Source organism: Pinus tabuliformis, chromosome 1_2 (genome assembly GCF_031772625.1).
Source record: "Pinus tabuliformis cultivar Carrire ecotype Pingquan chromosome 1_2, CPIR1, whole genome shotgun sequence".
In the NCBI taxonomy this organism is placed as follows: domain Eukaryota; kingdom Viridiplantae; phylum Streptophyta; class Pinopsida; order Pinales; family Pinaceae; genus Pinus; species Pinus tabuliformis.
The window spans coordinates 113,471,280-113,543,368 of NC_142298.1; the positions used below are offsets into that span (position 1 = coordinate 113,471,280).

Sequence of the window (72,089 nt, forward strand, 5' to 3'; positions counted from 1 at the left end):
AATACGGAATAACCTTCCCTAAAACAAATTCATAAACCTAATTCTACTGCCAAAAATTAGTCCATGTTATTGTTTGGGACCCCAAAATACATGGAAAAATATCTCAATGGCATGGCATGTTCATCCCGAATTATCCCACCACAACCTGCAATCATAGGGTTTCGTTTAGCAACCCCATCAAATTTTAGCTTAATAAAACATTGTGGAGGTGATGAATGTGAGTTAGAACTGGAATGACAACAATCCTACACTAGGAGAATATTTCCCATAATACCTCCTTCAGATCCTTGAACTTGCCATTTATTAGTATACCATGGCAATGCAAGGATAGTATCTCAAATATTCTTGAGAACCACATCTATAAGTACCATAGAAGATCTATTCCTTGACTAAAAAATACGATAATTTTGCTCTTTCAACAATTTCCAAAGAATAAATCCTAATGCATGCACCCAAGCACAATAAATAATGGGGTTCTTAAATTTATGGTAATACCATTGATCCAATAAGGAATGAATATCCTCCAAAAGTGGTCAATTTATACCAAAAAGATGATTGATATCCCACATTTGAATAAAGAAATCACATGTGATGAAAATACGATTTTTCATTTCCTCCTCCTTGAAGCATAAAATACATAATGATAGACCCTCAAATCCCTTCCTTCAAATAAGATTTGAGGTTAGATGGTGAACCCATACAATTAACCATAAAAAGGAAGAGAATTTAAGCTACCACCATCTCTCCCATAGACGCTTCAATGCTACTTTCCATTCCAAACTCTAGAAATCGACAATAAATGAATAAGCCTCTTTAACAGAAAATGAACCTCATAGTTTCTACCTCCATCATAAAACATCATGTCACTGAGAACATTAAATACTCTAAGCCTCTAAAGTATTATGGAAATCCTCACATGGAAGGTCATTTGGAGTTTTGGTCCAAGCATCATTTTCTTTCCACTACTACCAAAGCATATTTTGCTCAAAATGTTTGCAAAAGTAAGAAGCGTTTACACCCAAGCTTCTACTAAAAATAGGGAAATATCCCCTACTTTTATATCCCATAATGCATATTTCCTCATGATAGCTTTGCAATCTCCTACCCATTTCCAGACACTCAAACCAGGAAGTATACAATCCCATCATAATATATGTTTTTGTTGCAGCAAGGGTACATACATCCGCAACCAAATTTTCATCCACAATTCCTGTCCACCTTTAACCTAAAGCCACCACAATTTTTCCCCAAAAGATTCACTAACCATTTTTGGATCTCCTAACCCCAAACAACTAGTATATTTTAGTAAAATTGACTTATCCCAACCAACAAGGGACCAACACATGGCTTTAATTGCACCTCTCTAATGAAAATCACGCCATAACGAGTGAAGTTGATTACAAACTATTTGACAACCATTTGGTAATTCGGAAATCCCTGCAAGACAAATTTGGTAAGGACAAATATTCCAAAAAAATTAAGAGCACAAAACGTCCAACTTTTAATCTCAGAATATGTTTTAAAGAGTAATTCTTCCCAATGGGATATCTGGTTCTGATATAACAAAAGTGGTATGACAAGGAATTTGGACAATAAGTAGGCCTTATGAAATCCAAAGATTCTTGTCAGATGTTCCTGGATGACTTCCTTACAATTAAAGGAAAAAACATTGGTTTCATCATTGTTAATTAACGTAACAAAATCATTCATAAAAAATTTCTGAATTTGAAAAATTCTTTTCACTTATATAAGTGTGGGCATCCCCAAAGGAACGACATTATAACAACCCCTAGTTGATTTCCTATGTAAATTAAATAAGACCAAGGCCATGGGACACATATTCCAAGCTAAATGTTGGAAAAAACACTTTAGTGGGCATCACGCGTGATTAATTATTGGCTATGGAAATTGGCAAAGGCATTGGCAAAGGAAAAGTGGCAATAATTGGTATTTATTTATGAAAATAAAGGAAAATAGGAGAAGAGGAAGGTGACAAGACATAAATTTGCATGCTAAGGAAATTAGAGGAAAAAATGAAGGAAAATGAATAAAATAGAGGCCTCAATGGTAAAAATGATTTTGAGGATCAGTTCACTTCCTTTTTTCATTTTAGCATTCTTCTCTCATAATCTTGCACACTTAGAGCATTCTCGGAGCATGCTTAGATAACCCTCTTATTCACTTAGATTGGAGAAAGAAGGTGAAGGAACGCAGGAAAGTGAAAGGAACAGTTGGATCAACAGATACAGCTGGAGTTTTTTACAGGTAGCATCTTGTATGTGTGATTTACTTTCTTATTTATGGATGCATGATATATGCATGTGATTCTCTGGTTATGTGCTATAATGGTATGGATATTTTCCTAGAGTGGAAGTGGTTTTAGCCTTGCCTTTCCATTTGATTGATAGCCATGGTGTTGTGGTTTTTCCACCTATTTTTCTGATTGGTGCTCAAGTTCTCGATGGTTATGGATTGGAGCAAATACTATGGAAGCCCTAGAATAGTTTGGGTAGTTACTAGTTCCTAGAGTTGTTGGTTGGGACAAACGCTCTCGAGCTCTTGGTGGGTTCGAAGCTCGTTGGTTCGAAACGTGTTGACAAATGCATTCGAATGTGATTTACCCTGAAAAATATTCTCAAAAAATATGTAATCTTATTATATATTCATAAAAAAATTCAAAAACCATTTGTTTCTATGCCGAGATATCTTTCTAATAAAAATAATTCACATATTTTTAAGAAATATACTTTATTTTTTGAGGTTATAAATTCAAATCAAGAAAAATAAAATATATGTTCCTTTATAAACTTTAATAATTTATATACAAATAATAGTTTATCAAAAACACCCTCATACATCAATTTAAATAATAATAATAATAATAATATTTATTATTATTATTAATAAATATTTCATTTTTATATAAGTGGCCGTCCTTACTATTTAGCTGATCCAATCCCTTGTGACATGGCCTCACAATGGCCACAAGACCAAACAGATCAATAATTATAATAATAATAATAAGTATTATTATTAATAAATAATTTTTTTTTATATCACCCATTAGTGGCCATCCTTATTATTTCGCTGATCCGATGCCTTGTGACATGGCCACAAGTCCAACACATTGTGACGCAAGCCATGAGACAATACTAACCACCCATCCCTTGTAACATGGCCACAAGTCCAACACATTGTGACGCAAGCCATGAGACAATACTAACAACCACAGCCAGCCAGATTTGACCGGGAATAAAAGGAAAAATTAAAGTAATAAAAGCAAACATTAAAGTCAAACGCTAAAAACTGGATTCAAAATTGCTTGCGAATTAGGCTAGCAACATTTTTTAAAATAGTCTTAAACATCGGAAGAAACGAAGATAAACTGAAGTCATGCATTACGTCTGCGCTCTCTGGTTTATTATACTTTATCGAAATTTTTAGTCGGTGTACGACTCGTCCGAACTCAGGTAGAAACTAGTTTTCGTACAAGGTCGGGACTCCGGGTGCTGCGATGCCTATATATATAACATATCCGAGAATGAAGAGGCACCAGATACATAAAACTCAGAAGAGGCACAAAAAGAAAACATTCAATTTCAGTACATTTTCAGTGCAATGGCGAGGGAGGGAGAAAAGGGACAAGTGAAGCTGTTAGGTGCGACTCTGAGTCCGTTCGTGGTGCGGGTTCGCATAGCACTGGCTCTTAAAGGTATCGATTACGAGTTCATCCAAGAGGATCTGAAAACTAAGAGCGAGCTGCTGCTGCAATCAAACCCTGTTTATAAGCAGATTCCAGTGCTTGTCCACAATGGAAAGCCTGTTTGTGAATCCATGATTATTGTGCAATACATCGAGGAGGCATGGGACAATAAGGCGCCGAATCTTATGCCCAAAGATCCATATGACCGAGCCATTGCTCGCTTTTGGGCTGCGTTTATAGACGATAAGGTAATTTAATTCATTCATTAGAAATCACCTGCATTCATGTCTCATTTTTATTTGGCATTCGTCTCTTGAAAATTTATGTCTTCCAAAATTCCAATTATGTTTTAAATATTTCGTCACCAATATCCTCATGACTGTTATGTGTGCGCTCAGCTCTTTCCATCTACGCGAGCAGCTCTCTTTGGCCAAGGCGAGCAGCTACAGAAAGCAGTGGAAGATAGTGTTACAAACTTTCTTTTGATAGAGGAAGCTCTGCGAACCAACCGCTGCTTCGCAGGAAAAGCGTATTTTGGAGGGGATGAGATCGGCTTGATTGACATCGCGTTGGGTGGTATGTCGACGTTTATTAAAGCCCTCGAGAAGGCTACCAATACCATTTTAATAGATCCAAAGAAAATGCCGTTGTTGACCGCATGGATGGACCGATTCTGCAAATCTGATGGAGTGAAAGAAGTGATGCCCGATCCCGTCAAGCACGCGGAATATTTATGCGCTCGGAGAGCCAGTATGATATCTCCACCTACTGCCAATTAGGGCAAACCATGCCTTCCTTATAAAATGAGGACAGAGATCGATAGGTTATATTTAAGATGGGTGTTATTGGTAGTCTTCGGTTTTTGTTTAATTTGGTAAGATTCAGCTCCTGAAATCTTGAAGACTAGCTGTTTTAGTTAATTAGCCTGAATAATGTTTTGCTGAATCTCGCCGGTACTATAGCTAGTATTCCTCTGTTCACTATGCTTTGATTTATTCTGAAAAAGTTTTTGGTGAATCTCTCCGACACTGTAGCTGGCATTACCCTGTTCAATGCGCGTTGATTACCATTGTAACAGAAACCATAATGAAATGCAAGCGTTGCTTTCAATTGCACTTCGTTCTTCAGTTTGCGTTGATTACGAATATAATACAAACTATATTGCAATCGAACGGTTGATAATAGTAATCAGAATGAAATGCAGTCACCCTTTTTTTTGGAAAGATCTTTTACAGCTAGCATAAAAGAGATCTTTCACTGAAGCCACCTAAAAAGAAGGTGACTTTGGTTCTGCTACTGTCTGTTTGTTGCATAAAATCACAAAACATCTACGATACCCATGAGAATGAGAATGATGATAGTGGTGGTAATGCTGGTGAAAATTGTAATAGCTTAATAACATTCTTAGATTTTAAATTAAGTTACATTAAAAAAAATAATAAAGAAAATTATTTATATTATAATTTGTATTTTTAAATTAATTTGTATTATTCAAATTTATATGATACTAAAGGATTATTAAACCAATGAAATCAAATTAGTACTAATAAAATTTATTGAGGTTACCTAATTCGTCTGTATGAGACTTAAGATGTTTGTATTGTGTTGGTTCCACTATATTGTAGCATGTTCATTATTACAATTTTGTCACAACCAAAAACTTAAAACATATATGTTAGTACTTTATTTCATTGCATGTCCACATTAATGCCCCATGTATTGATCCATAAAAGTCAAAGTTTACAACACATCCAACTAATTAGTCTTTGACTCTATAGAATTGCACCTAGTCTCAGTTTATTTTCTAACCTCAACCATGGTTTCTTTGTTTGTAATACCCCCATGTTGATCCAAAAGTTGTAAATGTACTCTATGTGATGATTATGCCACTAAATTGATATGATTTGGTTTGAATTTCATGTTATATATTTGGGTTGCAGAGCCTATGAGGATGAAATGCCATAGAGATTGTAGTGTAATATATAAATAAAAACTAATTAATAAAATATATCACTATTGTAAAAAATGTTAGAGAAAAGAGGAGAGAGGTTACAACTCAAGAAGATGGAACTTAGGGTTGTCAAGCATAAAAGGGGGTACATATAAATGTGTTGTGCAAGTTGGGGGGAATGCGAGACTATATGTTGGAAAAATATAAGAGTTTGGAATATTGGCCTCGACACCTTAGTGTTGACAACAGTGTCAAGATTTTGAATTTTGTATTATGCTACAAAATTGTGCCTCTATCATGGATTTGTCACCCTCAAGGGGACCCTACAATCTATTTGTCTTAACCCATCCATGACCAAAGGGAGTGTTGTAACATCTTTCGACCCATTTAAAATGTTACCACTAGGAATTGCACCCCATGTTGCAATTGAAACGCCATAAGGCAGTAGTATAGGAAAGAGTAGCGTAGAAGAAAGAAGATGTTGCACCAAAGGAGCCATCGTGAAAGAATGAAAGGTGAATTATGCTTCCATGGAAGCAGGTCATTGAGGTTTCAAATGTATTGATGATAAGAGTGATGAACAGGTAGACACTCCAAAAATGCTAGGAAGATGCATGGAAGACACAGTTCCAAGGGATGAAACCTCATGTATCACTAAACAGTCATCAATATATATATAACCAACATAATATGTTCACATATATAAAAAAAAATTGTTATAGATATTGAATTAGGTAATTGGGGGTGAAAATCCTTTGGTGATTGATATCAGATGGAAAAATTTGGTGGAAATTGATTGTTCACAAAAAATACCTCCATTCAACTTGGTTGCATAGTGTAGACAGGAAGCTTCATGATATAAAAGCTTCAGCAATTTGGAACCACTACACTAATCTCTTTGGTGATACAACTTAAAATGGTCAAACATATTTAGTTCACTAACTAATCCTCTTAAGATTCAGACTTCGTACTTTTGAGCCACCCAATAAATGGTTTAACATTTTTCCACATTAAAGAGTTATTGCCTTGGGCACCCAAAGTATGGTTATCATACCATTGGAAAACAACATTTTCTAATATGTCATCATCATATAAAGCTTTCAAAACCAAAGCAATTTCCTTGATTGCATCTGTATTGGCATGCTTTCAAAAACCGTTAATTGCATTCAACAAAAACAACTAGGAATCTTCATTATGAAGATCTTTGGACAAGTTTTGGGTGTCTTAAGATACTGATGAGTGACAAGGGTATCCACTTTCTGAATGAAGTTATTGTTGTGATGCTCGAAGAGTATCAGGTTTATCATCAAAAGAGTATTCTGTATCATCCTCAGCCAAATGGTCCATTGAAGCATTTGATAAAATCTTCGAGAAAACATTGATGAAGTTCTGCAATGCAAATAGAAGCGATTGAGATGTGCACATTCCGGTGGTCCTATGGGCATATAGGACGACGTGTAAGAAGTTGATTGGACAAACCCCGTTCAAGATGGTATATGGCATAGATGTTGTAATGCCTATGGAATATATTGTGCCCAGCTTGCGGATTGCAGCATTGAATGATATGGCGGACCGCGAGACTATGGAGGAGTGCCTCGCGTAATCGTTGGAGTGAGAAGAATATAGGTTCTTAGCAGGATTTCACTAACAGGTGAAAAAGGAGTGCGAAACGACATGGCATGATCGACACCTTCAAAGTGAATGATTTGGTCTTACTTTATGATAGCAAGTTCACGAAGTCCCCTAGGAAGTTTCAAATGCATTAGTTGGGGCCCTATGTAGTCAAAGAAATTACAGATGGTGGCCCAGTTTAACTCGCAAAGTTGAATGGGGAAATATTTCCGGGAAGAGTCAATGGGAGTAGACTGAAGTTATATCAAGGGGATCCTACCCCTGCCCAATGACTGTATGACGGTAGGACAGTATTAGTACTCTAGGCGACTACGAGGGAGTATGGGACTATAAACTACACCACTTGAAGACTAAGAAAACGAAGTAATGGCGCTGCATGAGGCAAGCCAATAATGTGCCAAGAGAAGTTGCACCAAGAAGGCTACACCATAGAGGATCGTGTCATGCAGATGAGTCAAAAAATAGTCGTTGGATGCACTATAGCTGATTGGATAGCAAAAATCCTGTTAGGAGGAGCAGATTGGATTCATTTATGGCGCAAATATTTGGCAATATGTCGCCAAAGATGCATTTATTCGTGATGCTCAAAGAGTTTCATGTTTATCATCAAAAGAGTATTCTGTATCATCCTCATCCAAATGGTCCGTTGAAGCATTCAATAAAATCTTCAAGAAAACATTGATGAAGTTCTGCAGCGCACATAAAAGCAATTGAGATGTGCACATACCAGTGGTCCTATGGGCATATAGGATGACATGTAAGAAGTTGACTGGAAAAACCCCGTTGAAGATGGTATATGGCATAGAGGTTGTGATGCCTATGGAATATATTGTGCCCAGCTTGCGGATTGCAGCATTGAATGATATGGCGGACTAAGAGACTATGGAGGAGTGCCTCACGCAGTCGCTAGAGTGAGAAGAATATAGGTTCTTAGCAGGATTTCACTAACAGGTGAAAAAGGAGCGCAAAACGACATCGCATGATCGACACCTTCAAAGTGAATGATTTGGTCTTATTTTATGATAGCAAGTTCACGAAGTCCCCTAGGAAGTTTCAAATGCACTGGTTGGGGCCCTATGTAGTCAAAGAAATTACAAATGGTGGCCCAGTTTAACTCGCGAAGTTGAATGGCGAAATATTTCCGGGAAGAGTCAATGGGAGTAGACTTAAGTTATATCAAGGGGATCCTACCCCTACCCAATGACTGGATGATGGTAGGACAGTATTAGTACTCCATGCGACTACGAGGGAGTATGGGACTATAAACTACACCGCCCGAAGACTAAGAAAATGAAGCAATGGGGCTGCACAAGGGAAGCCAATAATGTGCTAGGAGAAGCTGCACCAAGAAGGCTACACCATGGAGGATGGTGTTGTGCAGATGAGTCCAAAAATAGTCATTGGATGCACTATAGCTGATTGGATGGCGAAAATCCTGTTAGGAGGAGCGGATAGGATTAATTTATGGCACAAATATTTGGCAATATGTCGCAAAGATGCATTTATTTGTAGAAATTGGAGGGAACGGTCAGATTTGAATTTGAAATTACCTATAAATCTGACATGTTGGCTTGCAGTAGAACACTTTGTCTTCTGGAAATTATTTTTAAGCTATGTTGTCTAAATTTTATGAACCGAGAAGATTGGGAGGTACTTATGTCACAGCCGGAGTTCACAAATTTACCTGAGTGGAACCGTGAGCTCATCTTCGAGAAAATGTATGCAACTAATCCTGCAGAAGATCAAGTTCTGATGTCGTAGTCTCTCAAGCCGTTGCCCATGAAGTTGCGTCGATGGAACCTACACTGTTTGTGCCTACGGTGCCGAGGTCACCAAGGCCTAAACCATTCGCTGCTAAGGAAAAACAGAGGAAACCATAGGCTGTACCGGTGAGGTAGTCACCAAGGAAGAACCCTGCTGAGGTTCGACAGAAAGGGAAGATGGATAATGCCAAACAACCATTCGAAGCCCTGTATCTGGACGAAGAGGAGCTCCGCGAAGGGGTTGAAGAGTTGGATGTTGAGGAGGGCGAGCCTCTCACTGGGCTCCCGAAGTATATCCCTCCACGAAAGGAAAAAGCAAAGGTCCCGAAAGATAATGATTCTAGAAAATTTATGGTTTCGACGCCACTATTACCGGAGAAAGTGCCATTTGAAGGCGCATAGTTAGGATGCACACCTGCACTAAAAATTTACTTTAAAAAAAATTAATAATAATATTGGCCTATACACCTTAGTGTTGACAACAATCTCAAAATTTTGAATATTATGCTACAAAATTGTGCCTCTATCATGGATTTGTCACCCTCAAAGGGACCCTACAATCTATTTGTCTTAACCCATCCATGACCAAAGGGAGTGTTGTAACGTCTTTTGACCCATTTAAAATGTTACAGCTAGGAATTTCACCACATGTTGCAATGGAAACGCCATAAGGCAGTAGCATAGGAAAGAGTAGCATAGAAGAAAGAAGATGTTGCACCAAAGGAGCCATTGTGAAAGAATGAAAGGTGAATTCTGCTTCCATGGAAGCAGGTCATTGAGGTTTCAAATATGTTGATGATAAGAGTGATCAATAGGTAGACACTCCAAAAATGCTAGGAACATGCACTGAAGACGCAGTTCCAAGGGATGAAACCTCATGTATCACTAAACAGTCATCAATCTATATATATATATATATATATATATATATATATATATATATAACCAACATAATATGTTCACATATATAAAAAAAATTGTTATAGATATTGAATTAGGTAAGTGGTGGTGAAAATCCTTTGGTGATTGATATCAAATGGAAAAATTTGGTGGAAATTGATTGTTCACAAAAAATACCTCCATTCAACTTGGCTGCACAGTGTAGACAGGAAGCTTCATGATATAAAAACTTCAGCAATTTGGAAACACTACAATAATCTCTTTGGTGATACAACTTAAAATGGTCAAACATATTTAGTTCACTAACTAATCCTCTTCAAATTCAGACTCGGTACTTTTGAGCCACTCAACAAATGGTTTAACATTTTTCCACATTGAAGAGTTATTGCCTTGGGCACCCAAAGTATGGTTATCATACCATTGGAAAATAACATTTTCTAATATGTCATCATCATATAAAGCTTTCAAAACCAAAGCAACTTCCTTGATTGCATCTGCACTGGCATGCTTTCAAAACGCATCAATTGCATTCAACAAAAAGGGAATCTTCATTATGAAGATCTTTTGACAAGTAAATATTTATCTTTGTAACCTCCTAGAAAAATCCTTTCATAAAACCTTTTTAAGGCCCTCAAGCAATGCAGTCATCACTTCCTGAGGAGAACCACTAAGAGATTGTGTACTTCAGTAACTGATTAGGAAACTTTTTCCTTTTAAGAAAATCATAAAAATCAACAAGAAGCTTAGCCTGAATTCTTAACCCTTTAACTGTCTTCAAGTCTTTGTCATCAACATCACTCTCTTCTTCATTATCACCACTCTCTAGCATAAGTTCTATGTATTTCTTACCATTCTTAGTAGCAGGCTCAACCATTGTGTTCTTTGAAACACTCTTCCCTACAACCTTCATATCAGTACGTTGCTTTGTACCTTTTTCAGGTATAATTAACATCACCATTTCACTCATAGCAAGATTTAGTTGCTCCTTGATTCTCTTATGAGTGGCCTCAATAGAGGTGTTAGTCTGTCATTCCACTTCGTCATCATGATTGTCCTCGCTCCCTCGAGGATATTGATCATCCTCATCAAAATATTTCTTCTATGCTACTCTTTCCTATGCTACTTACTTACGACATTTCCTTTGTAACATGTGGTGCAATTGCTAGTCATACAATTTATAGATGTAGTTCTTAATGTATAAAAATAATTGGGTATATTTTTCTTTAACACAAGTATGAAAAATGCCCAATGACTTTGTTATGAAGTATTAAGTAAATCATGATATTCAATGTTCAATTCCTAGGGATCAAACAAAAAAAATCATAAATATGGAAACTATGATATTTCTTTAGTGAGAATCGATTGAAGGAGTAATAATATGCTTGTTAAATTTATAAGTTTGAATTCATGTAGTTACACATCCAACTATATTAAAGATTGTGAACTTGAAAAAAAAAAATTAAAAAAAAAAATAGAAAAACACTATAAATTTATTATTGTGGCCGAGGTCAGATACAATTCTAACATTGTAAATTCATTGTTTCATTCTAAAAAAATCAAAATGGATAGATTCCCATTTTAAAACACACATTGCACTATTTCATAGATGAATTCACTTCGTGCATGGTCTTTTCATTCATCTAAATCTAAAGTGCCTCCTTTAAAATCTTCTTTCCAAAGTATTCATACATTCTGCTCAAAGAAATTCATAAATAACACAAAAATAACAGGGGTTTACCCAAATAGAAATATAGGAAACCAAAATCCCTACCGAACCTTCCTTAAATAGCTCTAGAGGCAAGCATGCAAGACTGTTGAGTGGTGTCACCGAAGAGATTAGTGTACTATTTCCAAATTTCTGATGCTTTTATATGTTGAAGCTACCTCAAGATTTTCCATTTTGCCTCATATAAAAAAAAAAATTGACTTGCTTTTAAACTTTGCAAACATATAACCTTGGATATAGACTATAATCTGGGGTATGGTAGATTGCCTTTGTGTTGATATGAGATCAATTATCAATGCAGAATGTGAGCTCCCCTAGGTTTTATGTTGGTGTCATCTTGGTCATGTATCGAACATAATCAAGAGTGCACAGTTTACATCGTATGGGAAAACATACCATGTTCCTAAGTATGATGGCAAGCACAATGGCTCTCCAAAAAATTTGTGCGAGCAACCATGATATGCTTTCTATAGATATAAGATGTCGAAATTTCTTAATAAAATAGAAATGCAGGGAAATGGCATCCAAACCAATATTGTTAATATGGTAGATTACATGATGAAGTTATTTGGATGTGATTTGGGCGTTGAGTCAAAGTTTGATGAGAACACTGGAACTTCTACTATTAATGGCTCCCATGCAAATGCAAAGATGGTTTCTTTGCGGAAAGTTTTTATAAAAAATATATTTCCAGTGCTATGGATGTGGAAATCCAGAGATAAATATTTTAATATCAAAGACAAAAATGTTATCCTTGCGATGTGCTACATTTGGGTAGATTACTGATGTAGATATGAGGGATAATCTGACTACTTTTATTTTGAAAATATCCTCCAGATAAAAAATAAAAAAAAGGGACGAAAAGATAAGAAGTCACTATGGAGGAAAAATATAATCAAGAATCAAGAATACACAATTTACATCATATGGGAAAACATACCATGTGCCCAAGAATGATGGCAAGCACAATGGCTCTCCAAAGCATTGGAACAAAGCAACTGTGATAATTCTTTCTACAGTTATAAGATGTCAAAATTAATTACTAAACTAGAAATACAAGGCAATGGCATGAAGACCAATAATGTTAATATGATAAATGTGGCAAAGTCTCTTAGAAGGCAACCTTCTTACACAACAAAGTTCTTTGGATGTGAATTGGCTATCGAGTCAAAGTTTGATAAGAAGAGTGGAACTTCTAATGTTAATGGCTCCCATGACAATGCAAAGATAGTTGCTTTGCTGGAAGTTTTTATAAAAAGATATGGTCCAATGTTATCGATGTGGAAATCGAGAGACAAATATTCTAATATCAAAGACACAAATGATATCCTTGTGATGTGTTGCATGTGGGTATGTTACTGATGTATATATGAGGGATAAGTTGATTACTTTTATTTTTAAAAACCCTCCCGAACAAAAGAAGGGAGAAAAAGATAAGAACTCATTGAAGAGGGTTAAAAAGAAGGGAGAAAAAGATAAGAAGTCATTGAGGAGAGTTAAAAAGGAACAAATTAAACAAGGGGAAGCTTTAGATGAAAAACATAAGAAAAGAAAGAAATATTCAAAGAAGAAGGAAAACAATGACGTGAATTAAAAGGTTTCAAAGAAAATTGATTTACTATGGGAGGAGAAAGAAATATGCAACAAAAATGTGTGGAAGGAAAGCAACCTTTCTCCACTTTTTGGGAATAAAGTATGCTTTTCTAAGGCATAAAAAGCCTTTTTCTTTTATTTATAGGCCCCTGACTGGCCAAATACATACCCAATTTATCATGTTGACTAAAGGAAAGCTTGTGGCTACTACCGTAAGTGTTCACCATGGTACCTATGAATAGTGAACTAAAGTTGTTATGTTAGCTAAAAGAATTATTTAATTAATTTTCAACAAAAGATCCACTCCTCTCCTATCAAACATTGTGAATTTGTTATGTGAGTGACCAACTTCTTTGATATATCTATCTCATAGCTCTTCTTTAAACTAGTTCATCCAATGGTAAATTTTGAATTTGTCAATTTGGAATAAAAACTTTGAATATAAACCTCCTATGTCACAAACGTGTCCAAATGCCCAAAAGAAGTTAAGGAAGGACAAGAAAAGGCAAATCTTATCACCTTAATAGCATGTGGTAAAATATTGTAAGCTTTTGATCAAGTGAGATAGTTTAATACTAAAAAAGAGCATCCTTTTGATCAAATTTTGTTATTGGAACTTGAAAGAACATATTTGGAGATTGAGAGGCAATCTATGTTGGAAAAGTTATAGAGTTGAGTTTAAAAATTAAGGCGTGAAAGTGGGAAAATTAGGGATTGCGCTTGTAATGGTGATGTTGGTAGCTACTTAAAATACAACGGCGTTGAAAACAATATAACTCGTAGACTTTTGAATTTCAATATACCTCAACAAGGTTTGGGTGTCTTAAGATACTAATGAGTGACAAGGGTATGCACTTTTTGAATGAAGCTCTTGTCGTGATGCTTGAAAAGTTTCAGGTTTATCATCAAAAGAGTATGTCGTATCATCCTCAACCAAATGGTACGTTGAATCATTTGATAAAATCTTCGAGAAAACATTGATGAAGTTCTGCAAACACACATAGAAGCGATTCGCATGTGCACATATCGGCAGTCCTATGGGCATATACGATGACGTGTAAGAAGTTGACTGGACAAACCCCGTTCAGGATGGTATATGGGATAGAGGTTGTCATGCCTATGGAATATATTGTGCCCAACTTGCAGATTGCAGCATTGAATGATATGGCAGAGTATAAGACTATGGAGGAGCGACTCGTGCAGTCGTTGGAGGGAGAAGAATATAGGTTCTTAGCAGGATTTCACTAACAGGTGAAAAAAGAGCGCGAAACGGCATGGCATGATCAACACCTTCAAGGTGAATGATATGGTCTTACTTTATAATAGCAAGTTCACAAAGTCCCCTAGGAAATTTCAAATGCACTGGTTGGGGCCCTATGTAGTCAAAGAAATTACAAATGGTGGCCCAGTTCAGCTCGTGAAGTTGAATGGGAAAATATTTCCGGGAAGAGTCAATGGGAGTAGACTGAAGTTATATCAAGGGGATCCTGCCCCTGCCCAATGACTATATGATGGTAGGAAAGTATTAGTACTTCAGGCAGCTGCGAGGGAGTATGGGACTATAAATTACACCGCCCGAAGACTAAGAAAACGAAGTAATGGGGCTGCACGAGGGAAGTCAATAATGTGCCAGGAGAAGCTGCACCAAGAAGGCTACGCCATGGAGGATGGTGTCATGCAAATGAGTCCAAAAATAGTCGTTGGATGCACTGTGGCTGATTGGATGACGAAAATCCTGTTAGGAGGAGCGGGTAGGCTTCACTTATGGCGCAAATCTTTGGCAATCTGTTGCCAAAGATGCATTTATGAGTAGAAATTGGAGGGAACGTTCGGATTTGAATTTGAAATTACCTATAAATCTAACATGTTGGCCTGCAGTAGAACACTTTGCCTTCTGGAAATTATTTTTAAGCTATGTTGTCTAAAATTTTTGAACCGAGAAGATTGGGAGGTACTTTTGTCACAGCTGGCATTCACAAATTTACCTGAGTGGAACCATGAGCTCATCTTCGAGAAAATGTCTGCAACTAATCCCGCAGAAGCTGCAAGTTCTGATGTCGTAGTCTCTCAAGCCGCTGCCCATGAAGTCACGTCGATGGAAGCTACACCTTTTGTGCCTACGACGCCGAGGTTACCTAGGCCTAAACCATCCTCTGCTAAGGAAAAACAAAAGAAACCATAGGCTGTACTGGTGAGGTAGTCACCGAGGAAGAACCCTGCTAAGGTTCGACAGAAAGGTAAGATGGATAAGGCCAAACAACCATTCGAAGCCCTCGATCTAGATGAAGAGGAGCTTCGCGAAGGGGTTCAAGAGTTGGATGTTGAGGAGGGAAAGCCTATCACTAGGCTCCCAAAGTATATCCCTTCGCGAAAGGGAAAATCAAACGTCCTGAAAGATCCTGATTCTGGAAAATTTACGGTCTCGATGCCGCTATTATCGGAGCAAGTGTCATTTGAAGGCGCACATTTAGGATTCATACCTGCACTAAAAATGGAAGATTGGGATCTCTCTGATCATGAGAAAGTCCCACATTTGGCCACAAACAAATACATGACAAGAATCTACTATGAAGAGACTGGGGTCACGAGATTGGACACTGTGATGTGGGTCCCAAGGATTGAAAAAGCCGGGTTGTTGAATATGTTAGGGGTATCACACTTTCGCTAAACCACTATCAACACAGTCTACATATGCCAACTTCTTACGCTGGTGCATGATGGGTGTCTCCGATTGGGAGAGCCCATCCCCATCACAGATTTGTTGATCCACTGGATGACAAGGTTTCCTTGCAAAGGGTTGGACCCCACGAAGGATTTTGGAGGCAAGAGTCAAGGGAAACAAATCACAGATAAAACGAAGTGCAAGTATGGCTTAGTAAAGAATTCATGCGGATACTCTATCCATTCCATCAATGACAAGTCAGTGTAGTTTTCCACCCAAATTTTGGCTTGCAAAATTATGAAAAAGTGTCGCGCGGATGAGGTGTCGGCACTAGTCATTTAATTGGCTACATAGTGTGCAAAGGGGGTGCAGTACAACTAGGTGCAATACCTCTACAAATAATTCCTGTTGAGTTGTCGCAAAGCACATGATGACGATAAGAAATTCCACTATGCCTGGCTACTATTGTTGATTTCCCTCATCGCATGGAGGTTGCTAGAGGATAACCAGTTCCCTCCACAAGATGATGATATACCATAAGCCGTGAAGTTCACTTCGCTATGGGAAGCGAAGGACCCAGAAAGGGTCATTGAGACGAAATTATTTTGGGTGCTAGTCGAGATGGACCTTTGCATCGTGATCAAGCAGAAGCCAAGGTTGTCACCAACATTGTTTGGGAAATTAGACATCTACGCAAAGTCTAAAAAATATTTTCATAATGTATCCATTTGCGCAAGGAGAGACCCTAAGAAAGTATGGTACAAGTTACCATACCTAGTAACAGATGCATATGTACAGTAAGTCGTAGGAAAATGGCCAACTAAATGGAGGCATCCATCAGATCTTCGCGTAGGAACAAGCACGGTCGTGGAACGTTCCTCCGCGCAGGCCACAATAGCACAAAAGAAAAATGAAGTTGTGCAGGCTACCGCTCGCAAGAAGGTAGCATAGAAAAAGAGTTGAGCAGGCAGTAGGCCAAGAAAAAGCAGAATAGGAAAAGAAGGAATTTGTTGCTAAGGTAGCCACTAAAAGGGAGGGCGCCGCGAAGGAGGCCACACAGGACATTGAGGAGTTTGTTTCTCAACATACTGTAGACAAGGAAGGATCTGAGGAGGAAGGAGGCAGTGGCAAGAAGCAGGGCACTCCCTTTATATTGTAGAATAGGATGAGGGAGATCACTTCCGGGTCACGGAAGAAGCATAAATTCGATAAGCATGCACATGCGGATCCAATCGTCCTCACTAAGGGGGACTTGAATGAGATTGGCGACAAGGTCTACGAGACAACGACGAAGTTGTCACTACAAGAAAAAAGTACATCGGTGAGGGGTGAAAAATGTCACCATAAGCTCATTGGTGATGGCCAAAAGAGCCTTCGTCACCAAAAACTGAACGTCACCAAAGGTGGCGTCTCCAAAAATATAGGTGTTGTAGTGACATTCAAAATCTGTAACCAATAATGATTTATAATGACGGATAAGGACCGTCACCATTTCATATGAGCAATGGTGACGGACCATAGCCTTCGTCACCAAAAATTGAACGTCACCAAAGGTGGCATCGCCAAAAGTATAGGTGTTGTATTGACATTCAAAGTTCGTCACCAATAATGATTTATAATTACGGATAGCAACTGTCACCATTTCATATGAGCAATGGTGACAGACCATAGCCTCCGTCACCAAAAACTAAACGTCACCAAAGGTGGCATCACTAAAAGTATAAGTGTTATGGTGACATTCAAAGTCCGTCACAAATATTGATTATAATGACGGATAGTGACCGTCACCATTTCATATGAACAACAATTTATTGTGATGGATCTTTCATGGTCGTCACTATTGGTGCATATATATAGTGACGTTTGTTGACCATAACCAAAAACTGCATTGCCTGAAGTATAGGTGTTGTGGTGATATTCAAGGTCCATCACAAATAATGACGGACAACGATCGTCACCATTTCATATCAACAAAAATGATTCATGATTACGGACCTTTAAGGGTTGTCATTATTGATGCGTATATGTGGTGGCGTTCGTTGATTGTCACTATTTCATATTTTGGTGAGGGTAAAAAAATGTCACCAAAGCCCATTAGTGATTGTCAAAAAGCCTCCGTCAACAAAAATTGATCGTCGTCATTCCATATGGATGTTAGGGCACGATGGAATCAAACCACCAACCTCCTGCTTGTAAAGCAAGTGCTCTTCCATTGAGCTAGCACCCTTTAAATAATTAGACTTTTAAAAATTAGACCTTGAAACTTCATAGATTGTAAATTCTACAACTTTCAATAAATTAAAAGCTCAGCAATATTTTACTAAACAAGCAAAGCAACGTCGAAGTTGCAAGTCCCGACCTAATGGTGATGGAAGTTATGAAAAGTGGGTGGAAGGAAAAATAGTTATGTATAAGAGAATCAATATGTTCAGTTGAATACTCAATTAGAAGTGAAACTATGAAGACATTTATAATCTATAAATGACCTATAACTAGCAAATGCACCAAATATTGTAAAGTAAATGGCATAAGTGGATAGCATATGGAAAAAGAACATTGATGAAGACAGGTGCAACATGTTATAGGTTGAGTGAAAGAAAAATCTCACTATTGTTGTTGTTCGGTGTTTAGATATCTGAATAATATATAAACTTTTGTGCAAATGTAACACGAATCTCGGGAAACCATGAACGACATATGATAAAAAAAAATATATGTATATATCCCCTTTACATAAACCAAAATGCAATTTGGAATTTCACAAGTCCGCACTCAAAACATGACTACAACTAACAAATAAAAGAAATTGACTTTGACAGAAAGCAATAGCTTCACCTTCATTCTTGAGTTGCTTCTATTTATTTGAATTTGACTACTGACATTCTTTATCTGACAAGGAATCAAAATCATCACTAGTATTAAATTCATCCAACACGGACTTTGGATATCCCACTGACATCTGCATTTTTGTTGCCATGCCTGAAAACCATGGAGTTTCCTATCAATAGTAGAATAAGATGTGTTCCTGATACTCAAGAACACATTCCTTATTAACCATTGTTACCTAACAGAAAACAAAGAGACAACACAATATCAGCGTACACAAAATCCCCTACCGAAATATAATCATAACTTAGCAAAGAAGTCTAAAAGATGTTCTTAATTAATAAATTTTGTATTTGGAAATATTGTTTCTTTAGATATAAAAAGGACTATGTTGTACAACACTTCTCTCTATTTATCGAGGGAATTATATCATATCATATGTCACACAGTAGCAATCTACAATACCTAAAGTAAAAAAGACAAATTTGCTCAAGAAAATAGATTTAGAAAAGAGCTTTGAAAACTATAAGTTTGTCATCAAAGCTTTAATTAATTAACAACAAAATAGTTGGAGTTTGAAAATCAAAATCATTCATAGGAAACAAATAGGACAATGGCCAAAGTCATTATTCATACAAATAAAGCTACAGTCACTATTTCCATTGCAAATAACTGAAATTTGGGCAGTGGTCTAACAGTTAGAGCTTATTTCCCAGGAAGACTCATCAATACCATCATTCTTTTTCCACGGTCTGTTGTGTCTCTAGATCCAAATCAGATAGCTTGTCATTCTTAAGTTCTACCTTTCAAGTACTAATTTTGGTTTGTTTTGTTTTGTTTTGTCAAGAGAGTTAGGTGTTTTGTTGCAAAGATTCCTGTAATAAGGTTTTCTTACGTAAGAATATGGTTCAATAAGATGAGGAACTAGATAGTGTAACTAAGGAGATCATTTCGGACTAAAGAAAATTTAAGTGAGAATTCATACCACTCCATGTTGGAAGAAAATAAGAGAATGTGTGACACATGTGGATGTATGGGAATACTGACACCTCTAGTCATGTTAAATCAGGGCTCTCTTATTTAAGGCAAGAGGCCTACTTTCCTCCACCAACCAAAATAAATTGCATAGGAAGCACAGTTATCATTGTTTTGGGTGGAGGAAAAATATTGTTGCCTACCTCTATTTTCCTAGCCTATTTTGAAAAGAACAACAAAAGACATCTAAAATATGTATAGTGCAGTCATTGATCTAGTTTGAAACATAGTGCATAGAGGAAACCACTTTCAAGAGTTTTTGAGACTCTTGCTAGACACAAAGGGGCAACATGTCTGCCAACGATACCCCAAGAAATTAAACAAGATGAAGCTTTGAATAGAAATCTAGTGCTAACACATTAGTCAAGGTGATGGTAGTTGAAGAAAGGGCCATTTGAAAGGAATATATACATTTCATCTAGAAATTCTTGAAGCAAAGGCTCCTAAGCCTCAGATCTTGGCATGGATAGTAAAAGATAAATGCAATTTTTTTTATCATGGCCCTTGCCAGCAAGCCAGAGCCACCTTATGGGGATGCACCCACCCTACTCCCTTGGGTTTTGACCTCGTGGCATAGCTCATGTGTCTAACTAGACTTTGCCAATCCATCTACACCCTCAAGGAACTAATGGTTTGTGTTCAAATGGTTAGAATCTTTTAGGCAGTGGTCTTTGATAGGTAAACCAGTGATAATACGGAATAAAGGTCTTGGTAGAACCCTCCACTAGGCACCAATGTAATTATGTGTAATTGTGATACATTTTTTTTGTTTCCCCACTAAAAATGAACATGCTACAACATGCAATGAGTAGAAAAAGATAAAGAGGAAGATTACCCATTGAGAAGCTTGCAATTGTTGGGAGTTAAAATGTTGACATACTTTGTAGCCATGACAAACCAAAGGAAACACATCACAAATACCTTTGCAATGGGTAAGACTACAAACGTTAGCATTTCAAAGATGGATTTTGAGTCGTTCCAAATTTTTTAGAATCATTGCTAGAAGAAATCCTTACAATATAAAAATAAAATTTATTTGTTTTCATATCGGCTTTTCTCGTAACTCCTTACTTCATGTTAATCTCCTCCAGTGCAATCTAAACACTCCTTGTATAATTTCCACTAAAAGCTGAGATAGATCCACAGAATGGTCTCAGCTTGCAGCGGTTGCAATTACAAACAATCATCAACCGTGCCAAAATAAAAATAAAATATATTTTCTCAACAACAGACCAGAGCGGACCCTGTAATCACCAAACTTATATAGAAGGATATTCATTTATTTAAGAGAAAAAATAGTAAGAAAAAAGTAGTGTAACTCATGTAGGACACAATCCAGTCCAAGTTAATATAGTTGAAAAGTTATCAAACTCATGCAACAACTATATCTTGAAATAGGTGCTAGAATTACAAGGGATCTACGTATCTTGAAAATTCAGTGCTTCAATAATCACAATTTTATCAATAAATTTGCATGCAAACTGTTGATGCACAAAAATATATCCAAATGAAATTTGCTCCAAAAACCATTTAGTGTTAATAAATTTTACTATGCTTCAGCTATCTGCCGAATATCTGAAATGAATGAAGAACATAGCACTCTATTTGATACAAATAGAAGCACAATTATGAATATTCTATAGGCAACCAATCTAATATGCTCTAGATTCTGATGTAGTCTCTAAACAATTTTTATACATTTTGAGAAGATACTGTCAAAGACAGTGACTAGAAAACTTGGTCAGGGGCCCAACAATGTCTACTCATAATGCAACTAAGAGTTAAACTGAAAATGAAACCTGTCACACAATGTAGCATTATTTTACAAAGTTGTTCATGATGGGCTACTCAAGAAGGCAAAATCACGAGATTACTTGTCTGAAGAGCAACCATCTATTTGTAGATTTTGCATAATGCATGGAACTATGAAACGATGATATAAGTACACACATAATGGCTACAATTTTTATTCACTTTCTACACTTTCTATTTTCCTCTTCAATTACATAGATTATCAATTCCATAAGTTTAGAGACTTAGCATATGCAGATCAGAACGTTGCCTCTTCAAAGGGACAAGAAAAAAATTCTTACCAAATGTTAGAATAGGCATACAAAAAGATAAGTAATAATCCACATGTGAAGCAGATTATCTTACCATTCAATCATATTTTGTAGTGTCACAGATCTTCCCAATTTTGTGAAAATCAGACATAGTAGAAATAAACTAAAAACAAAGTACACAAAAAAACAACAAAGTTTGTCAAGAAAGAAAAGAAAATTAAAAATAGTCAAAACAAGAGCACATATAGACATGCATCCACAACTTGATACAATTTGCCACCAAACTAAACCCCTTACCTAGAGAGGTACCTCCTGAGAGTTGGTTCATACTAAATCTTGATGGGGCAGTTAGGGACCAAGCAGGAAGATCTGGGAATAATGAGGTAATAATGCATCACAATGATAGTATCATTTTTTCTTTCTCCATTGGCATATCAAACAAAAGCTGAATTTGAGGCTCCAATTCAAGGACTAACTTAAGCACTGAATAAGGAAATGATACACTCAATATTGAAAGAGACTTTACCCTCCAGTAGTTAGGTTTTAGAAAAATGGGGTATCAGAGATTGGAGTATTCCAGATCTCTCAAAGAAAATTAGGTGTATTGTTGCAAAGATTATTTTAATAAGGTTTTGCTATGTAACAAGATGGTACAATAAAATGAGGAACCAGATATGTAACTACTAAGATCATTTGGGGCTAAAGCAAATTTAAGTGAGAATTCATACTACTCCATGTTGAAAGAAAATAAGGGAATGTGCGACACATGTGGATGTATGGGAATACTGGCACCTCTAGTCATGTTAAATCGGGGCTCTCTTATTTAAGGCAAGAGGCCTACTTTCCTCCACCAACCATAATAAATTGCATAGGAAGCACAGTTATCATTGTTTTGGGTGGAGGAAAAATATTGTTTCCTACCTTTATTTTCCTAGCCTATTTTGAAAAGAACGGCAAAAGAAATCTAGAATATGTATAGTGCAGTCATTGATCTAGTTTGAAACATAGTGCATAGAGGAAACCACTTTTAGGAGTTTTTTAGACTGTTGCTAGACACAAAGCGGCTTGTAGTTCTACATGTCCGTCAATGATACCCCAAGAAATTAAACAAGATGAAGCTTTGAATAGAAATTTGGTGCTAACACATTGGTCAAGGTGATGGTAGTTGAAGAAAGGGCCATTTGAAAGGAATCTATACATTTCATCTAGGAATTCTTGAAGCAAAGGCACCTAAGGATCAGATCTTGGCATGGATATTCAAGGATAAATGCAATTTTTTTATCATGGCCCTTGCCAGCAAGCCAGAGCCACCTTATGGGGATGCACCCACCCTAATCCCTTAGGCTTTGACCTCGTGGCATAGCTCATGTGTCTAACTAGACTTTGCCAATCCATCTACACCCTCAAGGAACTAATGGTTTGTGTTCAAATGGTTAGAATCTTTTAGGCAGTGGTCTTTGATAGGTAAACCAATGATAATATGGAATAAAGGTCTTGGTAGAACCCTTCGTTGGGCACCAATGTAATTATGTGTAATTGTGATACAATTTTTTTTGTTTCCCCACTAAAAATGAACATGCTACAACATGCAATGAGTAGAAAATGATAAAGAGGAAGAGTACCCATTGAGAATCTTGCAATTGTTGGGAGTTAAAATGTTGACATACTTTGTAGCCATGACGAACCAAAGGAAACACATCACAAATACCTTTGCAATGGGTAAGACTGCAAACGTTAGCATTTTAAAGATGGATTCTGAGTCGTTCCAAATTTTTTAGAATCATTGCTGGAAGAAATCCTTACAATATAAAAATAAAATTTATTTGTTTTCATATCATCTTTGCTCGTAACTCCTTACTTCATGTTAATCTCCTTCAGTCCAATCCAAACACTCCTTGTCTAATTTCCACTAAAAGTTGAGACAGATCCACAGAATGGTCTCAGCTTCCAGCAGTCGCGATTACAAACAATCATCAACCGCGCCAAAATGAAAATAAAATATATTTTCTCAACAAAAGACTAGAGCGGAGCTTGTAATCACCAAACTTATATAGAAGGATATTCATTTATTTAGGAGAAGAAATAGTAAGCAAAATGTAGCGTAACTCATGTAGGACACAATCCAGTCCAAGTTAATATAGTTGAAACGTTATCAAACTCTTGCAACAACTATATCTTGAAATAGGTGCTAGAATTACAAGGGATCTACGTATCTTGAAAATTCAGTGCTTCAATAATCACAATTTTATCAATAAATTTGCATGCAAACTGTTGATGCAAAAAAATATATCCAAATGAAATTTGCTCCAAAAACTATTCAATGTTAATAAATTTTACTATGCTTCAGCTATCTGCCGAATATCTAAAATGAATGAAGAACATAGCACTCTGTTTGATACAAATAGAAGCACAATTATGAATATTCTATAGGCAACCAATCTAATATGCTCTAGATTCTGATGTAGTCTCTAAACAATTTTTATACATTTTGAGAAGATACTGTCAAACACAATGACTAGAAAACTTGGCTAGGGGCCCAACAATGTCTACTCATAATGAAACTAAGAGTTAAACTGCAAATGAAACCTGTCACACAATGTAGCATTATTTTACAAAGTTGTTCATGATGGGCTACTCAAGAAGGAAAAATCACGAGATTGCTTGTTTGAAGAGCAACCATCTATTTGTAGATTTTGCATAATGCATGGAACTATGAAACAATGATATATAAGTACACACATAATGGCTACAATTTTTATTCACTTTCTACACTTTTTATTTTCCTCTTCAATTACATAGATTATCAATTCCATAAGTTTAGAGACTTAGCATATGTAGATCAGAACTTTGCCTCTTCAAAGGGACAAGCAAAAAATTCTCACCAAATGTTAGAATAGGCATACAAAAAGATAAGTAATAATCCACATGTGAAAATCAGACATAGTAGAAATAAACTAAAAACAAAGTACACAAAAAAACAACAAAGTTTGTCAAGAAAGAAAAGAAAATTAAAAATAGTCAAAATAAGAGCACATATAGACATGCATCCACAACTTGATACAGTCTGCCACCAAACTAAACCCCTTACCTAGAGAGGTACCTCATGAGAGTTGGTTCACACTAAATCTTGATGGGGCAGTTAGGGTCCAAGCAAGAAGATCTAGGAATAATGAGGTAATAATGCATCACAATGATAGTATCATTTTTGCTTTCTCCATTGGCATATCAAACAAACGCTGAATTTGAGGCTCCAATTCAGGGACTAACTTAAGTACTGAATAAGGAAATGATACACTCAATGTTGAAGGAGACTTTACCCTCGAGTAGTTGGGTTTTAGATAAATGGGGTATCAGAGATTGGAATATTCAAGATATCTCAAAGGATATTAGGTGTCTTGTTGCAAAGATTATTTTAATAAGGTTTTCCTATGTAACAACATGGTACAATAAAATGAGGAACCAGATTTGTAACTACTGAGATCATTTGGGACTAAAGAAAATTTAAGTGAGAATTCATACCACTCCATGTTGAAAGAAAATAAGGGAATGTACGACACATGTGGATGTATGGGAATACTGGCACCTCTAGTCATGTTAAATATACAATTCCTTCAAACTTGTTAGCTCACCAAGCCATGGTGGCATCACATCCATGATACAGCTGCCAGGAAGAGATTGTATCATGTGAGGTGGCCTAAGGTTATAAAAGGTGGAGAAAACAACAAGATAATGTAGGGGATTGACAATGAATGGAGTTGAACAAAGAGGATTGGCATAATGAAGCTAAGGTTTTTAAGAACATTGAGTTTAAATGGAAAATTCTACTGAAGCTCATAAAGGATAATGATGCAAAATTCACAGATGGAAAAATCATAGACCTGGAGGACAACATAACAGATGACAACCTGAATATTAATAATAGACTGAACCATTTCAATCTTGACCAAGGTATTGGCAATTCAACTATCTAAGAGAGTCGAGGGGGTGTAGCAAACATCAGAGCCAGACTCTTCAGTAATGATGGATGAGAGCCAAGGTTTCAGGCCATCGTATTCGCAACCAAAATATGAAGAGGTTTCTTCATTTTTAAATTTAATTACAAGATTATTGTTCTTTGAACTTTGATGAGTTTTGCCTCATAAGTTTTAGAAATTACAGTAGAACCTAACTTCATACAAGGTGTTTTGTTTTTTCAAAATGGAACTGGATCCTTTATCTCCTTTTCATTTTTATTTTGGTTATTGGGTGCAATTTGACACTATGGTTTTCTGCGAATTATTAAGTGTTATAGTTAATTTTTAGGATTATCTATGAGTCTAGTCTAATGGACCATGTTTGGCACTGCCCAAAATAATTCCACAAAATTACTAAAAAGGAGGGGAGTGAAAGGAAAAAAATCGACTCTCTGCGTGCCCTAAAGACTAGGCAGCCCACACCATCCAAAAGCTCACCATTGTTGGAGACTCCAACAACACAATTCAACACGTCCAGGTGCGCTCTTCTCCCTCAAATGCCAATTTGAATTCAGTCTTCCAGTGAATTCATGCAGCTCTTCCATCATTTCCTCGATTCTCATTTTTTCATGTCCTTTAGATAAACAATAATCAAGTTGATTTCCAAGCCAATTTGGCTCTACAAGCAAAAGAAGGTGATTTAATTGTCAATGGATGTCGCTCCACCCTCTCGAACCCTTCATGGCTCTCTCCTCATTCTTTGCCTCTTCCCGTGGCTCACACATGGATACCCTTCATAACCCTTGCTCCATGTGCTTCTGTTATCTCCTATCAAGTGTGATTACCTTGTCCCATCATAGTCTCCCCCCTGTACCTTTCTCATGCATTCCCTTGGCTCTTCATTGGATTTTCTCAATAATGGAGGATCCCATAGTTTGAATGTGCCATCATTTTAGAATGAGGGCCCCCTAGTTTAGATGTGCCGTCATTTTAGAATGAGAGCTTCTAACCTAATGGGAAAGACAATTATGGCACCCTTCAAAAGTTAGTATCTTGTTGTTTCCCTGCGACATCCTCTATTTTGGCTCTTGCCCCCTCATTGATCTCCCTACATTTTCTGAAGGCCTCCTCTCTGCCACCTCAGGTCTCATGGCTCGCCAAGCTAAGATAGTCTGAGTCAGCCCAACAACATTAGGCTGGTGACTTCAAAGACCTCAAGTCCTCCCATTGCCTTCTTCAAATCTGGATTTCAAGCTTGGAGTCCCAGATCGAGACGCTGTTAGACATTCCCATTCAACACCTACATCTTATCCACCACGTTCATGACAAATTTTAGGCTCTCTGCTCTCAACTCGAAGGCCTCTAGGTTGTGTGACTAGCAGAAATTCAGAAACATTCTCCTCTAGCTCACTCCAAAACAGCTTCTTCAGCCTCTGCAACTTCGTTCCTCCCTGACTTAAAACACTCCCGCTAAAAGGGAATTCCAGGATGACAATACAGCTCAACGGTTTTCTCCAATCTCAGGTCCTAAATGAAGTGCATTGTAATTTTTAATCTACGCATATACTACAAGGATTATACTGTAAATCTTTTTTTGATAACTTGTACTAGCATAGAAGAGTGGAAAATTAACAGGGGGTCCCAAGTTTACTGCAACATATGTTAAGGCTGACCTAGTCAATCTAATGTGGGTCCATAAGCCCCCATGGGGAGGGCATGCTATTTCTTGAGATGTTTATAAATACACACTTAAGTGTCATTTGTAAATAATCAGTGTGAGCTGTTTTTCTCTCTAAAAGTGTATCCTGCAGGCACCATATACTATTGCACCCTCTCGCTATCTTGGTGTGACATTTGTGATCAGTTATCTCTATATAGCACTCTTATGGTATTTTACTCTAGTGCATCTATGGTTCACAACTAGTGCACTTGCTCACTCTTTATCAAGTGTTGTTTTCTCCTTTCTTATTGCAGGTTTTAGGGTTTGTTAGTGGTTCCTCTCAATCCTTGCTTTCTCTTGTGATGTCACAATTTTCATGGTCAAAATATGTCTTCCATCTTCCCCACATTTTTGCCATTGCAATGATTCCAACTGAAGTTGTGCAAACTGTTGATCCCCAACCATCTATAAGCATTTAATTTTCAATCGGGTTAACATAAAACAGAATGCAATTATAAAGTATCATACAACCAACACATTTTGCACATACTATAATAATAATAAACATACATGTCAAACTATTTATATGCTAGCATGGAGTAAATTACCTCAATAGTTGGGGGAACAAGGGGCCGCTTGCCTTTGAGCACAATTACAAGAAATTCCAGCTTCTTTTCTTCATCCCATTCACTATAGGTACCCATGTCTAAATACTCCGTAATGACATCTAAAGTTTCTTAATGTTTGCCAGATTCCTGATCCACCAAAATTTGATAAATCTGACAGTCGATTGTTCAAATTATAAAGTTGAACATTTGAACCATACTTATGATAAATACCTGGCGCAGATCAAGTTTCATCAATATCATTCCGAATGTTGAAACCCGCCGAATAAGGTCAGCCAGGCGTCCATCAGCTAGGATATCTGACCCACATGATTGCTGCAGAAAACGAACTAAATTAATGATGCACATTTCACCCCGGCAGGAAAAGCAGATGCTCACTCCAAACAGAGAACTTTAGAAATACCATTGATTCATAGCAAAGCATCAGAGGTTCTAAAAGTTGTGCTGAATTTTCATAGTACTGATTAGGGTCATAATCACAGGGAATGCCCTCCAAGATCTCTTCAATCCGCCTACGTGTAGTGATAAGCTATAAGCACAAGTGTATAAACAGACGCACATTAGATATGAAACATTTGAAAGGAGAACAAGGTACGATTCAAATTTTAACGTTAATCCTAACTACGATAAATTCAATTCAAAACATTAGCTGATCTAAACAAACATAAAATACATCCAAACTTAGATGCCCCAAGATATTTGACAAAATGAACATATTCTTTGCAAACAAGAAACAGAATCAATGGAGTAACAAACCTTTTCCCTTACATCTCCAAGGACAATTCTATAAGGAGCAAAATCTGGGCGCTGTGTAATGCTTGGATTAAGAATTTTATCAAAGATGGATTTACCCACATTAAATTCTGATGTTTTCTTTCGAGGACTGGAAAAACCAAAACCTGTTGTACTACTGGCAGGAGTTCCAGTCCCTGATCCAGTTGAAGATGCATTTGTAGAAACATTAATTGTTCTGACATTTACATCCAGCTTTCCATCTTCATACTTCTCTGAATTTCTTGAAAGGGAACTCTTCAGCAGTGTCACTGAGCTCTCAGCATTGTGACCAGACTAAATGGCAACAAAAGATCATTCTCTTAAGTTACAAATTGCAATATTCAGTATTTGAAAATTCAGCATTTGCATCTTGATGCATGAAAAAAAGTCTTCAACTTTTTGAGAAAACGTTATGGAGAACAACATACTATATTTGTTTTTACTATTAATATCTGAAAAATTAATGATGAATTATTTTGAATTCTGTCTAATTTACCTCAAAGGAATCACTGTGATCTGTCACTGGGAACTCTAAGATGGGTAGCTGGGATTCTCCGTCATTGCATTCTATACAAGAAAGTAGAGGAAAAGAATGAACATGAGGCATGTCACATGACATTTGCACAGAAAAATTGTGTTGAACAAGGTATCAGCGGCAACTCTCTAATAGATGGCTATTTACCTGAAATAAGTTTTCAGGCCAACATTACAAGCAATAGCAAAAAATTTCCAAGCAAATTCACTGTAAAGAAAATAAATGATCCATATTGCACAAAAACAGAGAATATAGCAGATTCCAGAATAAACCCAAAGATAATGGAAAATAAGGAAATATTCATCGTGTCCACGAAAATTATATGCAAATAGTAAATACACAATGATAGGGAGAAACACACTACTTACATGGGCTTCACACCATCTGCCCCAGAAAGATAAATGGGGGCACTCTGCCACCCAACAAGGAAGACATAATGCCTTCTGGAATACCCATCAATATCAAACATATGATAGTCAAATGGTCTGCCCTTTCATAATTTTAAAAAGGGATATTTCCAGCAAATTCCTTGTTTTATTTTCAATTTAATTTGCAGAATGTTTACGAGAAAAAATCTTGAAGGAATTTGTCAGAAATAGTATTGAATATTGAAAAAGGGATATTACAGTGGTGTCAGAGCTGCTTTCCTACCAGCCTGAGGTGATTGATTAGCAGTGGAAGATTTATCTTTTGTTCCCGGAATGTGAAATTTCAACAGGATTGAAACACTAGCTCCCAATTTATTGTGTATTTCTGGAGGCTGAGTTCATTATCTATCTGGGCCAAATTTGTTGTATTTTCACAAGCCAAGTTCGAGGGTTCAGAAGGGCCAAATTTGTGAGGGCCGCATCCATTAATTGTTGAGGCCAAGTCTGCCATTCACTGGAGCCGAATTCGTGATACTCGCAGTGGCCGAATAGCTGTGCAAATTCACGGGTTTTTGGAGGCCGAGCCACTGTATAAATTCATGGGTTTTTGGAGGCCGAATCGCTGTACAAATTCGTGAGTTTTAAGGGGCTGAATCAATGTGCAAATTCGTGGGTTTTTGGAGGCTGAATCAATGTACAAATACGTGGGTCTTTGGAGGCTGAATCGTTATACAAATACGTAGGTCTTTGGAAGCTGAATCACTGTCCAAATTCTTGGGTTTTTGGAGGCTGAATCACTGGGCAAATTCGTGGCTCTTTGGAGTCTGAATCGTTGTACAAATTCATGGGTTTTAGAGGCCGAATCATTGTGAAAATTCATGGGTTTTTGAAGGCCGAATCTTTGGAGAAAATTGAGGTTGAATCGTTGTAAGAAATTGAGGGTTATGGAGGGCCAAACCACCATGCGCATTGGAGCGAATTTGTTGTGCGTGTTATTGGCCAGGTGAGGTGATTGACCGAGCTTCATTATGTGTTGCTGGAGACAATGATTCCTATGAAAGGGTTACTGAGTTTGGTTATGATGTTGTCATTGTTGTGTCAAAGATATTTGGTATTCGAAATGCATCAATGAAGGGCACGCCTGAGGATTCACTGAGGAGCTTTCAGTACCTGTCTGTAGATTCAGGACAGAAGCAGTGATAAGTAATTTGTCCAATTTTATGATTTTTTGGGGAATTAAAAAGGTTTGTTCTAGCTTGGTATATCTATTTGGCCAATTCCGTTGTCATTTGTTCTTGCTGTTTGAGATTAAGCCCATACAAGAGGAATATATTTAAAATTAATCATAGGCTGGCCTTGATGGGGAAAGAAAATTCATAGGTTTCGTGCATCTACATCGAGGATGAGCAGTTAAAAGACGAAGGAAAGCAGCCAAAGAGAGTGCATGATTGACCAAACATTGTCTCAATGGGCCCTATTTTAAATTGTTGCTTTCCATTCATCATTTCTTGGGCATGTAATACATAGTCAACTCAAACAGCATACAACAAAACCCCAAGCTTCTATCCTGATTAGCTGTTTGGTTTCTCTATTTTACATAAATACATATCGAGCTCTCATTTATCTCAATTTGGTTCTATCGAATTTAAAATAGAAGTTATTGTATGGTTAAATATCGTTGAAATCACTGCCTGTCCATGCAGAATCGAAAAAAATGTTCTTTGTACTTTCCAGGCAACTGCCAATCTGTTGAGTTTAATGTATTTGTACCTGTCTTGCTCAGAATGCTTGCATATGTCCATCTCTGACTTGGCCTTCCAAATCAGATTACTGTGAGATAAAGTCTGAAGTAAGAGGAGACAGAATGGAATAGTGGCTTGTTGTAAAGGGAAATATCTATTTCTTTTTCATTTGTCATTCAGATTACGAGCTGCTGAGGAAACGTGATCTCATTGATCTGTTTTTCAATGCTTGAGTCTACAATCCTATAGAGATCACCTTGCTAGTTCCACTTAATTTCATGGGAGGTGTATCAGAAACAGAAATGGTCGTGCATCTCTTAGGGAATTTAAATGCAGCAAAATATAACATGTGTGCCTCTCAGGGATACTTCATGCTTTGCCCAAATCATGGGGTGTATGGGGCCTTAAACATCTTTCTATCTTTTCAAAAACCCTTTCGTCAAAAGTCAGTTGGAGACTTCTCTCCACAAAGAGCCTGTGGACATCGGTAGTTTTCAGGAAATACATTTCCCCCTCTCGCTTGATGAATGGATCAGAAAACTGAATAAAATGGTGCCAAACTCTTCAATTATCTGGAAAGTTGTTATAGCTTCATTTAATATTATTGGAGGTGGCCTCACTTGGAAGGTGGGCAATGGGTAGAAAGTTAATATCAGTTTGGAACCATGGGTTGGCTTCCAAGCTAATTTTAGACTTCCTTTGGATCTTGTGGCTTTCCTGAATGAGCACGACAAAGTTTTCCACAATCAGGTTGTGGATGAGGATTGGACTACTTTCTGGTGGCAAGGTTGGCAGAATGTGGCTCATTTGGGCCTTTAAGGAGAGCATGCTGATATGTGGTAGGATTTAAGGAGAGCATGCTGATATGTGGTAGGATTATATTATCTCTCTCAGAAGGTCAAATGTCAGAAAAAGAGATAGGGTGGAATTTTTGTGTTGTGTTCACTCTCCTTCTGGGGTATATACCCCAAAATTAGGATACAGTCACTAGATAGTAGAAGTCCCCCAAAATTAGGATACAGTCACCAGATAGTAGAAGTCAAGACTTTTTCCATGGTGTTTATTAAAAAGCAAAGTGACAACTTGCAACAACTTACAAAAAAATATAAAAAGAAGGTCCCAACTTGTGTATTTTATGTAAAAATGCTGAAGAGTCTATCTCACACTTGTTTCTTTTTTGCCCTTTCTCACTGCATATTTGAGTTAAATCTAGGAAAATATTGAATTGCAACTTGCAGTGGAGAGGAAACAATAGCTTGATTGAGGCTTGGAAGTCGCAGTGGGATTCGTCAAACAACGAGACCCTCAGAACATCCCTCCCCTCATTTGTTGGGGGTCTAGCTTGCCAGGAACAAAGCCACTTTTAGGGACTCCTCATCCGCACCCAATCTTATTGAGCTGAAGTGGGTGCAATTTATGCTCTCCTTCCATCAAAAGACTTTATTCACGTGCCTCGCAATATCATTGAAGAAGAGATCAATCAACACATTCCTTGGTCTTATTTTGATGGTGCTTCAAAGTGAGGACAATAGTTGTGGTGGTGGCCTCGTTCTTTTCATAAATGAACATCATTTCATGAAGTCAAAAATTGGTTTAGGCAGAGGATCTAATAATTTTTCTGAACTTATATCTTTAAAGATTCTACTCTGCTAGGCTCTAGAATATGATTGTTTCTCTCTTCCAGTCTTCGGGGATTCTTTAAATGTTATTAATTGGTTTAATGAAGTTCAAAGATGTCACAACCACACACCTTCCCATTCTAGAAGAAATTCTTCAGATTAAACAAGCTTTTAATAATATATCCTACTGTCATATCTACAGGGAAAGGAACCATGAAGCAAATTTTCTATCCAAGGAAGGTGCTAGAAAGGCTATGAGCAATTGGCAGGTCACAGAACATATGAATGGGGCAGTCCAAATTTTCCAGCACCACTCTTTTATAGATATGTGATGCTTTGTGTTTCTCCTCTATGTCAAGCTACAGATTATATTTCTCTACCATTTTTTTAACAGTTTGTAATATATTTGATTTTTTGATGTAAATATTTTGGTTACAAAGGTCAGTTGTTGATTTTTATTTACTGCTAGATAGGACTTATTATGAACAGATCAATATATATCAGTTCTGCTCCCACGTTGTGTGGACATAACAATTTTGATGTTTGATCTGAGGGTGGTTTTTATCACACACAAATTATTTGGAGGTTGTACTACTCACGGCTTTGGCCATTGACAGATGGTTTTTTGTTGAATGCACATAGTGCATGTATTGTAACTTTTTGTTGCGATTTTTTCTTCGGAAAAAAATAAAAAAGATTGTTTTCCTTGATCTGCAATTCAGGCACCATAAATCTTAATATAACTATTCTAATAAATTGAACTATACAACCCTAGCATCCACATAAACGAGGGTAACAACTCTTTTGCTAAGTCAATCCTGGCATTTAACAAATTTCAAACCATATCATTAATGAATTTCAAAACCTAGCAATAAAAAATTTAAAGACTTCAAAGCCTTTCCATTACGCCAGCTAATTACTCAAAAAGGCCAAAACTGTTACACTAAACATAAAATCAAAAAAATAGTACAGATGTTCTACTAAACTAGCAATGGACCTAAAACGTCTAGATTCGCTATTCATAACCCCGATTAACATAAATAAGATGGAATTTTGATGCAAACGAATAACTTACTCATGATATAAGCGATCGCCAAAGAAGAAACCCTGGCCACCACAAAAGAGACCTTGACGCTCCTCACTCTGTGTTTGTCCAGGGCCAAGTCCAGCAAAATTATCCCCACCCCACCAAGTAAGAACATAAACCTCGATGAGAGCCCTTCGATAATATATTGCCCTTTCCTCTTCCAGATAGGAAGACAACCGGTTTTATGTTCATGTGACAGGACCCTTCACGCTCCCAATGCCCAGTGACTCGATGATGACATCGTAGATGAAGCTGAAGACCACCAAGAAATAGGTGGCCAAGACGAGGGAGAAGACAATCATCGTTGAGGGCAGCGAAAAGGAGGGCACCTTCAGGCGCATGCGGGGTACTCTGAGAGCACTATAAAGAAGCTTTAGGATGAGAAGCAAGGGATCCATTGAATATGGCGAAGATAAGTCTATGCTTGATGATGTCGACCTCTGGTGATGAACAGGAACCTCTGTCGACATTTTTCCAGTGACGGAATTTTGTTCAGAGATGAAATTAATGACCAAATTGAGGATGAATATTTAAGCTTTTGTTTTCCCTCCGTCACTTGGGTTTTTGGTGTGACCCTAAGGTATTAGTTACCCAGCCTTTAGTTAGCCCGAAACAATGTTGCAAGAATAATGAATCCGCTACTATAACACACAAACAAAATTCATCACTCCAATAATGTAAAACTGAATTAAATTTTGATTAAAATTTATCGAGAAAGATGCATTTCAATAGCTTTTTATAAATGGGTTAAAATAATAGTCTAAAATAAATATTATTCCATAAAAATTGAAAAAGTGTATCTTGGTCGAAGTATGAGATACTTTCGATTTACTTCTAAATTTTATTGGAACTTTGATCATACTGTGATTTTTACTAGAATTTTGGAGAAATCAATTATTACTATGACTTCAACTTAATTTAAATCAATATTGTTTTATTAATATTAAAATTGTTTAGAAACCAATTATTGACCACTGTTCATTTTAAATAAATGTTATTATGTACCTAAACTAGCATCTAAGGGTTTAGTTTCGATAGTGGTGGTTCAAGCTTACATACATGTTAGCTAACCCTAATAATATTATTTTGGAACAAGTTTATAAATTGATTCAATTGGTCTCATTTTTATGTTAATAATTCAATCACCTAAATATTGGTAGTGAGATTGAAAATGGGGTTGTTCTTTAATGTTCATGAAACATGAGCCTAATATGTATTGCATGTGGCTTTATTTTAACCTTATCCTTGATCGTTATTTGAAAAAATTATTTTGTCAAAAGAAAAACCTAGGTCTCCTTGTGGTGAACCCTATGAAAATCGATGGTAAGGCCATAGAGAGTCTTTTTTGTATAATCACTAATGATGGGGGACATACTTGTAAATAGAATATTAATATACTTGAGAGTTTAGAACTCATGGTGCTCCCATTGTAGATGAATTAAAACCCTAAAACATGTGTTCTAGTTTTGTCCCTTGGCCAAATCTACATGGGCTTTGGCAAAGTCTTTGGGTTGCTAGTGACCCTTGCTAATATTAGATGGAATGCAATCTTGTTAGGAAAACATCTTCCTGAGGCCACAAAGTTTCATTCTTCTTGGATTGTTGTTCATGTTGTAGTGTTTTTCTTTTTGTGAAAGAAATGCAACGAAATATTATTTTATGATAAAGAGCCTTCATAAACTTTCTCGTGGTATGATAGCACACTAATTTGTATGAAACTACGCTTGCAGATTATAATGCAAGTGCAAAGGATTTAGATAAAAGGGGTGTCTTTTTAGCAACTACTAGAATTATAGGGTGTTGCCCCTTGCAACATGAGTAAGGAGCCCCTTGGCCCTTTCACCACCTAGTCAAACTATTCTTAATGTGGTGATAATAGGTCGTGTCACATGGTTAGTGGACATATTTGTTAAAGGAAGAGACACAAACACAACTAGCCTCATTCTTTAGTGAATAAAAACAAATTCTTGAGTATTGTGTCGAGCACTTTTTTAGGCATTGAAGACTCATAAGACATGATCCTTTGGTTATTATTGGAGTCTAATCGAAGGGGTAAGGCACAAAATTGAGTTGCCATGTTAGTGTAAGACATACATCCAATAGTTAGGTGCCAGGGTGTTCCAACGCGTGCTAGGAAGTGTTAGGGAGTGTCAGGGAAACAAAAGGGAGAACTAGGTCAAATTAATGCATGGAAATGAATGAATAATAGTTTGTGACAAGAAGTGTCACTGAGTTCCAAGTGTGCTAAGGAGGGAGTGACAAGGTATGCTAGGCGGTTCTAAGGATTGCTAGAGGCCAGGGCAACATGCCAAGATGTGCCAGGTGCCAAGGTGTGACAAAGCATGCTAGGGAGTGTCAGGGAAACACGAGGGATCACTAGTTTCAAATGCATGGAAATGAATGAATAAGAGTGTGTAACAGGGAGTGTCATCGAGTTCAAGGTGTGCTAATGAGGGAGTGACAAGGAATGCTAGAGTGCCAGGGCGGCATGCCAAGATGTGCCAAGTGCTAGGGTGTGTCAATGTGTGCCAAGGAGTGTTAGGGAGTGTCATGGAAACACAAGGGAGAACTAGTTCAAAATGCATGGAAATTAATGAAAAAGAGTGTGTGATAGGGAGTGTCAGTGAGTTTCAGGTGTGCTAAGGAGGGAGTGACAAGGTTATATGCTAGGCAGTGCTAAGGCATGCTAGAGTGCCAGGGCATATCAAGGAGTGGTAGTGTGTGCTAGGGAGTGCCAAATCATGCCAAGGAATGCAGGGGATTCTAACACGTGCCACATAGTGCCAAGACATTCTAAGACGTGTCAAGTGATATGGCATGTCAAGATGTAAACTATGTTGCTTAGTTGTTTTACTGCCACGGTTGGATGTGAGCCTTGTCTTGGTAACTTGTTAAGTGGGATGAGTTGATATTGGACATGAGTAGCCTTAGATGAGTTACATGTAGTTCTTAGGTGAACAAGGCATGTGTTGAATTTCCACGACAAATGATAATTTGGGTTTGGTCTTAGAATCTTTGATGCAAACACGCTCAAGTACCACAACACATCTACTTTAATGCACGATGAAATATACACACATCAAGGAATCAACTAATGCACATGACAATTTTTAACTTTTTCAAACCCTTCTTCATTATATTACAAACTATAATACAACAGGCTAGAGCTCCCATACCAGGGATCATGACCCTTTACAATCACATTGATACAAGGAATACAACTAGGGCTCAGTGTTAGTCCTTTAACAACCAATCTATCCTGAACAAGACAACACTTGACCTACTTGTTCATGGTGGCCTGATCCAGGTGGATATTGGTGGTCACCTGCCTATTCCACCTAGACCTCCAACTAGTTTCACTAGTTTCATTGTTTCTAGCAACATTTACTATTTTTAGCAGTTTTTTGGGTCCTGAACTTCCTGAGCAATTTTGACCCCCTAAACGGAGTTTTTTTTAGGTCTACAGCAAGCTCGTCTTCATAGGCTGTAAATCCTTTAGTACTCGGAGAGATATTTCTAACGAGGTATCGTATGCACCAAACGAAGATAATATGACCAAATTATAATGACCCTAGGAAGTTGGCTGCCCAACTAACCCCAACGGGGCCCACAAACTCTTGGTGTTCCATCTCCTGGGGTTAGGGTTTTGGTTGTTTAGGGCTTTCTCTTGTTGTTCAATAATAAAAAGGCCCTTGAGCCTCATTGTAACACAGTTCAGAGGCATGTATCCACCACATCTCTTCTCAGATATAAGATACCATCGCCCGAGCTATTTTATTTCTATTCTATCTGTAAGCATATTTCAATTCTTTGATATTAATGAAGTGAAGCTTTATTTCTACTACATCTTTGTGTTTATGTTTTTATCTATATTTTTTCGCATTCGTGCATAAGTCCAGATTAGTGGTATCAGAGCAGTTTTCTCTTTCTCTATTTTTTCTCTTTGCATGTCCCCAATGAAGTCAGGGTATAAGGAGTTAGGGCTCGAACTGGTTGAACCTTTGCAAGACCAACCTCGCAAACCCCGACAAGCTCCCATGGCAGAAGAAAAGAAAGACGAGGGAGCAAGAGATCCTTTCAAAATATTGTTGGAGGAAACCCTCAAGCGACATAGGAACGCGATGATATATGAACAATGAACAATTTTGGAGGTCAAGCTACTGTTTGGCTATTGTTTGTATGTTGGATATACAAACAATAGCCAAACAGTAGCTTGACCTCTAGAATTGTTCATTATACCTTGTAGCTTTTACATGGAAAATGAAATAAATATTCTCTATGCCAATACAAGATGTAGGAAGCAAAAATCTTACTGAAGCTAGTAAACAAACCTTCTTATAGAATTATCTACAATAGGCATGTTTCACATTTTGGATAATCTATCAATAACTATTATCTTATCTTCTCTTATAGCTGATTATAGACTAGTACAATGGCTTAACTTTATGTATTCCAAGGCAGCCGGTGTTGCATGTTTATCAAAATTTGAATTGTGGGATTCATCCTACAACTAAATTAACATAAATTATATCCAAAACCGAAATCAAGGAAATTCCTTATAGAAGCAATAGTTATATTGTATATGTATGTTAAAACCCACGCTAAGGTAAATAAAAGAAAATTAATTGTGGATCCATAAGTAGCTAATATGGTGTTTAAAATAATTAATGAAAGTTTTGATAATGGAAAAGAGACTATATTAGTCTTAGAAGGCACCCCACACATGGATCATTGACCTCTAAGTCATTCCAATGCGATTGAAGGTTGTTAGTATTATGACAAGGAAAGTTGGAAGGACTCGTGTAGAAATTTTGAATAATAAACACATATTCAACAGAGATTATCCCGATTATACACTATTGCGGAATACATGCATAATACATAACCTCCTCTACGTTGATCATCAATTTAGCAACATTAAAAACAATGAAACATCAATCGCATGCACACATTAACACAGTATGTAACCCGGGGAAAGCATACAACTGAAAACCCCACACTATCTATATATTAATGATTGAGAACATGTAACAAACATAGTACCTCACAAGTACTAAGTACTATCTCCACCTGTTACACACAATACAGCTCAGATCTGATCTCCACATCTCCTCTATTGCTTTGCCTGCCTCCACTGCACAATACCTGCTGAGAATGAATGAGAATGGCTAAACCAAACTCGTTTTTTACCTCAAGAGAATCACCCACACTGGGAATCACGTGAACACAGGCTATATTACTGGGCATTCTCATGGGCATACTCAATACATTGCTTGTGCAAAGTCTCATGCACAACTATAGTCACAACTAATAGCAATCTCAACCTCTAACACCTGTCTCCACTGAACTGTACATGCACTGAGTTAACTAATATATTCTTCAGTTGCATTATGAGTTAATAATTAGTGAATTAATTAATAACTAATTCACACAACTCATCACTTAGTCTATTGATCAGTTAGACTAAATACAACTAGTTCAACTAAGTCAAATTGTACACAACTCCATTAACTGCTCATCCAACTCCACAGAACTCAACCACATGAGTTCTAACTGATGTCTTGCATGCAATAGCTCATCTAACTCATAAAGAAAGCGTATTTCCTTCTGACAGCTGCATGTGCCACATCTGTAGCTCAAACTGAAGTGCTCCAAGAGGATAAGATAAAGTTTATAGTCTAAATATTATTATGAGACAATAATATTCAACTTTTCTATTTTTGACTAGCAATCTAAAAATAGACTCTGATCACTCCTGCTGTGATCCAAAAATAGACTTTGCACCATAATTTGCCTGCGGGCCCACTTAGTGAAGGCGACTCCTTTCCACTAAGCTCCATCATCTTGTTGCATTCTCAACAAGCATTTCTTGTTGCACACTTTTCAACACTCCCTCTCAACAAGAAAGGCTTCCTCTCAAACCCGATCCTGTAACTCTGGAATGTTCTGCATGCAACACATCTGCCCGGTCCACTTTGCTCCAACAACACTTGGAACAAAAACACTCCCAACTGACCACTCTGTTGGGCTAGGAACATACTCTGATGTTGAAGCTCTACCTGCTGCTGACAAGTGCTCCCTCTCTGACATCTGCACTACTGCAACATCTCCATGCATCTCGCACCATTGCACACTTCTCTGTGCCACCTAGCACTATGCAAAACACTTGTGCCTCTCGCATTACTACAGCCTGCTAGCTATGCACTGTCCTAGGATTCCCTACACTGTCGCTCTCTCTGCCGCTCCATCCGCATCTGTCTCTACCCAATCAGTCAGTTCCTGCTACTCCACATCGGGGCTCCCGTAGCAAGGTCTCATCCAAGAGGTTGGGTACCTCAAGGATCTTGCCCCTCCTCCTTGGGACAATCAATCCACATCACCCCACCTCCTACCTGGAGGTATGGCTGCATGCGATCCCTCAGCCCACCTGGCTCGAAGTTTCCCCCTATTGGAGGTATCTGCATGAGTAGATGTCTCTACTCGATCTCCTCTCAGCTTCCCTTGTTGTGGCTACTCCCAACCTCCTGAAGTTGCTGCACCAATCGTGGCTCCTCCACAATCGTCTGAGACTTCTTCTGGCTCTGCATGTTGAGAGGTAATATACGCTCCCTCTCAACCACCAAGTCTCCATCAGTTGCCTCGCTGCTCAAGGCTTTGCATGCATCTTGAACCTCAAGAGCATACAGGTTCTTGACCCGTGAACCAATCTGCTTCACCTGTCTAGTGATAATGTGTCTAAGGAAAACCTTTTCCTTATTGAAGACTACACCATAGCCTCTGTCTTCCAGCATCGCGATCGACACCAAGTTTCTCTCCAGTCCTGGTACATACTTGACATCGGTCAAGGTAAGGCGAGCTCCATGCTCCCTCTGAAAAATAACCGTGCCTACACCTGAGACACTATACTTCTCATCATTACCCATCCCTATGAGTATCTGGAGATCTTTCTCCTCCAAAGTACTGAACAAACTTTTGTCACCGGTCATGTGGAAAGAAGCTCCACTGTCAAGAAACCAACCACTTCCCACCATGGATGAAACCATGCATGCGAAGAGTGTGAAATCCAACCCAAACTGCGAAGCAAGTGCCTCACCTTCAGATCCTTCCCCGGATCCCTTCTTGGATTTCTTCTTTGGGCAATTAGTAGCATAATGGCCCAACTCATGACAACGAAAGCATCTCACCTTCGACTTATCAACCTTCTTCCCATCATTGGAAGAACTGGATTCGGAAAGAGAAACCTTCCCCTTCCCCTTCTTCGCCTTACTTGCTAAGGCACAGTTCTCCTCATCATGCATAGATGAAGAACTGTCTCTGGTGCGCCGTCTAATCTCCTCTTGCACAAGATCTGACCAAAGTCTCTCCCATCCTGGCAATTTCTCCCTTCCATTCACCGAGTCCTGGTAGCTATGCCAACTCTTAGGAAGGCCAAGGAGTGCTAGACTCACCATATCCTCATCCTCAACAGTTACCCCCACACTTCCCAGCTCATCCCGGCATTGGGTGAACTTCGTGAGATACTGGGGCATACTGTCTCCATTCTCACACCTAATGTTTCTGAGTTTATCCTTGAGCGCCATTCCACCAGCTCAAAACTCAACCGCTTCTGATCTAAAATTCGTGAGAACAAAGTATTTCTTGTACAGAGATCGACTGTATGGGCATTCACCGGATATCTCACCTTCCAAAAGAAGGATGAATCCAGAGGCTACTTGGCCCGATTACAGACTCTGCCTGAAGAAATAAAATGTAATCACTTTCTGAATAATAGATCTGATGATCAATCCTCGCTTTGATATCCTGTAGAACTTTTTCTACAAATCAAAGAGCTCTGATACCATGTAGAAATTTTGAATAATAAACACATATTCAACAGAGATTATCTCGATTATACACTATTTCAGAATACATGCATAATACAGAACCTCCTCTACGTTGATCATCAATTTAGCAACATTAAAAACAATGAAACATCAATCAAATACACACATTAACACAATATGTAACCTGGGGAAAGCATACAGCTGAAAACCCCACACTATCTGTATATTAATGATTGAGAACATGTAACAAACATAGTACAATACTCCTCACAAGTACTCAGTACTATCTCCACCTGTTACACACAATATAGCTCAGATCTGATCTCCAAATCTCCTCCGCTGCTTTCCCTGCCTCCACTGCACAATACCTGCTAAGAATGAATGAGAATGGCTGAACCAAACTCGTTTTTTACCTCAAGAGAATCACCCACACTGGGAATCACGTGAGCACAGGCTATATTACTGGGCATTCTCATGGGCATACTCAATACATTGCTTGTGCAAAGTCTCATGCACAACTATAGTCACAACTGATAGCAATCTCAACCTCTAAAACCTGTCTCCACTGAACTGTACATGCACTGAGTTAACTGATGTATTCTTCTGTTGCATTATGAGTTAATAATTAGTGAATTAATTAATAACTAATTCACACAACTCATCACTTAGTCTATTGATCAGTTAGACTAAATACAACTAGCTCAACTAAGTCAAATTGAACACAACTCCATTAACTGCTCATCCAACTCCACAGAACTCAACCACATGAGTTCTAACTGATGTCCTGCATGCAATAGCTCAACTGACTCATAAAGAAAGCGTATTTCCTTCTGACAGCTGCATGTGCCACATCTGTAGCTCAAACTGAAGTGCTCCAAGAGGATAAGATAAAGCTTATAGTCTAAATATTATTATGAGACAATAATATTCGACTTTTCTATTTTTGACTAGTAGTCTAAAAATAGACTTTGATCACTCCTGCTGTGATCACTCCTGCTGTGATCACTCCTGCTGTGATCCAAAAATAGACTTTGCGCCATAATTTGCCTGCGGGCCCACTTAGTGAAGGCGACTCCTTTCCACTAAGCTCCATCATCTTGTTGCATTCTCAACAAGCATTTCTTGTTGCACACTTTTCAACAACTCGTTCCCTTGCTTTTGAGTAAAGGATTTTTGATCCGGATTTAAACATGAACGCAATAAATTACAGAGATAACCATAAATACAGATATGCAGCGGAAATAATACTTCATTTCATTACTGTAAAATACTGAAATATGCTTACAAACAGAAATGGAAATAAACTAGCTAGGGCGATGGTAGCTTATCTCTGAGAAGAGATGTGGCGGCTACATGCCTCTAAACTGTGTTACAATGAGGCTCGAAGGCCTATTTATTGTTGAGAAATAATGGAAAACCCTTAACATCCCAAAACCTAACCCTAGAAGATGAAACGCCAAATTGTGGGCCCCGTTTTGGGTAAGTTGGTACATCAACTTCCCAGGGTCGTAACTTTGGCACCCGATCTTCGTTTGACGTGTACAATAGCTCGTTAGAAAGATCTATCTGAGCACTATAACTTCAAGAAGAAAAAAATTGGTCCATGGACCCATGTTGCTCCCAGATTTCCCAAAAAAACGTCGTTTAGGGCCTCAAAATGGCTCCAGAAGTTCAGGACCCAGAAAACTGCTAAAAATAGTAAATTGTGCTACAATTACAGAAACTAAGAAACTGAAAGAGACAGCTGTGGGGGTCCAAATGGGATAGGTGGGTGGCCACCAACATCCACTTGGATCATTCCTCCCCCTTAGGAAGCAATGGTCCCCATTGCGTTGAGTTCCTCCATGAGATGATGAAGCTGCTGCTAAACTTGGTCCTTGGTGAGTTGTTCTGCAATCTCTGACGTGTCCAGTAATGGTGGGAAGCATGGTCGAGGGCGGTCCACATTGAACACTCGGTGCAGGCGAAGTAATGGAGGAATGTTGTGCTCCAAAGCATTATTTCCCATAGCCTTGGTAAGGTGTAAGGACCATGTCGGCGTGGTCGGAGCTTCTAATGGGATCTTGTAAGGTGTTCTTTTTACATATGCAACCAGACTTTGTTGCCTACCTAAAGCTTGTGTGGTACCCCTGTGGGTGAGGAGAAGTTGTTCCTGTGTTCTTTCATGACTGTATCCCTCTGTTGCTGCTGCTGCGTGGAGGAACCCTTCGCGGGGGTCATGGATGTGGTGACGATCTTCCCCTTACTTTGGGAGCAAACCAGACAGAAAATGAATTTCCTAGTCTGGGAGATGAGCTTGTTGCCTTTCTTGGCAGTGATCAAAGAGGTGGCAGTAGGTGGGGCTACCTCCGGTATCCTGTATAATGAATTATTCAAAGAAATAATGACAGCGCGAGGCCTTGACTCATACACAGCATGTCGCCTCCACAAGTATGGCTGGCCTAATAATACATCACAAACATCCAGAGGTGTAACATCACACAATACCTCGTCTGTGAAGGGCTTGATGTTGTAGGGAAGGCAACACTACTGGCGAACTTTGAGATCTCGTCCTTCATGAAGCCACCCGATACTGTACGACTGCGGGTGTAGTGTAGTCGGTAGGCCCAATCGTTTCACGACCTCTGCTGAAATGAGGTTCTTTTGGCTGCCACTATCAACAATGAACTGCAGCGGCGAACCCTTCACCCACATCTGTTAGTGGAAAAGACGTTTCCCCTATTCTGGATCTTTGGGCTCATTCTTTTGGATCTTGGCGGTGGCAACAGTGACGCTGGGCTCCACATCAATGATCTGCTTCCATTTGCCATTCCCCTTCTTGGGTTCTGACTCAGGGTCGGAACATGCATTTGATTCTGAAGTCTTCAACTTAGCCACCAGCGACTGCTTGGTCCGACACTCACTTGTGTTATGAGTGGGACCCTTGTGGAACTCACACCACTTTCCTGTCCTTCTTCGACTTCGTGTTGTTGTTCTTTTCTTATGACTTTGACGGGTTGTCTTGGGTCACCCCGCCTTGGCTTTGTCCTTTGGTCTTCAGATTTGCAGATCCAAAGTCTCGCTTCTTCTGTTTGAATTTTTGCTCGATTTTGACAGCGTATCGGTACGCCGTGCCGAGCGAGGAGATGTTCAGGAACTCCATCTCTTCCTGGATGTATCTATGTAGGCAGTCGCGGTATTTGAGTACCAAATGCAGCTCAGAGTCCTTGATACCCAACTGTGTACGAAGGGTATGAAAAATGTTTGTGAACTCCGGCACATCTTGGTCCCTTCCCTGCTGCAGTGTGGTCCATTTGATGTATTTGTCCTCATAGCTTTTGACAGGGTAGTACTGCTCCTTGATAGCATCCCGGAATGAATCCCAAGTGGGTGCGGCTGAAAATAGTGAGCCCGTACTTTCATTCTTCTGCTCGCAGTAGGTTTCCCACCAGTCCTTGACATGGGGGGCTGCTTTGAGAAGAGCGAAAATAATCTTTTCCCGACTCGAAAATTCATGAACAGAAAAATACCCATCTAGCAGATTTAACCATTTATCTACGGCATCTGCGTCTATTTGACCCTCGAAGATGGGGATTTCAAAATTAACTTGTACCTTAAATGGCGTGGCATTTCCAGAGTAGCTGTTGGAAGCTGATGCGTCGCCTTTGGGTAGTTGCTGAAGGATCTGCACAAAGCTATCCATCATCGCATTCCTTTGCCGCTCGAGGGCTTCTTCGAGCAAGATCTTGATAGGATCTCCTGCCCCCTCGTCTTTCTTCTCATCCGCCATGGGAGGTCGTCGGGATTTGCGAGGCTGGTCTTGCAAAGGTTCGACCAGTTCAAGCCCTAACTCCTTATATCCCGACCTCGTTGGGGACATGCAAAGAAAAACCGAGAAAAAGCAAACCGCTCTGATACCACTGATCCAGATTTAAACAGGAACGCAATAAATTACAGAGATAGCCATAAATACAGATATGCAGCGGAAATAATACTTCATTTCATTACTGTAAAATACCAAAATATGCTTACAAATACAAATGGAAATAAGCCAGCTAGGGCGATGGTAGCTTGTCTCTGAGAAGAGATGTGGCGGCTACATGCCTCTGAACTGTGTTACAATGAGGCTCGAAGGCCTATTTATTGTTGAGAAACAATGGAAAACCCTTAACATCCCAAAACCTAACCCTAGAAGATGAAACACCAAATTGTGGGCCCCGTTTTGGGTAAGCTGGTACATCAACTTCCCGGGGTCGTAACTTTGGCACCCGATCTTCGTTTGACATGTACAATAGCTCGTTAGAACGATCTATCCGAGCACTACAACTTTAGGGAGAGGACAAATGTTGCTCCCAGATTTCCCAAAAAACGTCGTTTAGGGCCTCAAAACGGCTCCGAAAGTTCAGGACCCAAAAAACTACTAAAAATAGTAAATTGTGCTACAATTACGGAAACTGAAAAACTGAAAGAGATTGTTGTGGGGGTCCAAATGGGATAGGTGGGTGGCCACCAACATCCATCTGGATCAGTTTTTCAAAATGGTAATAAAATTACAGATTTGGAAAGAGGTTTTTTAGCTACTTTAACAACCTCTATTTAAGCCTAAAGGCTTGCTGCAAATTAATTCATACTTGGGTTGTGGCTAGTCTGGAAAATACTGCAAACTTATTCACTGAAGACATGTTGGTATGGTGTTGCCATGCTACTGCCTTTTACACCAGCAACTAGAAAAGAGATATGCCCAGAACATGTGATGAATGGTCAACATTCTGAGGTCCTGACTCCTAAGTCCTGACCGGGCATGTTTCTTCTTTTTGAAGCTTAAGGAGCCAGGAGTAAACAATCCCATTGATGCCAAGTTATAAAGCAATGATCCATGTTCCTTGACAAGCAAATTCATGCATATCCATGGGAGATGGTAACAACCACCATTTTTCCCTTTTAAAGGATCCTTATTTATGTTTCATATCACTGTAGCAGTGACAAGGACGTTGCCTTGTTTGCAACAAGCTGAATTGCTCACTGATGATACATTGACAAAGATTTTTTACCTCAAAGATGTCCTCTTGCAGGCATGGCATGTTATAGAAATAGTCTTCTAGCATGAAAGGATCACAAGGATCCTTGATGAAAAGGTTCTTCAATATATGGAAGAATCTTGGAAAGAGTATATTCCACTAGAAGTTTGTGGATGCAGTCTGGCATATTATGGAAGCAAGCATCAAAGAAGTTTACTAGTTTAGTTGCAGCATGAAGGCATAATTGAAGTATTTTATCATCTTGAGAAAGGAGCCTCATCATAGACATTTTCTTCAAAGAAAGAGGCAGTTCGTGAAAGAAGTTGACTAGATGACAAAATGAAGGAAAGAGGTATGCACATCTTTAGATAAGAGTTCTTCTTTAGAAAGTAGAATTCATGTATTCAGAGATATGGTAGGAAGAGTTAGATGCAGAAATATATTTGAAATCATGTGCATGGTATGTCTTGGTTAAATACTAGATGAAATAAGGACTCTTCCATATGGGTACTCGATGTATAGAAGCATGACAATTGTGCATAAAACCTGGTGATATTGATCAACATACGATATGGTCTTTGTTAGGGTCCTATGTTCCATAGTAATCAGGATTTGTTAATCTTTCAAGTCAATCAAGGTCAAAAGCCAAATTTTGGTCTATACTAGCAAAATTTGCCAAGTTATAAAGCAAGTATGAGTCATTATATAGGTGTCATTTCTACTCCCACTCCAAAAATGAAGATATCATTTCATCATGGTAGGTCATCTCCATATTTCATGAGTCTTTTGATTAATCATGGTCAGTCAAACCCTATCAATCATACTTGCACCTTCTTTCCTCAGAGATTGAGTCAAAATTCTGCTACTAGGGTTTTTGTTGCGCTTTCCCTTTTCCATGGTTCATAGCTTCATTCAGGAGCCAAAGGCCTTAGTTTTAAGCTTATACCTCCTTCATCATCCTTCACTGACCATTCTCCATCATTCCCCTCATCAAAATCCTTTCATTTCCTTATTTTACCAAAAACCGTAGAAATTTGTTGCGCTTTTACCCTAGCTCTGTGTTTTGACCTTTCCCCCCCCTTTTACTCACTATTTTTGAGAAATTCCACATCTAGTATTTTCCTAACACCCATACCTATCCCCCATATTTTTCCCATAATTTTTCCTACCTCCCTTCCCTCTCATTCCCTTCCCCTAAGTTGCTGCTCTTTTGCGTTGCGCTTTTACCTAGTCACCATGTTCGCATCATATCTCTTAAACCTCACACCCGTTTGCCACGAAATTGTTATAGGAGATGACTAGGGATGAAATGAAAACACCCACTCAATTTCAGCACAAAAGGATGCACGGTTTTCGAGAAATGAGTCATCATCATCTACAACCATTTTGGGATTTCCTCGAGATTTGTGACTCTAATTGGGCTGAAAGTTTTTTTGGAGATGAATTATGATGATATTAACTTTCTGTAAACATTTCAGACCATTTGGATTTACCGTTTGGGAGATATGCCAAAAATACAATTGCTATAGGAGAGTTGTTGCGCTTTTGACTCTGTTTTTATCATCATTTTCAAAAGATATTTATGACCAAATGGAGATGAATTTTGGAAAACCAAAGGAGGTTTTGGTTAACCATGGAACCAAGCACAATAACCTCCTTCAGGTTTTTCACATGTGTTATTGTTAAAGAGATATGAGTTTTTCTTCCTTGTTGCACTTCTGGATAGTCAGTTTTGGAATCAAGTTTGAAGAGGCTAAAATGATGTTTTTGCATGGTTTAAAGGCTCCAGGGTGTAGTGGACATCTCCAAGTTTCTTCATAGGTCTTTAGCAACACTCAAAACCTCATTCAAGTCATCAAAATTTCAAGTCAACTATTTGTTGCGCTTCTGCCAGGATTTGTTGCGTTTCTGTGTGACCAACTTCAAGCTTGGATTTTGAACAAATGGGAAAGTATTTTTGAAAATGGGAGGAGGTTTTTGTTCATAACATACCCAAAAAAAAAAGGCCTCTCTCATTTTTTACACAGAAGTTACTATCTTGGAGTTATAGGTGGCACTTTGAGACCCATTTTTCACAATTTCGCTAGGCCATAATTGCTGACGGGGTTCTAGAACTTTTTGAAATTCGACTTGGTGGACCTCCAACTTGGCATGGTTGACCTAAAATCTATTTGGATAATGAAGTTTGAGGATTTTTCTATCATATACCATGATTAGATCTTCATTTATCACATTTTTAGTTAGTCAAAAACCAAACCCTAGATAGTAGGATATGGGCAAATTTTGTAAATATTTTATCCATGCATTCTAGGGAGTGTGAGGGCCAAGTGCCAGGGAAACACAAGGGAGCACTCATTTCAAATGCATGGAAATGAATTGTCAGCAAGTTCCAGGTGTGCTAAGGAGGCAATGAAAAGGTATACTAGCTAGTGCCAAGGCATCACAAGGGAGAATTAGGTCAAAATGCTTGGAAATGAACAAATAAGAGTGTAGTATGCCGAGGAATGTCAGCGAATTCCAGGTGCCCCAAGGACAAAGTGTGTTAGGATAAGTTCAGAATAGGACTTGCAAGAGGCAAGCCTATGGTTGTGATAAGGCGTGTACAAAGTAGTTTCAGGCAAAGGGATAATTTGGGTTGGGCACAACATTGTTTTGTCAATGACTTGGTTGGGTTCCCAAGTCGCAAAAAAAGTAAGGCTATCTATGAGGGCATGACAACTAGGGAGTGCCAAGGTGTTCCAAGGAATGCTAGGAAGTACTAACACATGCTAGACAATTCCAAGGCATTTTAGGCATGCCAAGACATTCCAAGTGCTAAGGCATGCCAAGAAGTTCCAAGCGCCAGGGTGTGGCGCCCACACATGCTAGGGAGTGTTAGGGCCAAGTTCTAGGGAAACACAAGGGAGCAATAGTTTCAAATGCATGGAAATGAATGAATAAGAGTGTGACAGAGAGTGTTAGCTAGCGAGTATGAGGTGTGGTAAGTGTCAGGGAGTGCTAGGGAGTGCCAAATCATGCCAAGAAATGCAGGGGATGCTAACACATGCTACATAGTGCCAAGGGATTATTAGGTGTGCTAGATGTTATGGCATGTCAAGATGTAAAATTTGTTGCTTAGTTGTTTAATTTTATGACCACAGTTGGATGTGAGCCTTGTCTTTGTAACTTGTTAAGTTGGATAAGTTGAAATTATACATGAGTAGCCTAAGATGAGTTATAGGAAGTTCTTAGGTGAACAAGGCATAGTCTAGTTGTAGTAATTGTAACTTGGTCAAGCTGTTGTTATAGTTAAGTTGTTGTTATAGTTGAGGTAGGATTTTGTTGGGTTCCCATGTTGCAAAAAATGTAAGGGTAGTTGTGAGGGCATGATAGCTAAGGAGTGCCAGGGCGTGCTAAGGAATGAAAAGGCGTGCTAACACATGCCAGACAGTTTTGTGGTATGATGGTTTGATTTAATTTTATGGTGTTATTTTTATTGTCCGCTTTGCATAGCACTACTTTTCCTAGTTCAGAACATTACAATCAGCGAGTTCCAGGTGTGCTAAGGAGGGAGTGACAAGGTATGCTATGCATTGTTTCCAAGGCATGCTAGAGTGCTAGGGAAGCATACCAAGATGTGCCAAGCACCAAGGTGTGCCAATGCGTGCTAAGGAGTGTTAGGGAGTGCTAGAGAAACATAAGGGAGCACTAGGTCAAAATGCATGGAAATGAATGAATAAGAGTGTGTGACAGGGAGTGTCAACGAGTTCCAAGTGTGCTAAGGAGAGAGTGACATGGTATGCTAGGTTGCGCTAAGTCATGCTAAATTGCTAGGGAAACATGCAACCAAGATGTTCCATGTGCTAGGGTGTGTCAACATGTGCTAGGATGTGTTAGGGAGTGCCAGGGAAACACAAGGGAGCACTAGGTAAAATTAGTGCATGCAAATGAACAAATAAGAGTTTGTGATAGGAAGTTTCAGTGAGATACAAGTGTGCTAAGGGAGTAACAAGGTATGGTAGGCAGTGTTAAGGCATGTTAGAGGTCAGGGCAACATCCCAAGATGTGTCAGGTGCTAGGGTGTGCCAATGCATGCCAAGGAGTGTTATGGAGTGGCAAGGTAACAAAAGGGATCGCTAGTTTCAAATACATGGAAATGAATGAATAAGAGTGTGTGATAGGGAGTGTTAGTGAGTTATAGGTGTGGTAAGGAGGGAGTGACAAGATATGTTAGGTAGTGCCAAGGAATGCTAGAGTGCCAAGGAAACATACCAAGATGTGCCATGTGCTAGGGTGTGTCAATGCATGCCAGCGAATGTTAGGGAGTGCCACAAAAACAAAAGGGAGAACTAGTTCAAAATGCATGGAAATGAAGAGATAAGAGTGTGTGATAGGGAGTGTCAACGAGTTCCAAGTGTTCTAAGGAGGGAGTGACAAGGTTATATGTTAGGCAGTGCCAAGGCATGCTAGAGTGCCAGGGCATGTCAGAGAGTGCTAGGGTGTACTAGGGAGTGCAAGCATGCCAAGAAATGTAGGGGATGCTAACACACGCCACATAGGGCTAAGGGATTGTTAGACGTGCCATGTGCTATGGCATGTCAAGATGTAAATTGTGTTTCTTTGTTGTTTTATGGCCATGGTTGGATGTGAGCCTTGAATTGGTAACTTGTTAAGTGGGATGAGTTGAGATTAGACATGAGTAGCCTAAGATGTGTTATAGGTAGTTCTTAGGTGAACAAGGCATTGTCTAGTTGTAGTAACTATAACTTGGTTAAGTTGTTGTAGTTGGGGCAGGACTTGGTTGGGTTCTGGCCAAGTCTAAAAAAAGTAAGGGTAGTTGTGAGGGCATGATAGCTAAGGAGTGCCAGGGAATGCCAAGGAATGAAAAGGTGTGCTAACACATGGCAAACAGTTTCAATGGATGGTGAGGAGTGTTAGGGAGAGTCAGGGGAACACAAGGGAGAACTAGGTCAAAATGCTTGGAAATAAACAAATAAGAGTGTGTGCCAAGGAGTGTTAGCAAATTCAAGGTATCCCAAGGATGAAGTGTTTTAGGAGAAGTTCAGAATAGGACTTGCAGGAGGCAAGCTTATGGTTGTGATAAGGCGTGGACAAAGAAATTTCAGAGAAAGGGAGACTTTGGGTTGGGCACAATATTGTTTTGCTAATGAATTGGTTGGTTTCCCAAGTCACAAAAAAAGTAAGGTTATCTATGAGGGTGTTAGTGTAAGTTAGTTCAGTCTGTCACCAATGATCAAATATGCTCTTACAAGGTGTTGTTAGGGTGTCAAGTCAAATTTTTGTCATTTCAGTGAGTCTTCAAATAAAAATTTGGTCACTGGCTAGTGTGTCTAGGGCTATTTACACTCTCAAGAATTTCATATGTCGGTCACTTTCATCACTCAGTTGAGTCTACCATCATGAAAACATCATTAATATCACTTCAGTCACATCATCATGGTCTCCATTTAGCTCAGTGTCACCATTAGGTCATTAGGGTTAAGGTCACAAAATCAGTCATTTCATGTATAAATCTGGCAAATGAGGAGTAGCAATAGGTAAATTTGTTCAATAAAACTTGATTTCAAATGTAATTTGTGTTTTTAGATGTAATGATGTTCCTAAGGTTCTAAAGTTACAAGAAGAGGTCCTAAGGCTACAAAACTAAAAAAGAAAGTTAATTGGTGAGGTGGGCCATCCTACCTCATTAATCACTTAGACACCAATCAAATTATAAAAGCACATGGAGGAGCTCATTCACACTCATTTGCACTTTTCTACCATCCTAGCATCAAGCTCCTCCCTCTCCTTTTCAAAAAATTGTGATTCCATAGCCCTCACTGGCAAAAATTGACTCTCGCTGTGCACCTGGACAACATGCTACACACAGGAAGCCTTCGCTAAGCATGGGGCAGAGTTGTCCAAAATTGTTGTTTGACGACCAAAATTCATTTTTCAAAGCTCCTCTTCATTCATTTCATCCTCTAGGCTCTATAACAAGTAATTTTAATCATTTTCATGCCCTCCTTTGCCTCATATGTAAAGAAAATGATCAAATACTTCTTCTTCTAGGGTTTTACATGATTTTCATGGTTTTGATCCTCAAATGATGATTTGCTGCCCTAAAACCTATATTCCTTGTCCATACACCTCTGTTTGCAGCGAATATGCCATTTTTATCCATCACAAAGCCTTATCTCCTCATTTTCTATCATTTTCCTCTAAACCCTAATATACCCTATCTCTTTCTAGGATATGCCTGTGTTTTGGCCTTTTCCACCCCCTCCCCTCACCCATTTCACAAAATTCATTTTTCCCCTACTCACTGACATCATCCCCTACCCTCCTAAATTTCCTTACAAATTTAGGCAACTCCTAAGTCCATCATACCACCTCATTCCCTCACAACAACAAATTTCACTATTTTTGCTTGCCTTTCACCTAGGGTTTGAAGTATGGAGCCTGACTCATCACCATCAGAGAAGAGGAAGTACAAAAAGGGGGGGAATATACTGAGGTTTGAGCCCTATAATTGCAATGAAATCACCTCCTCCCCATTCGTCATGAAATGATTTGAAGATGTCAATTGTTTAGGGTTTTGTCAAAGAGTGCAAGAAGTAGGTTACCATGAGCATCTCGCAGGTATATTTTCCCTCGCCTTGAAGGAAGACAATGTCACCATGGTAGGGACTAATTTCATTTTTTCAGTGGATTCCATCTCTCAAGCTACAGGCATACCAAACCATGGTGAAAACTGCTTCAAAGGGATGAACCTAGACCTTGAAGAGTACAAACCCTACTTGAAATCACAATACAAAGGAGCTTACTCACATGTTTTCCCATTCAGATACTTGTTGGAGAGATATGCACCATTGATGAAGGCTGTCATGAAGTTCTTCACATGTGAGGGCAGATTTTCTAGGCTATATCAATACCACATAAGACTGCTCATGCACTTTACAGCTGCCAAGTCTCTAAATTTGTCCAGCTACTTGTATAAGAGCCTAACCAAAATGTCTGAAAGGATGAAATTGAAAGGCAAAGTGCATTATCCCAGCCTCTTTCACCATATCCTGATAAAGGTTATATTACTCCATTAGTTGAAAGATAAGAACATGACATGGGACACCTTCATTGAGGCAACCTTGAAAACGCATATAACCACTTCACCAAGCTAGCACCAAACCATGTTAGTACAACCCATGGAGGTGGGGTCATCAAGCAAACATGATGAGGTTTCCAAGGCACCTAGGCCTGAGGTGACCAAGACATATCAGAGAGACAAAAGCCTTGTGTTTTCTCCTCAAATTGAGGAAGGGGCCAAGTCTACTACATCAGCAGAACAAGGATCACCATCACATCATGAGGCTTCTTTGCATGATGAGGAGCCCATTGAGCATGACTTTGACCTAGTTGACTTGGAGGCACATGATGAGCATCAAACCCTGCAACAAGTCATCAAAGAGAAGGATTCTTAGATCATGGAGCTCAAGGACAATTTGGAAAGGGCCAAATTCATCATTTCATTCCTTGAGCAAGAAAACCGTCAACTTAAGGAAAAATAGCTAGTCATGGAGAAAGAGCAATTCAAAGCCAAGAAACAAGAGATGAAAGGCAAGGAAGTGGTGGACCATGAGGACACTGAGAAGCATGAAGGACATGTGGCAAGGAAGAGGCCAAGGACAATGGTTCTTAGGAAGGCACTTCAGAGGGAAAGAGAACAAAAGCCACCAATGGAAGAATTGACCTTTGAAGAGAGGATTTCCATGGAAATAAATGAGGACAGGGAGTTTTGGCTTGAAAAAAGTCAATTGCCACCTTGATAAGTTCCTTGACAAGGCCAACATGGATAAGAAGTTGCAAAAGAAAATGGACATCCATTATTACACAAGGAATCAGGTTGCCAAGGTCAAAATCAAGCAGTTGAAGGAAAAACTCAAGGAAACCCTAATCAGCCAAGAGGAGAAGGGTAAGTTATATTTTCTTGTTGATGCATCCATGATTGCATAACATACCTCATCAGACATCTCTAGACAAATTTTGGGAGGATTTGGAGAAAATTTTGTGTTTTGGTGCAGACTGGTGTAGACTTGCAATTTTTTTGGCAATTTTTTGTCTAGGAGTGCAACGAGCTCATGCTGCGCTTCTTCCTCAGGGCTCCAAATGATGGAAAATTAGCATTTTTGGAAATCTTATGACCCCCTCTCAAAACACATTTTCCCACTTTCCTGGTCTGGGGCTCAGTTTTTGAGAAATTTGCAAAAAAGAGGCCAAAAATCACCTTTCTGCCCCTCTTTTTCCATTTTGCTGCGCACATTGTGGAGGATAACAGAGGGCATGACAACTAGGGAGTGCCAAGGTGTTCTAGTGAATGTAAGGTTCCAAAGTCATGGAAAAATGTAATTCTAGTTGTGAGGTCATGACTTCCAAGGTGTGTTAGGGAATGCTAACATGTGCCAGATAGTACGAAGACATGTCAAACAAGCTAAGATGTGCCAAGTGCTAAGGCATGCCAAGATGTACAAGGGTGTGAAAATGCATGCCAGGGACTGTCAAGGCAACAAAAGGGAGGAACAAGTTAAACTACAAGGAAATGACCACATAATAGGGTTAATAAGTCATAAATTTACCTTTTCCACGAGGGGCATGCTAGGCACACCAACACTAGGTGCCAAGTGCCAAGTGTCAATGCATTCTAAGTGCCAAATCTTCCTTTGTTTCTTCTCATCTAGTTTCCAATAATTGATCTCAAATAACTTTAATATTAAACCATGCCAAAGCATACCAAGTCATCTCAATGCATGCCAAACATGCTAAGACTTGCCAAGTGCCAATGTGCGTCAGGGAGTGTGATGCATGCTATGAAGTGGTAGAGCATATTGAAGAGTGCTAAGGTGTTCTAGAGAGTGCCAATGCATGCTAAGGAGTGTTAGGGAGTACTAGGACAACACAAGGGAGCACTAGGTCAAAATGCATGGAAGTGAATGAGTATGAGGGTGTGTCGGGGAGTGTCAATGAGTGCTAGCTGTCATGCCAAGGAGGGAGTGAAAAGGTACGCTAAGCATGGGTAATGCATGGCAGGGAATATCAGGGAATGTCAAGAAGTTCTAGAGTGCTCTAGGTAGTTCCGGGGTGTGCTAACATGTGCCAAATAGTGCCAAGGCATGCCAAGTGCTAAGACATGCTAGGATGTGCATGGTGCCAGAGTATGCCAATATGCGTCAAGGAGTTTCAAGGCAACAAAAGGAATAACCAAGCTAAAATGCAAGGAAATGAACACATAAGAGGGTTAATAAGTCGATACTTTATCGTTTTCAAAAGGGGCATGCTAGGCACACTAATAATATGTTCCAATACATGCCAAGTGCTAATGTGTGCCAAGTGCTAATGTTTGTCAATGCAATATTATGCCAAGGTGTTCCAGGGCATACTAGGGACTACAGGGCATGCCAACACATGATAGGGGAGTGTTATGCTATGCTAGGGCATGCCAACATGTGCTTGGGTGTCCTACTCATGGCAAGATGTTCTAGGTACAAAGATGTTCCAAGACATGCGAGGTGCCAAGGAATGTTAGTGTATTGTTCCAAAGCATGTTAAGGTGTGCCATGAGTGTTGAGGAGTGCTAGGTCTCTCTCATTAATATAATTGATAGAGCTTGATTATGTATTAAATTATATAGTTCCTACACACACTAGTTGAACTTTATTTAAAGGAAATTTGCTAGATAATAAACCTAATAGAGATGAATCATGTGTTGACTCATAGGAAAACTATATTCTTATGACTTGAGGGAAATGATACACACTAATTACTTCTTAACAAATTGACTGACTATTATAACCATTATGACCTTGGACACATAATGAAAATGACTCCACAACAATGGTCTTAAATCGTTATCTTTTGACAAAAAATATAGTAACAAGTACATAGCCTCATCAAAAACTCATTGGAATGATCAATGATGACAAACATTTTTTGACCGTCACCAAAAGTAACCAAAAATAGCATTGGTGAGGGTCAATAAAATATTGTCACTAGAAGTGTCACCAAAGAGAGAATTAGTGATGGGCCTTTAACGACCCTCACCAAAAGTGTCATTAAAAATGGCTTTGGTGACAAACCTTAAAGGACCATCACTATATACACTTACAACAACGATTTTTTAAAGACCGTCACCATATTGGTGATGGAACTTAAAGGTTCGTTACAGGCATGAAGCGTCATCAAAAACTCATTGGAATGATCAATGATGACGAACATATATTAACCGTCACCAAAAGTAACCAAAAATATCATTAGTGATGGTCAATAAAATATCGTCACTAGAAGTGTCACCAAAGAGAAAATTAGTGATGGGCCTTTAACGACCCTCACCAAAAGTGTCACCAAAGAGAGAATTAGTGACGGGTCTTTAACGACCCTCATCAAAAGTGTCATTGAAAATGGCTTTGGTGACAAACCTTAAAGGACCATCACTATATACACTTACAACAAAGCTTTTTTTAAAACTGTCACCATATGCGACATTGGTGACGAACCTTAAAGGTCCGTCATAGGCATGACCCTCACCAATGACCTTTTTTCTTGTAGTGTGTGGACACAATTTGAGCAGCAGTACATGCAAACATTGTGGAGTGTGGAGAAGGATCTGTGTGAGTTGCAGATTCAAACAAGTTGAATTCATGCAAGCAAGGGACAAGCGAGTGGGATTCAAGCGAGCTTGCAACAAACCAACACGTCGGTACTAGATACAAACAGCACTCTGGACATCAGAGTTATTTCGTTACCAGAAGGATCACTGTGCGCAGAGGCAGAAGAAGCAAATGCCTAGCTTGGACAATTAAAAGATGTGGGAGTCAACTTAGCTACGCTAGCTATTCAGACCCTCCATGCGCTTCATCAGGGGGTATCAAATGAGCTCAGGATTAGGGAGAAGCACGTACTATCAGTCACTAGTGAGGTCAAGATGAAGAATGAGAAGATTTTTACAGAAAAGGCTCAAGCGCTAAAAGAAAAGGAAGAATTGGCCACGTGAAGTCAAAACTTGGAGGTAGAATATGCACAGGCATGCAAGATGCTGCCAGAAATTCACATTCCAGAGGATGCAGAATCAACAGTGAAGATTCAGAAGTTGGCTACTGCAGTCAGAGAATCGAGGGATGGGATCGACCGAGTAAGCTTTGACTTACAAATGAAGATCTCAGAGCTGCAGTTGAAATTGCATCCAACCACTCCACCAGAGGTCTGGGAGCAGTGCGGAGCATCCATCAGGGAAAGCATGGGCACTTTGGATGCAACAGTCATAGGTTGCACACTGATATTCGAACATGCCATGGAGCTATGGGTGACACTGCAAGAGGATCCAAACCTATATAAAAATGGCACAGACATCCGGGAGACACAATGAAAGTTCAATGAAATGAGGGCAACTGCACGCACTTTGGCACCAGTCCAGCACCTCGCACGATTGCAGGAAGGAAAACACCTGCAATCACAAATTGAAGAGTTGCAAAGAAGAGAGGTCGTTTTAAAGGCCAGAATATACCATTGGACAGAGGAAGCATGTCATCTTACTCTGTCAGTCCAGGACAAGTTGAAGACACTCTAGTAGACACAAAGAACGATGTGCCTGGAGATGGAAGGCCTGACTACAAAAAAGTTGGTAGAGGAAGTGCAGCAGGCTGCGGTACATGGTTCTTCTGACATAGAAGCATTGCAGATCGAGTTCAGTGAACTCTGCAACAAGATAGAGGTGCCAAGCTAGTGACTCGAGGGTGAGTCACCATATTTGTGTTGGGGGCCTGTTAGGATGGGGTCCCTGGGGTCAATTTTGTTGAGTTTTGAGTCATTTTTGTAATATCTTTTTGTAGTGAAGGTAAAGTCTCTGCGAAATGTGGAAAGTAGAGCGCAAAGCTAAGTAGATTCAAAGGGTCTTTAGTCCCTTAGGTGGGTAGGTGATAGAGCTATTTTCAGACCCGCCCATGGTCCGCAGACCATGGTATTTTAAAGAAAATGCTATAAGTAGTTGATTCATAACAAGTCTAGAAGATAACTTTTTGTGAAGAATCATTGTAAGGGAAAGATGCTAAGGCAGGAAAGGTCTGTTTCATGTACTGAGGCAAAAGGGGAAGTTTCCTACAACTGAGTGCACGATGACCTTGATAAGTCCACAACTGAGTGAGTGGGCCCCTGCAGCTGGGTGTGCAGGGATAAAGAGTCTGTATCTGAATGCTTATACTTAATAAACATTGTTTTGGGCCAAAATTGATGCATCTATGTTCTTTTAGTTACTTCTACTAAGTTTATATATCTTCTCTTTGTAATCTGTTTCATATGAATTAATCCTTATTTACTGTGCAGGACTGGTAGATCTGTAATATTTATGCATGATAAGTACAATTAAGTACCTTCGCGAAGATATGAAGGATATATAGTTAGATTTTTAGTAGTTATCTATCAGAAGGGTTAGATCTGTGAGAAGGAAGATCTAAGCTGTAAGAACTTTAGGAAACCATCAAACAGGCCTCTGGATGTCGAAACCTAGTTCTAGCATCCCCCAATACTGCTTTGGGTGAGACTGCAGCCTACGCTATGCAAGTTGTTGTCGAAAGGGTTAGCAGTTAGGGTTTTGTTGGTTGGTGTAGTTAAAGTTGAACCCAGGTGAGACCCCATCAAGCCAACAACTCAAGAATCAATGTCCGTGATTAGGACAATAGTGACTGTGATTAAGGAAACAACAATTGTGATTAAGGAAACAATAAATGTGACTAAGGAAATAACAACTATGACTAAGAAAACATCAACTATGACTAAGGAAACAACAATTATGGTTAAGGAAACAACAACTGTGACCAAGCAAACATGAATTATGACTAAGGAAGAAATTGTCACAATTAAGGAAACAACAACATTTTCATAAAATTATTCATGATGTTTTCCCCAAAATAAAAAATGTACATACCATAAAAAAATAAAAATTATTTACATTATGTACAGAATGGAACGGGTATAAAAAAAAATGACTTGGTTGTGATTGTGGGGACATTTGTCTGGTCAACTACAACCTGCAAGTTCACATCATTATTAACTTCATAAAAAAAATATTCTCATATAAGTAGCTGGTGAGATAGATGAAGTCGGTGCCCATTGGCAAGGAAACAAATTCTAGAATTATCAAATGTAATGAGGCACAGTGTTCTATTTTCAAAGTCTTCGGTCACTTTGTAAGGACCCAGCCACCTTGTTTGGAGTTTACCTAGAAAGTCTTGGAATATGGAGTCATATAACAGTGCCCAATCCCCTTTCTGAAAGGTTTCTTTTTTTATCAGTCGATCGTGCCATTTAGCTCTCTATTGTTGGACTAGGGTTGTGAATTGTAAATAAAGAAGGAACATTTCATCCATTTCGTTGAGTTATTGTAGGCATTGATTTTATAACTCCATAAGATCCAGTTTGACTTCCTTAGTAGTTATGAGAGTATTTACTTCAAACTCGATCGGAAAGATAGGTTCCTTACCAAAAAGGAGCTAATAAGGTGAATAGCCAGTAGCGTTGCACCAAGTTGTCTAATAGGCCCACAAGGCCTTAGGAAGCTTTGAAGCCTAGTATCTTCATTGTTTAGATATTGTCTTAGTTAAAATCACATTTAGGACTTTGTTTGTGATTTCCACCTACCCATTTACTTGTGGGTGGTAAGGAAAGGTAACTTTGTGTTTGATATGATATATTTGTAGCGTAGAAGAAATTTTATGATAAATGAACTATGATCACCCATCAGTTACAAGCTGTTGAGGTAACCCATATAAAAAAAACAGTTCGAATAGAAAATTGATAACTGCTTCTTTTGTGGCCCTTGAAAGTGCTACGACTTCCAACCATTTGGTTACATAGTCTGTACAAACTAAAATATATGTCTTCTGATTTGAAGGTGGATTAAAGGGACCTAAAAAGTCCATTTCCCTCTTTCAAATGGTTCTAATACAATCTATGGCTGAAGGGGTATTTCATTAGCTTGAATGGGATGACCCGTCCTTTGACAATTGTCGCAACTCTAGACATATTTATTTGCATATTTAAATATTGTGGGCCAGAAATAGCCCTTCTGTAATAACTTATGTCTAGTCCTTCGATTAGGAAAATGACCTCCACAGGGTTCATCATGACAATCCCTAAGGATGTCATAAATTTCATCTTCTCTAATACATTTGCAAATTTCAAGATCAACCCCTGTGTGAAAGAGGTAACCATCCATCCATGAAAATCATGCATTGCGTTGGATAATAAGATTCCTTTCTTAGGATGATAAGTGTGATGTGAAATTTTGTAGATTCCAGGTAATTTTCAACATTAGCATACCGTGACATCTTGATGGTCACAACAAAAAGATGTTCATTTAGGAATTGGTCTTCCATTGGTAGAGGGCCAGCCACATATGGGATTCTCGATAAGAAATGTAATACAAGTTTCTCTTTTCCTAGCTAGTCCTTTACAGTAATGTCGAATTCTTGCAATAACAGTAACTAGCGAGTTACTCTGCCATAGGTAACAAGTTTTTTAGCTAAATATCGAATATTAGATTGATTAATGTACAAAAAAACTGGATATCATGTCATATAATGAAAAAAATTATTTATAGCATAAACAATGACCAAAAACTCTTTTTCTCTCACAGTGTAGTTTGACTCTACAGGTGTGAGGTTTTTGCTAATGTAATAAATTGTGTAGGGATTCTTATCCTCTTCTTGTATGAGAACTGCTCCTATCCCCATGTTTGATGCGTCAGATGATATCTAGAATGGTAGACTACAATTTGGTCCCCTTAACATCGGAGTTGTTGAAACCAACTTTTTCAGATATGTGAAAGCAATGTCACATTTATCAGTCCACTCAAATTCCACATGTCTAGTTAATGCATATAATGGTGCTGTAAGTTTTGAAAAATGTGTTATGAAATGACGATAGTAACCAAAATAACCAAGGAAAATACGTACCTTTTCCGGAGTAAGAGGGATAGGGAGTTTAAGAATTACCTCTATCTTAGTTGGGTCTACCTGAATACCTGCAACAGAGGTAAAATGTCTTGAGACTACACCTTATATCATCATCATGTGGAATTTTTCATTACTAAGGCACAACCTAGTAGCTAGACATTTTGGAAGAAGATTTTCGATATTATCTAGAACTTGATCAAAATCATTATTGTAAGGAGTGAAATCATCCATTTATAGTTCAAGCCCTTCATTAATTAAATAAGAAAAAATGTTCAAAATTTCCCTTTAAAAAGTGGTTGGTGCATTACACAACCCAAATGGTAAGACTCTATATGAAAATGTTCCCCATGGAAAGGTGAACGTAGTTTAATCTTGATCTTCAAGAGTAATCTAGATTTGATTATACCCACTAAATCCATCGAGTAAAGAGAAATATTTCTATTCAACAAGAGTATCAAGGACTTGGTCTACAAATGGAAGAGGAAAATGATCCTTCTACGTGGCTTTGTTTAGTTCTCTATAAACTACACAAATTCATAATTTTGCATTCTTTTTAGGGACTACCACCATTGGTGAAACCCATTGACTATCAAAAATAGGGTATATAAAATTAACATCAAGAAGTTTTTGAAGCTCTTGTTTCACTATGTCCCTAAGGTGTGGATTTAATATTCTTTGGGTTTGAAAAATGGCTTGAGCATCTTTCTCAATATATATATGGTGTGTGCACATTTGTGGATAAATGCCCTTCATATTAGACTATTCCCAAGAAATGGCTTGTTTATATTTCTGAAGAAATTGGATTGGTATTTCATGTTGAAGGTCATGAAGACTGGCATTAATATTCAAGGTTTTTCCAGGTTCAATTTCAATGGGGGTTTTATTATAAATTACGGTCGTAGGTATATACTCAATGTTTAAATCCTCTAGTGGATCTCCTTGGGCTTCATTGTCAAGCATGGCTTTTAACATCTCACATGTTGGGTTTCCTACAGTGGAAGGCTAGTTAATAAAACCATCAATTATTTCATCCTTAGTTTGTCTTTTAAAGATAATATCTCTATTAATAGTAAGGGGAGAATGTAAATTGCCTTCCTGATATTTGTGAGGGAACCATCTAGGATCGTTAGCTGGCATGTTGGGTCTAGTGAGTGGATATAAAATGAGATTCTTAATATAAGGTCCCTTGGTGATGGTCATGCTTCCAATTTGACACCCAATGTATGCATATGCAGTGGAAAGCCATGGGCTGCCTAATATTAGAGTGTGTCTCTCCAAAAAAAATTTAGGGTTGAGGACCCGAAAATCCACTAGATATTCCTAGAAGTCAAAAATAGTGATATCATCCAAGGTTCCTTCTACTTTCACTACAGATCTGTTGGCTAGTTCCAACATGGTTCGAGTCAATTTAAATCTAGTTATTCTAAGGAGGCCATAGGTTTCAAGTGTTATGATATTTATGGAAGCTCCTAAGTCCACTAAAGTATTTGGGAAGTCATGCCCCTAGATCTGGATGGTGACTACAGGGTTTCCAAAATCATCATATTTGATAAGTATATGTTTTCCTAGGATAAGATTAGAGAATTTCCAAATAGCATGGACTGTAGGATAATCTTTCGGTTTCCTTCCAAGATTCTTAACACAATTCTTTAATGGTTTTAGCATAGATAGGTAACTCTCTGATAGCCTATAGGAGAGGGATTTTGATACATAAATTTTTTAGTTCCCCTATGAGATCTGAATCAGGATATACAAGTGAATTTACTATGGCTACTCTCTCAGGGAACAGGGGAGAAACTTCCATAATATTGATAGATTCATGTTGTTTAATCCATTTACTGGATGATTCTGTTTCGGTAATAATTATCGTCAGAGGAGGGTTTTCTGCCAAAGGCTGCTCCTTAGAAGGATTTTCATTTTTCTGTTGATCTTGATTCTTTGGATGGTATTCCAGAAAGATAGTCCTCCCATGTATTAGATGTAACTCATTACATTCCAAAGAGGGAGGACAATAGTTTGGGGTTTCCAAATTTTCTAAAAAAATCATAGGCCTGCTATTGGGGTTCAGATTTAGGTTGTGTAGTTAATTGGGGATGTAATGGAGATGGAGTGTTTGAAGGTAGTTGAAGTGGGGATTGTAATGGTGGTTGTGACTGAGGCAATGTTCCCATCAATTTATTGATCAGTCCAGTGGGTCGTTGCCAACTCTGAGACCACATTGGCCCTTAAGTAGGTTGATTTACCCATTGAGGATGGAATGGGTTATTTGGTAAATTCTGCCATGACGGTGCAGGATACTATTGATTTGGCCAAAAAGGACCAAGAATTGATTAGTTTTTATAGGGTGATAAGTATATGGCTAAGGCTACCGGCAAGTACTAGAATGTTGTTGACCCTGCCAAGTTAATCCACGAAATTGTTGTTGAGAAAATTGTCCAGGAAAAAATGTAGAAAGGTCCTGCATCATACCTGGTGGATGGTTCTACCATTATTGTCATTGTGTCAAGAAATAAAACGGATCTAGTTCTTTCTCAACTTACTTGAATACAAATTTTAATCCGGGAATCGAGAAAAAATGATCGGTTGAGAGATCTTTGGTACAAATAATGCATATCTCGACTGTGTCCAATGGAAATTCTTTACAACAATGGTTTTTCTTGCAACAAGAACAAAAGATGGCTAATTCCTACTCCGCTTCAGATTGCTTTTGTTTATTCTGTAAAACATCCAACTATGTTGTAGGTGTACTTAGGATATTAGTTTTAAAATATTACCAATCTCTACTTGTGTAACTCCTCCTCCTGCAACACTGTTAGATATGCTGAGAGGATCACGAGTTCCAAGCTTAATTTGTGTACTCCCACGTGAACACCTAATGAAAATTTTTACAATATCATATTACTATTATTTAGAAATATCACCTTTCCCCACTAAATTGAGTGTTTCTATACATTCATATTTCATACCTCTAATTAAGGCAATTTTCAACACATCCCTACCTAAAGTGGTATATGGTGATGTTTGTAAATTGTATTGAAAGCTTTCAATATATACTTCTAAAGTTACATCTTCCTTTGATGTCATCTTGAATATTTCCTCTTTTAAATATCCATATCGACAATAATCCTGGTATTTATTAAGGAAATATTGTTTCATTTGATCCCATGAATTAATAGCACCACCCCCAATCCCATAAACCATCGTAATGTTGCTATCTTTAAAGTAGAGGGAAAAAAATTAAATTTCTGGGGTCATTTGTGTAATCCTACCCTCGACATAAAACATCAAATTCAAACAAAAATGCATCGGGACCTTTAGAGGCCAGCGCATAAAAAATTGGAAGGTTTTGAAGCGTGATAGCCTCCATTGGTGAATTATCCTGCAGATCAATGAATGGAAACTCTATGGTTGAGGTTTGTGCCCCTGTTACTGGGTTTTCCATTTGATTAAATATATTCCAATAACCTTCAAGAATCCCGTACTTAAGGGTTGCTAGCTAAAAACGATTGGTATTTTGTTGGGGTTCTAGGCCTTGACTTGGTCTTATAACATCGCTCAAGTCAAGAATTTTGGTTTCTCTTCCTGCAATGGGTGTCACAGGAGATTCATTCTCAGAAGGCTGAGGATATGGTTCACTTTTCTCTCCTATTCCTTCCATTAATTTGTAAGAGTGCCCCTCACCCTTGCTAAAATGACTAAGATTCCTGTTAGGTTGTAAGATTCTTGGAAGCTCTATTATGATTCTAAATTTTTATCATGAATCTTCGTGTTAGTTGTGGTAGAAAACTCTGCTACTCGAGGGGAAATAATTGGATAACCCTTCCCAGATACTATTCCGGGACCTACCGACGCTTGAGAATATGCCTTTTGAATGATCTCGTCTATGAAGGTCGTTCTCTCAAGGTCGACTTGACCTTAGATTTTGGTGTTTGTTGGGGTAGATTTCGGATCTATCTATACCTGATTCCTAGTCCTAGGCTTATTTCTAGTCATACATACCAAACAACTTAAACAAATCAGCCAAGGGTAGGCACCACCACAAGCCCCTTGTTTTTCACCAGGGTGCATGTGCATGTTCTTACGTTATTTAATACCAAACCCTCAGAGATACAGCCAATTCTCTCTTTAACAACATCCCTGGAAACATCGCCAAAATGTTGAGCCATTTAAATTGTTCCTGGAAGGATCAACTAGCTACTGCACAATAGATTGTTAATCTGAGGTCTTGTCTTTCTATATCAAGGTTATCCCCACAAATTATGCAAGATAAATGTTAGTATAACTAATTACTATCACCCTAATAGAAAGATAAACTTCAATGATAAAAGAACCAAACCATTTAAAGCATCTGGCCCTAGATACTTTATGCAAGAAACAACAAAGAAAGACTAATAAACATTGAGTTGTTACCTAAGGAAGAAAAACTATAAAATGGGAAAATAACACTATAGAAAGGTATTCAAGCATGTAAATAATAATCCTATGATTATTTCCTACAAACATCAATCCCAACTGTACGAGCTAAAGTAAATCCACTCTCCAACAACTGTAATTTTTATTTATAATAGAACATGCGATATGACAATGACTTAACCAACTGGTAATTACAAATTGGAAACGATTACACAAACACGTAGCTAAAGCAAAAGAAAACAATGTAGATTTATTATACATATGAAGACAATGTTGCTTCTAGGATTGAGCCCAAATCACCAGAATCAAATTGTCTTGTAAAAGAAATCAACACAACAAATTAACTCTGAATGATAAAATATTTCATTGAATTATAGAGGATTGATTAAAATTAGTGTATTATTAGGTTCATGACTTATGTGAAAGATATTACAGCTGAACAACCTCTCTCCGAGCTCAATTTGTAGTTTTTATACTATGGCTGTAGAAGATAAGAAAAATAAATCTATTTTTGATAGAGAGAAATCCTGAGAATATGAAGATTTTGAGGATGGTCATTTTAAGTTACAAGATATCTTAATATTTCTAGATGATCAAGACAAAAGCTTATCTTTAACCAATTTACTCCAAACAATAATCGACAACATTAAGCTATCTAATTTTCTATGATCAATCCAAGGAACAACATCAAGTGCCATCTCATCAATAGACTATTGTTCAAAATAAGGATCCAACTATGAGTAAATAACACTTTTTTAATCAAGTCAATTCATAAAGGCAATATAATAATATAAATACATTAAATGCTTCTAAAATCCATATTACATAGATTATCATGTCCTAAATGTAGGAAAGACTTAGGAAAATAATACAAGAACTAAGAAATAAGGTAAGGAAATTATAACAATTATGAGGCCCAACAGAGGCATTAAAGACACAACAATTGCTAAAAAATCTCAAGAAGTGTTAGTTTGCATAACAATTTTTAGTGTATCTGTGTTGTGTGATGGGTGGAGGAAACTAGAGCTTCACTAGGGGAGAAATACCATACCACGTGCATTCATACTGGGGGAAACATATTGAAGAAAAAATGACATAACATATTGAGCATGTATTAGGGGGTAAAGAGTTTTTATATTGGCAAGTATAAAAAATGGCGCTCAATGTTAATGAAAAATCCTAAAAGGGTATAAAAAATGTTAACGAAAAAATGGATACCTACAATATCTAGTGAAAGTAGGGGTTGTTCTAATTGGTAAGGTGTATTGTGTTCGTATTGGTAGGGGGTTAAATAATGTGATTTTTAGAGGTATTTTCTAATATGTATTCAAATTAGAGGTATTATTTAGTATGCCACGAACACACATGATATGTCAATGATTCATTGAGTGAAGCCTGGATGGTGGAGGACAATTTAAAAAAGATCATGCCAGGATGGAGGTGATCATGAAATGGCCAATTCCTACTAATGTTTCTCAAGTTAGGAGTTTCATTGGAGTAAGATAGTACATGAGGAAATTCATAGCCTCATTTTCAGTAGTAGTAGCATCACCCCACACCAAAAAAAATACTAGAAATCATTTCTAGTGGGGAAAGGGTCATGAGAGGGCCTTTAAGGAGTTAAAACTTAAAGAATAAGATCACTCAAGCACTAGTTTTGACATTACCAAACTTGCAGTAGCCCTTGGAAGTGGAGACATATGCAAGTGAGTATGTTATGGGAATGATGTTGATGCAGGAAGGCATTAATGCTACCATTATGAAGTATTTCGTCAAGGAGTTCTTAACTATGCTACGTATGACAAGGAGCTTTATGCCCTGGTGCAAGTTTTGAAGATGTGGAAACACTATGTAACGGGAAAGGAGACAGTAATCCACACAAATTAGTGACCACTACAGTACTTGTAGGCCTAGAGTAAGATACAACATAATAGAAATTAAAAGTGGATGGGGTTTCTACAATACTTTCATTTAGTGATAAAGTATAAGAATGGAAACACAAACAAGTTTTCCAACCCATGTCTAAGGAAACGCACATCAAAGATCACAAATTTGGGAACTTTGGTGCATATAGAGCCATTCAACCATGATGCATACATAGAGACATATTTAGAGTTTGAGGACTTCAAGGAGGTGTTTCCGAAATTGCAGTGTCGAAGTCATGTGCGTAATGGTGACAAATTAATTAACTACCATCTCCAAGATGGATTACTCTATAGGATCAATAAGCTATGTGTTCCTAAAGGTGAGTGATTATATCTAATTGGAGAGGCTCAAACCTCGCAGGGTTACACGACAGTTTGGTGTAGGGAAGATAGTGGAAAAATTCACAGGTATGTATATTGGCCCAAGGTGCAAGAACATGTAGCTAGGTTCATAGGAGGATGCATGATTTTTTGTACAACCAAGCCTAGTAACAAAAAATATGGTCTCTATCATCCCTTAGTTATACCCACTCGTCTATGGGAAATAATTTCCATGGACTTTGTGGGAGGTTTACCAACAACTAGGAAGGGACATGACTACCTATTCATGGTAGTTGAAAGGTTTACCAAGATGTGTATTCTGATGCCTTATAAAAATACCATCAATAGGAAAAATGTGGTGAACTTGTTCATTGGATAATTTTGGGTACACTTTTGAATACCAAGGAGCACGATTTCATATATGGACACATGATTTCTCAATGCATTTTGTACTACATTTTGGGAGAAGATGGAAACTGTGTTGAAGAGATCTACAAAATTTTTTTCTCAGACAAATAGGAAAATAAAATATTCAATAGGACTTTGGTGAAACTTTTTAGGGGTTAACTAGAGGCAACTAAAGGCTTGGGATAAAAATATGGTATATATACAACACTTTTATTATAGAGAAGTCGAAACTTCTATTAATAAGTCCCCATTTGAAAATTGTTTTAGGTATTTTCCACCATCACCTTTCGATATTGCGTATGGGAAACACAGATGAATAAAGGAGGATATTACAGGGGATGCCTTGAGGGTTGAAAATTTTCTATAAAATATCAGGTAAATCAATATATATGTACATGAGACACTACAAAAGTCATAGGAAAAATACAAGGCCTTGAATGATCAACATAGAACAAAGAAGTCATTCAAAGTGGGAGACAAATTATGGTTACAATTGAATAAGGAGAGGCTACAAGGTCCTCTTAAGAAAATCAAGCCTTTGTGATATGTTCCCTTTGAGATACAAGAAAAGACTCAAACTACTCCCATACATGCGCATTTACTTACTTGAGATTATGGAAAATCTGAAGCTCTATGAGCCTTCCATGCCAGATCATGAAGAGGAATAGGTCCTACCTTCTGTAGAATATTTGGCACCATATGTTCATGCAGAGTTGGTGGAGCATACAATTTTATAGAAGAGTCATAGAACTACAAGATATGAGTAGCATGGCCTTACTCAGATTGGGTTGAAAGGAAAACTTATAAGAAAAGATAATAGGTACACCCAAGATAAGGTGGAAGAAAAGTTTCCTCACCTCATTTAGTAGAATCATTTGGGGACCAAAATCCTCCAAAAATGGGGATGTGTTATCCATAATGTCTCATTATATTTTTTTCATTGATCACAAATATTTTAGGGTGAAAAATTTGAGGAATAATCGCAGAGGACCATTTTTACCCATGAGACCCAGTTTGGAAAATTGGGGTCTGAAACATTTCAGGAGAATTTTGAGGCATTAAATCATTCTTCTTTGGGATAAAAATTTGTCACTTTTGCATTTCCCCTTATGTTTCGTATTCTACACACAAATACATTTCGAATGGGGGTTTGAAACCTTTCAGGAGAATTTTGAGGCATTAAATGATTCTTCTTTGGGATAAAAATGTGTCACTTTAGAATTCCCCATATTTTTCCTATTCTACACACCTGATGCCATTAGGAAATTGACCTTCTTGTTTTCACCAACATAATTCGAGAGGATCCCACATCAATGACCATAAGTCATGGAAAAGTGGCTATCCAAATGATTATGATGAATAAGACTATTGAGGATTCCATATTGTAAATAAGGTTAAAAATTGAGGTAACCAAACCTAAGGATGAGTAGGATATCAAGATATTTTATAACTAGGCCACTAGGAGGAAAAGGGGCTCCATTAGTTTCCGTAAATGAGGAAAATATCCATGAGGGATAAGGGATAAATAGCATTGAGTGTATTTTTCACTGTATTATACAACGAGCTACAGGCCATACTTCTTTGTACTTGCAGTCATTTTCTATTTAGAGAAAGACAACAAAGCGACCTCACCTTCCAGCTGGGTTTTTTCCCGAAACGGTTTCCCAGGCTATATCTTGTATCAAAACATGGCTTTTGATTTTTTTTCTTTTCATTTTTCTCTATTTTTGGCATAATTTTAATTTTCATACTACATAATTAACAATAGTCTACATATCTAAAAATCTAAAGAGAAATAAAACTATGAAAATGTAAGTTTTTTTATTTTTATTTTTAAATATCGCTGTATCAGATCTGTTATGATGAATTTTCCAGTAGAATATCCACCGTAATTTATGAATCATATAATTATTCTCATTGATCGAAAGTTTAGTATTTGGATTAATGTAATAACATTCAGATAAGTTCAAAATGGATTCTATGTAGTTTGGATTATCAAATATAATAAAAAATCTAGTTGAAGACTCATTGTTCGAACTATTGTTGCAACTCGAAACCCTTACCAATTTAGATTGATGGAAATGTATGATGAACACTTTCTCATCTCCATTAGTTAACAAAAAAATTGAAAAAATAAAATATCTAGTTCTATCAAAGATTTTAATTATAAGAAATTGGGTGCGGTATGGTCTAGAAACCTTCAAACTCTGTTGTTACCCATATTTTAAGTTCTGACCCTGGAATTAAACCTAGGAAATACATACTTCGATAATAAATTCTTCATACAATAGATAAATAAAACCAAAATGGTATGCACTCAACTCAACACAATGTGCACAAACACAACATCCTATACAAAGACAATATATTAATTCAAGTTGAAGGGGAAGATTACATATTAATAGTCTTCCTACAGTCTTCCTCTCTTACACATCATTCACACTCTCAAAAACTCAACATCTTTCACTTTCTCCTGATTATATTGAAAAACGTATTACATAGAGCTCTCCAACCCAAACTCAAGAAGCTTAATCTATTTTTCTAAATAATCTAAAAAAATCTTAATATGGCTTCGTCTATCCATTTTCATAGCAACTAAATGACACTCATCTTATCATCTCTAGCAACAAGTATTATTTTTTGGATTTATAACTTTAAAAATGTTATAATTTAAATAAAATTAAGGAAACCAACTTCCTTTAGTAAATAGATTGACCTAATATTATCAATTAGAGGTTTTGATTGGTAGATGCTCCTGCATCAGACTTGTGGGGTAGAAAATAATTATTCACGAGGTCTTCAACATTTGTGCCATACTTGGAAATTTCTACTACAGTCATGCAAGTATCATTTTCTATTGGTTGGTTCCTCAATTTGACCAAATACTGAAAATATTATTTACGTTGGTTATCTTAGTTGTCCTTCGATCCAACAATATTTCAATCACTTTCTGAATTTATTTTGGTGTTGTTTCTTCTATCTTCTAGTCTGATCTTCATCACTTGCAGG

The 72,089-nt window shown here is 38.1% G+C and overlaps 1 protein-coding gene and 1 pseudogene across 2 annotated transcripts; one reads left to right on the forward strand and one right to left on the reverse strand.

The window, feature by feature from the left end:
- The first annotated feature begins 3,565 nt into the window (after positions 1-3,565).
- Positions 3,566-4,770, forward strand: LOC149204764 (glutathione S-transferase U18-like). The gene is made up of 2 exons (XM_089393364.1): positions 3,566-3,951; positions 4,102-4,770. Exons 1-2 carry the CDS (start codon positions 3,619-3,621, stop codon positions 4,480-4,482), a joined length of 714 nt encoding a protein of 237 aa, XP_089249490.1. The 5' UTR covers positions 3,566-3,618; the 3' UTR covers positions 4,483-4,770.
- A 13,751-nt stretch (positions 4,771-18,521) lies between these two features.
- LOC149204765 (uncharacterized) lies at positions 18,522-34,802 on the reverse strand (annotated as a pseudogene). The gene is made up of 7 exons (XR_016252390.1): positions 34,207-34,802; positions 29,364-29,434; positions 28,850-29,161; positions 28,497-28,622; positions 28,307-28,408; positions 28,076-28,222; positions 18,522-18,994 (listed from the first exon to the last, which is right to left on the reverse strand). The product of XR_016252390.1 is annotated as an uncharacterized LOC149204765 (transcript).
- Positions 34,803-72,089: the final 37,287 nt, after the last annotated feature.

Coding starts and splice junctions, on each gene's coding strand:
- LOC149204764 (XM_089393364.1), top strand. CDS start 3,619: ATGGCGAGGGAGGGAGAAAAGGGACAAGTGAAGCTGTTAGGTGCGACT. Junction 3,952..4,101: donor CTGCGTTTATAGACGATAAG/GTAATTTAATTC, acceptor GTGTGCGCTCAG/CTCTTTCCATCTACGCGAGC.